The sequence below is a fragment of the Muscardinus avellanarius genome, assembly GCF_963383645.1.
Source record: "Muscardinus avellanarius genome assembly, chromosome: 4".
NCBI lineage: Eukaryota > Metazoa > Chordata > Mammalia > Rodentia > Gliridae > Muscardinus > Muscardinus avellanarius.
In genome coordinates this window covers 130,523,408-130,594,069 of record NC_137789.1, presented here as the reverse complement: position 1 = coordinate 130,594,069, position 70,662 = coordinate 130,523,408, and the positions used below count along the sequence as shown (strand labels likewise).

At 51.8% G+C, this 70,662-nt stretch overlaps 2 protein-coding genes across 24 annotated transcripts in view; one reads left to right on the top strand and one right to left on the bottom strand.

Moving 5' to 3' along the window:
• Nucleotides 1-47,696: 47,696 nt before the first annotated feature.
• Nucleotides 47,697-53,033, top strand: SFRP5 (secreted frizzled related protein 5; the record flags this gene model as incomplete). Its single annotated transcript, XM_080695193.1, has 3 exons — nucleotides 47,697-48,216; nucleotides 50,194-50,271; nucleotides 52,687-53,033. The coding sequence occupies 3 exons, from the start codon at nucleotides 47,697-47,699 to the stop codon at nucleotides 53,031-53,033; spliced, it is 945 nt and encodes a 314-aa protein (XP_080551319.1).
• A 6,710-nt stretch (nucleotides 53,034-59,743) lies between these two features.
• ZFYVE27 (zinc finger FYVE-type containing 27) overlaps nucleotides 59,744-70,662 on the bottom strand; it is a gene marked incomplete at both ends in the record, with an annotated part of 19,568 nt that continues 8,649 nt past the window's right edge. For 5 of the 23 annotated variants that reach the window (XM_080695170.1, XM_080695188.1, XM_080695179.1 and 2 more), the window contains 8 exons: nucleotides 59,744-59,808; nucleotides 60,722-60,803; nucleotides 61,133-61,179; nucleotides 64,493-64,637; nucleotides 66,145-66,231; nucleotides 66,795-66,934; nucleotides 67,550-67,662; nucleotides 68,730-68,825. In XM_080695170.1, the coding sequence (XP_080551296.1) occupies nucleotides 59,744-59,808; nucleotides 60,722-60,803; nucleotides 61,133-61,179; nucleotides 64,493-64,637; nucleotides 66,145-66,231; nucleotides 66,795-66,934; nucleotides 67,550-67,662; nucleotides 68,730-68,825 (775 nt within the window). Of the gene's footprint in view, nucleotides 59,809-60,721; nucleotides 60,804-61,132; nucleotides 61,180-64,492; nucleotides 64,638-64,792; nucleotides 64,814-66,144; nucleotides 66,232-66,794; nucleotides 66,935-67,549; nucleotides 67,663-68,729; nucleotides 68,826-70,662 lie in introns of all 23 variants that reach the window. The other 18 variants (XM_080695181.1, XM_080695190.1, XM_080695175.1 and 15 more) reach the window with 8 other exon arrangements.

Here is a 70,662-nt window from a genome sequence, read left to right as displayed (position 1 = left end):
CCAGACTGAGCCCAAGATCAGGAACAAGCAGGGCCGCCTTCTCCGACCAGCAGCCTCCTGCTCTTGGCACCATCTACTCAACTTTAGACCTTTCCAAATAGAAAAGAATAATGAACACTCCTTCTAGGAACCCCAGCTTGAAATCCCAGCACCCGGACGTGACCTCCACCGCTCCTGGCTTGAGCAAGTCCCTGGGCCTATCTGGTGAGCAGAGCTTTGGAGCACACAGCACCTTCCCACCGGAGTGGACAACTGGTATCTATACAGCTGAGGCCTGGCGCGGGACTTGCATGGGCTCACCAGCAGAGGCCCCAATCCACAGACCAACCAGCAGCAGGCGAGCCTTATTAAAATAAGTTCTGATCCAGGCATGGTGGCACACACTTGTAATCTCAGCATTCAGGAGGCTGAGACAGGAGGATTGCAGTTTGCAGACAGCCTTAGCTACTTAGGCCCTTTGCAGCTCAATGAGACCCTGTTTCAAAATAAAGAATAAAAATAGGGCTGGGGGTATATCTTAGAGGTAGAATGCCCCTGGGTTTCATCACCAGTACTGAAAAAAAAAAAAGTTCTTCCAGGGGTGCCTACCACAGTACAGGTACACATGGGCCCAACAAATGTCGGTAGTGTCTAATTTAGGAATGCCAACCTGTGCCCACCAAGGAGTATCAAAAGTGTAACAGCTAGATGAGACCTTAGTACTCACCTAGGTCAACCCTCTCATTTACCACTGAGAGTCGGGAGACCAGAGAGAGAAGGTGGCTCGCTCTGGGTCGCCCAGAGAGTTTAGCCCATCCTGGCCTAGTTTGCCCAGCCAGAAATGCCAACGCTGTACACAGAAGGACGGGATGACATCATATCTAGAAGAGGACTCCCGGGGGGCCCAGACCTGCTGCCGGGTCACTCCCCAGAGGGTCACAGTGCTCCCCCAGCACCTCTGGCCCCAGCTTCCCCCAGAGTGGAGGGCTCTGCACCAGAAGTCTAGGGAGCCCTCAGGACCTCGGTGCCGCCACCTGCTCCGTGTGGGGGGGACACCCACGTCCTGTGGACAGCCCACGTCCCTTGGCCAGGCTATTTATAAAATGCTTTCAGATGAGTCAGGCACGGAGCTGCCCAGCACCATCAGGGACTGTTCCCACAAAAATGCTATAAATGATCCTGGTTTCAGGGATCCCACCTGACCCTGAACAGCCTGCTCCTCGCAAAGGGCAGGGGCAGGAGCCTAGACAGGCGGGGGCTGTGGGGCTGTGTGCGCCCCCAGCAGGAGCAGGAGCCTAGAGGCCCATCCTGAGTAGGCAGAGTCCCAGAGAGGGAGACTGAGCCCCGGCAGGAGAAGGGCCTCCTAGCCAGGCATCCTCGGGCCACAGACCTCACACCCCTCCCCCTAGGTGCCCCTCCCCCTGCACCTTCCCAGCCCAGACAGACAGACAAGCCCAAGAAGACACCGCAGGGTGCCCCAGGCACTGGCTATTCCCACCTCCATTCCTGTGAGTACGGCTCTCCTCCTCCGCCCAGAGACCGGCTATTTATATCTCTCTGGAAACAGAGCCCAAGTCTCCTAGCCTCTCCTGCTTCCTGCTCCTGGCAGCACTAATTAGTTCCTCAGCTGGGTGCCGCCTGTCACCCCAGCCGGGGCCACCAGGAACAAATGCACCTGCGCCTCGCCCTTCCCAGGGAGGGGCCCATTGTCCCTGCAGAGAGGCGACCACCCAGAGCCTGCCCTGGGCCCCAACTCCCCGCCTCTGCCTGCCCCTCAGGCGCCAGAACTGAGGGCCCCGAGGGTCTTTGGGGCCGCCCCTCCTCGGCAGCCTCCACAGGCCCGGAGGGGCCTCTGGCTCCTTCAGCTAAGCTGCTGTGCCTGGCACCCAGCTTAGCTCGGCTCAGGAAAGGGGTGGGGAGGGCAGGGGGCTGGGTGAGCCTGTCCACCCTCCAGGGAGGCAAACGCATAAACACAACGAGGGAGGGTGAAGTAAATGCTAAATTAAGGCACTAGCTTGCTGGGCGCTGAGCCTGCAGCCACAATTCCTCCCAGCTTCTCTTCTTTGCTGATTTTTATTCATTTTATAAAGAATTCATATATGCAGGTAACAAGAGGAAAGTTATCATGCGTTCATTATCCAACCGCCCAAAGACGGCTTTGTCCAGTCCGAGGCCCAGACTTCTAGACTTTTTTAAACTGGATAAGGACAGGTCTCAGATGTGAGAGCCCCCTTCAGGAGCCCCCAGCCCAGCTCTGGGACAGCCTCTGGAAACAACTGAAATTCATAATTAATGGATAGAAAATTTTCAAAGCAAGATAATATAGATAGTGTAATATGTTTGTGTTTTTTAAAATCCCACCATTTATCAACACCTAGGAAACGCCTGGAAGTATCAACAAATTTAGCACCGATCAGCTGCAGGGAGTGGGAAGCATATAAAGGGACCCTTTCTTCTAGAAATTTTTTATTTGAATTAGTATAATAACCATATATTTATATATAACTATAATTTTAAATTACCCTAAACATTTTTTATATTGCTCAGTAAATAAATTCCAAGTTTTCTATGGTTTTGTATATCTTTACACTTAATATAATCTTAAAACAAAAGGGACATACAGCCCTTGCAGAAAACAGTTTAGTGACTCCTAAAAAAGTTAAACATAGGCCGGGCGTGGCGGCGCACACTTGTAATCCCCGCACCTGGGAGGCAGAGACAGGAGGATCGCGCAGGTTCGAAGCCAGCCGCGCGCGTTGGCTTAGGAGACCCTGTTTCCAAATAAAAATGTAAAAATAGGTCTGGGAGTGTAGCCCGGAGGTAGAAATGCTTCCAGGAACCCCAGTACCACCAAAAAAAAAAAAAAGTTAAACATAGAATTATTCTCTAACCCAGTAATTGAACTCCTTGGTTTATGATCAAAAGAATTTGAAACAAGTACTCAAATAGACTTATTCACAAATGTAGCAGCACTATCCACAATAGCCAAAAGGTAGAAACAACCCAAATGTCCATCAATGGCTAAAGAAATTGTGAAATATCCATAAATGGAATATTATTCAGCCATGAAAAGGAATAAAGCACTGACATATGCTACAACACAGATAAGCCTTGAAAACATTATGCTAAGAGCCAAACACAAAAGGCCAAATATTGAATGATTCATTTATATAAAATGATCAGAACAGGCAAATCCATCAAGAAGGAAGGCAAACCGGGCTGTCAGGAGCTGAGGAGAGAGAAGGAAGAGATAGGTGGAGATGACTGAATGGGAGGAGAGAGTTCTGGGATGATGAAAAACTTGTGAACTGTTGGCTTTGAGACTGGTGGCCGCACAACATTTGAATGTAATCAATTCTACAGAATAGTATAGTTTTAAATGGTTAGGTGTTAAGCAAATTTTACAAGTAAGAAGTTCAGACCAATAAAACGCTAAAACACCTCTGTGTCCACCTTCATGCCCATCCTGGTCCGGTCCCCAACCCTAACCTCCAGCCTGGCCTTCTTCATAAAGAAGAAGGTGTCTACCTGCCCTCAGCAGGGCAGAGCCACCCCGCCCCATGCAGACCACAGCGGGCATGGGGGGGTCTGAAGGGGCCAGATATAGTGAGAGAGGAGAGCGCAGGCCTGGGAGTGGGGTATGGCAGAGAAAAGATAGTGGTAGCATCCTAGCCGCAAGTCAGCACTCTCCCAGACACTCAGAGACATCAGGACTGTTAGCACAACCTTCAGATGAGAAAAACAAGACCAGCGTGACTCAGAGGCAGGGCTGGGCCTCCTGACTCCCAGGACCAGCATCCTAGAGCCGCTGCCCCTCTACCGCTCACCAGGGCCACCCAGGGCCGGCTACTTCCAGCTGCTGCTCCCTGAAGAAGGCGGTTAAGGAGATGGGGGTGGAGACCAGGGAGGCCTGAGGCCTCAGAGTCTAGAAGGGTCTTCTGGCTGCAGCCTTCGCACTCCCCCCACCCACCGGTGGTCAGGGGAGTGCGGGGTCTTGGGCTCTGCTCTGGTCTACCCTGCATGGATCCAAACCGTGACTCCGCGGTTGAATCACTCCGCGATGGAGGGCTTCTGCCACTTCGTCTGCTAAGAGGGGAACAATGTCAGCCCAGCAGAATGAGCCTGATGCTCATTTTGTGCTCAGAAAAACTCAGCGCAGTAACCTCTCGGCATCTTGTTTCGTCTTTTAGCCAAGCATCTGCTGGGGTTACCGAAGTTCCCGGGGTTCACAGGATTTGGTCTCAGTCCATCCCTCTCTCTCCCTGCAGAGGAGGAGGCCCCCCTGTTACCGGGATTACAGTGACCTCATCAAGCCCAGAAGGCGCTGGCCCAGGCACCCCTGCTCTGGGCCCCTATTCCAGCCAGACCCACCCTGCCCTCCCCCAGTCTGTCTGACACTTCCTTTTTTCTTAAGAGCCCAAACAGTTCAGATCCGCCTTCCTAACTCTTCCTATGGATTCAGATGGGCCTACTTCTAATAGTCAGAGTCCGATGACAACTTGCTTTAATCAGCTTTTTCATTGCTGTGACCAAAATACCCCACAAGAACAACTTAGAGGAGTAAAGGTTTATCAGGCTCATGGTTGCAGAGGTTCAGTCCACAGTTGGCTGGCTCCAAGGCAGAAACATCATGGTGCAGGGCATGGTAGGGGACAGCTGTTAAACCACAGCAGCCAGGAGACGCACACAGAGAGAGGAAAGGACCAGCAACAGATACGCTTGCGTTTATTTATTTATTTATTATGGTGGCACTGGGGATGGCAGCTGGGGCACTCCACCACTGAGCTTCATCCCCATCACTTTTTATTTTGAGGCAAGATTTTGTTAAATTGCCCAGGGTGGCCTCAAACTTGTGATCCTCCTGTCTCAGCCTCCCACATAGCTGGGATTACAGGTAAGTGTCACCAAGCCTGGCTCCAGCTCTCTTCTGACGAGTGTTAGTGATTATTATTTTTCATCCTTTTATTTTGAAAGTGTGTATGTCTTTATAAAGCGTGTTTCTGCGAGGCAGCATAAACTTGAGTCTTGAATGTTTATCCAAAATGACCGTCTCTAACTGGTGTTCAGACCATGTACATTCAGTATGGTTGTTGATATGATTAGGTTGGAGTGGTCCATCCCTTTGGTATTTATTTTCTGTTTGTTCCATCTGCCTCTTATTCCCTTTTTCTGCCTTCTTTTCCATTATTTTTAATGATTCCACCTCACCACCTTGGTGGCCTATATTACCTGTACCTAAGCCTCTTTGTCATTCTAGTGTTGCCATAGCATTTGTGGTTACCCCGTGGCCTTTGCACAGCCCCTTGAGCGATGCTGTACCACTTCACACGACTACAAGAACCTTACAGCAGTATACTGCCACCTCTCCCTCCTGGCCTCGGTCCCCCTCTCTGTGCCACCTCTCCCTCCTGGCCTCAGCCCCCCTCTCTGTGCCACCTCTCCCTCCTGGCCTCAGCCCCCCTCTCTGTGCCACCTCTCCCTCCTGGCCTCGGTCCCCCTCTCTGTGCCACCTCTCCCTCCTGGCCTCGGTCCCCCTCTCTGTGTCTAGGCAGTAAGCAGGGTCCTGACCTTGTGGCCTGATGTTCAGTTTTGAGAAGCATAGGTTCCATTTTGCTTTTTCATTGTCTCAGGCAGGAGAATAAATCTGGTCCCATCACTCAGCCCTGCAGGGAGGGGGAGCCCCAGCCGGGCCGTTGCTGAGCCCCTGGCTGAGGCCAGGCACCGGGCAGCGGCCCTCAGGGCTGGGCAGCTGTCCCACTGGGCCTCACACTCTCTTCCTGCGCCTGCGCTCCTGCACCAACGTCCCTAAGAACGTGCTGTCAGCAGTAGAGCACGACTTTTGCTACTGCAGCAAAAAGCCGCTCCTGGCCTGTCAACCGCTTTGGAAGCCAGCGTGACAATGATTCTACATAAGCTACCCATTAAATAGCAACTTTCAGCACCGCTAAGGCTCACCTGAAATGCACTCGCTTTGCATCTTCAGCGGCCTCTACGGCGTGTTCTCGGGATGTTTGCTGTCTGCCAGGATGCCTCAACCTGCCAGGGCTGCTGGGCTGAGCTCCACACAGTCCCTCAGTAACGCCCCATCTGCTGCGACTGACCCCAGAGTCTCCCCACTCAGGCTTCCATGAGGATTTTCTGGTCGAATGTCATGACCTAATTAGTGGAATGTGGCAGGTGTGTGTGTGTGTGTGTGTGTGTGTGTGTGTGTGTGTTGCTGTTTCACTCAGCACTCTCACCGCCGTGACCCACACACCTGACATGCACAACTTAGAGAAAGGAAGATTTATTTGCTCACGGTCTCAGAGACTCCAGTCCATTTTAAACTGGCCTCCACGCAGGAGCCAGGGCTACAGGTCCTCAGGCCATCATGGTGGGGAGCAGAGAGGAGGAGAGGACTTGTCATCAGCTCAGGGAAGAGAGAAGAGCGAGAAGCTGCGTCAGCCTGACCCAGAAACACTGTCCCTGGCCATGTTGCTAGGGACCCTCCCCAGCAACCAAGTCCTGCCTCCAACATGGCTGCCTGGTCTACCAGGAGGTCTGGGGGCACTCTCAATCCAAACCACATTTGCTTCGGAGAGAAAGGGGGGTGGTCCCTTCTATCACACTAGGGAAACTGACCTCAGAAATACTTTGGGAAGTCAGCCTTCAAGCAACGGGACCGACTTGCATTTCTACCGGTGTTTTATTACACATGGATTTCACTGAAGACTCTACTATTTCACACAGTGTCCTCAATTTGTCCAAGACTCGGGCTCCTGCCTATAAACTGAGTCCGAGAACAAGGACCTTCGGGGCTGATTGTTAAGCAACAGACAAGATGGACCTGGCAGGGGCCGGGAACTTGAGCACTCAGCTTCTTTTCAAGTTCACTTCCATCGGCTTTACTCTCTGGCGTTACCGCAGAAATCTGCCAGGTTGTTAGCCTGTGGTTCACAGATAAACCTCAGGAAAGGAAAGTCAACGGACACCTTGCCCCGTCTGGACAGAAGGCTCTCAAACGTGCTCACATGCTAGAGGCCCTGAAGAGCTCTTAAAAGCCCCAACAGCCAGGTTGCACCCCAGAATAATTAAATCCAAATCTCTCAGGAGTGGGGCCCCAGAAATCAGGAAATTCTAAAACTCCATAGGGGCATCCCATGTGCAGCCACGTTAAAAACCAGTAAGCTGGGTGTGGTGGTGCATGCCTGTAATCCCAGCATTCGGGAGGCTGAGACAGGGGGATCGTGGCTCCTTAGTGAGCCCCTTTGCAACTCAGTGAGACCCTGTTTCAAAATAAAGAATAAAAAATAGGGCAGGGGGTGTAGCTTGGAGGTCGAATGCCTCTGGGTTTCATCCCCAGACCCACAAAAAAAAGAAAGAAAGAAAGAAAACCAGTGATCCTGCTCAAGAGATCCCTGCATGCCCTCTCTGCCCCACCCTCTCCTGTGCCTGCAACCCCAGCGCACCTCTCATCTCTTGGGCTCCATGAGGTGCAGGCAGCAGGGTGCACGGGCGGCGCACGCTCACAGCCTCACTCCCAGGCCCTGTGAGCACAGGTGGGCGCTGGATAGCCTCCTATGCTGTGCTTCCTCAGCACCCGACTGTCAAGGAGACTCTTCTCTCAGGGCCACTCCAAAGCCTGAGTTCACTTGTAAGACCCTAAGAATGCACGCCTCCTTATGCTCGCCCTGGCCCCCATCGTGTCCCTCCTCACCACTGCAGTTGAAGGTTCCAAAGGGAAAACGTAGACTGAACATGCTGGCAATGCCTGTAATCTCAGTACTTGAGAGGCTGAGGCAGGAGGATTACAAGTTGAGGCCAGCCTCAGCAACTTAGCAAGATGCTGTTTCAAAAGTAAATAAATAGGACTGGAGGTGTAGCTTGAAAGTAGACCACCCTGGGATCAATTCCCCAGCGCCAGAACAAAACCAAAAAAGAAAGAGAAAGAAGAGAGAAAGAAAGAAAAAAAAAAGAAAGAGGGAGGGAGGAAGAAAAAAGAAAGAAAGAGGGAGGAAGGAAGGAAGGAAGGAAGGAAGAGGGAGGGAGGGAGGAAGAAAGAAAGAAAGAAAGAAAGAAAGAAAGAAAGAAAGAAAGAAAGAAAGAAAGAAAGAAAGAAAGAAAAGGCAGCAGCCCAAGTCCTGCTCCAGCACAAGGGTCCAGGGCCCACTCTGTCCCAGCAGAGGGCATGATTCCCGTCCCCTGGCCAGAGCCCAGCAACGGCCAGGCACCTGGCTGAGAAGACAAGAGGGCTCTTACCTGCCAGCCAGCTTCTGTTCCGCCCCCTGGAGTTGGCCCCCTGCCGGTGACTGTTCAAAGATTCTAGGAAATAACAACCCTTGGCAAGGCCATCGTGACCTTTTCTCCAGGTGCAGGGGCAGGAAGGCTGGAGAAAACGCTTCACGTCCTCCACCTGATGAAGCCTCAGCTGTGTCCGGAACGAGGCCCTGTCAGGGGACGAGAACATCGAGCCAGGGCCCCGGCCTTGCCCTAGAAAGCACGATTCATGCCTGGCCACACTGCCGCCTAAGCCCCAGCCTCCTCCCAGGTGACTCTGACATCATCTGGGAAACTTTGCCCCAGATCCTGCTGCAGTGGGTCTGCATTTGAACCAGCACCGGGGAGATTCTGGTCCAGGAGGCGCATGCGCCCTGAGCTCAGCCTCTCCCTCTCCCACCTACCCCCAGCCCCAGACACACGGTCACCCTCCCTGGGGGGAGGATCTGTGAGCCACTCACCCTGGGACTGAGAGGACTGGGAGGGATACTCCACAGGGGCCCCAGGCTCACCGCCCTCCCAGGGAGGCCTTCACCCATCTCCTCACCCACCCAAATTGGCAGACATGTCAACCATGGCCAGGCAGGGAAGTACTGGATGAAAAGGACCAGGTATGAGGCCCTGGGGGTGAGGGACAGTGGCAAAGAGGAGAAAGTGTGCCCACTGGAAGAGCTGTGGCCACTTCTCCCCTCCACCTGTGCAGCCAGGTAGGCACAGACTGCGGTTGACTTTTTTTTTTTTTTTTTTTTTTTTTTTTTTTAGCAAAACTGGGGGTTGAACCCAGGGGCATTCTACCTCCAAGCTATACCCCCAACCCTATGTTTTATTCTTTTTTTTTGAAACAGGGTTTCACTAAGTTGTGGAGAACCTCACTAAATTGCTGAGAGCTTCACTAAATAGCTGAGGTTGGCTGCAAACCTGTGATCCTCCTGTCTCAGCCTCCAAGTACTGGGATTACAAGTGTGCACCACCACACCTGGCTTCAACAGCCAGATTTTCTTTCTTTTTCTTTCATTCTCTTTCTTTCTACCTTTCTTTCTTTATTTCTTTCTTTTGTGGCACTGGAGATGGAAAACAGGGGCCTTCTACCTATTTTATTTGGAAACAGGTCTCACTAAGTTGCTGAGAACCTCGTAAGCTGCTGAGGCTGGCTTTGAACCTGCAATCCTCCTGTCTCAGCCAGCTTTTTAAATGATGAACATCAATGCAAACACATGTGAGCGCCAAGTCCGGCCTGCAGGCCATCTGTTTGCAGCTTGGTGTGGATCAGAGCCCTGGGCAGGGGGCTCTGTCATCCTCATGCTATCGCCATTGGTGTTAGCACACTGACTGGTACACCAGGGGCTCCCCAGCAGCTGTTCCCAGTAAATGAGAACGCGTGTCTGCAGGCAGGCAAGAGGAGCCGCGCCCACAGCCAGCCTTGTCGTCAGCAGGACAAGGCCCTGTCTGGGGTCCCATAACCCTCACCCACCCACACCTGCTGAGGGCCACTTCCACACTCCCAAATGTCCTGTGTGCCCCTCTGGGGTGCCTCCAGTTTGGTCCACGCCCTCCCCAGAGCCCCCAGCTTGTCCCAACTCTGGCCACTGCTCAGAAACCTCTCAACAGGGTGCCCCAGCCTGGGCCCAGCTCTTCTGCAGTGGCAAATGCCAACAAGGCCACACAGCTGCGCCCGGAGGAAAGGCCCAGCCTGAAGTTCTGCCCATCCATCTCTGGAGACAGCTCCAGACTGTCGCCAGTGCTGTGCAGCAGGGAGGAGACTGGCCCATCCACAGCATGGCTGAGAGTCTGTGTAAAACTCCAAAAGAGAAGCAAAAAGCTGGGCGTGGTGGCTCACGCTTGTAATCCCAGTACTTGGGAGGCTGAGACAGGAGGATCTGGGTTCGCGGACAGCCTCAGCTACTTAGTAAGACCTCCCGCAACTTAGTGAGACTCTATTTCAAAATAAAAAATAAAAACTTGAGCTAGGGGTATAGCTTGGCAGTAGAATGCCCCTAGGTTCAATCCCCAGCACCATGGGGGCGGGAGAGGTAAAGAGAAGCACGCAGTGTGGTGCCACATTACAAGAGGCTCACGGAGAGCGACTGCGTGATGTGGGGACACGCTGGGTGAAGGGCAGGGCGGGGAGGGGGACAGAGGAGCCTTCCAGAGTGATGGAAATGTCCTGTGTCCTGATCAGGATGGTGCTCACACAGGTGTACCCACAGGGGAAACGCACAAAGTCCATTTAAAGATATGTGACTTCATGTCAATTCTACCTGGGTGATTAAAGAAAGAACAGCAATGGAAGGAGGGAAGGAGAAAACCTCCCAGGAACCAAGAAGCTGGAGAGCGGCCTGCCCGCCGCTGGGAAAGCCTGTAACAAGGCGCAGAGGCCGTGGGGGACTGAGACCCTTGCTGCCACACTCAACTGAAGTCGACAGGTCAGTCTATGGGCGGTGTGGCCGTTTTTTTGTATTCTTTCCTAATGGGTGAACTATTTTAAACTCTTTATAATGACCTATTCAAGCCAGGAAGTACAAAACCTGCATGAATTAAAAATAAGGCAGGAGGATTCGGCTACCATTCCCACTGCACACTTGAGCACATTCTCACTCTCTCTGGGGCGCTCCAGGGCAGAAGGGGGAGAAGCAGCGGAGGGTACGGAGAAGCAGGTGTATCAGAAGGAGGCTCTAGCCTCAGCGCACCCAACTAGGCAGGTCAGAAGAACCGCAAGACCAGGGGCTCCAAGTTCATGGCCATTAAAAATAAGTCACAGGTCTGCCGGGCGTGGTGGCGCATGCTTGTAATCCCCACGCTTGGGAGGCGGAGACAGGAGGATCGTGCAGGTTCGAAGCCAGCCTCACTGGCTTAAGAGACCCTGTTTCCAAATAAAAATATAAAAATAGGCCTGGGAGTGTAGCCCGGAGGTAGAAGGGCGTCCAGGAACCCCAGTACCACCAAAAAAAAAAAAAAAAAAGTCACAGGTCTGAGGACCGTTCAGCATTAGTAGGAAGGTGAAAGTCTGGGTTCTGGGGTAGAGCTGAGCCCTAAAATCTAGAACCATGAAGAATAAGACCGTAGCACGAGCAAAAAGAAAGAGAAGGGAGCTGAAGATAAATGCCTGCCAAAGGGCTTCTCCATAGCTTCATGGGCCGGGATTCCAATGATCATTCAAGCCTTCACCAAGCCCCAATATTTACATCTATTGCTATCCACAGATGGGGAAACTGAGGCCCAGAGAGGTCAGGTCCATTTCCTACAGTCTCACCTCTGGCAAATGACAGAAGCAGGCTCCAAAGGGCAGGCTCTGAATCTCCGCTGTCATCCAAGCCCGCCCATCTTCCCCTCCCCTCCCTCCGTGAATGCTCCCAGATCGGAATCCCCTCCTTCCCACAGACTCACTCCTCAAGCCCCTATGTCCTGCCTGAGCCAGCGTGGTTGGGTGACCTAATGATACACGAGTGTTCTCCTTGTCTCCGCAGGAGCCATGTAAGCTCTTCAGGAACCCTAAGCACTTAGATTATGCTTCGGGCTGTACGTAGCAGGATGCCCACCTACAGGCTGCTCATGTAACCAGGGCACTGCTATTCTCACACAAGAAGCCTGGAGACAGGGGACTTCAGCTGAACAAAATCAGGGCTCTGGGTCTCCTCCTCCCTCGTTCTCTTGGTTTGACCCAGTGTGGTCCTACATCTCGTGCTCACACAATGACATCAAGGATGAAAAGGGACTCGTAAGAGCCACCAGTGTTCCCAGGCGCTGCCCTCCCCCCCACACGCTTCGCAATGTCTCATTGTCTGATAGGCACTGAGCACCTGCCACGCCAGGCCTAAGGCATACATTAAGAAGAGGCCTGGATTACGTGTAGACAGGTAAGAACAACTGGTTTGGACCAATTCATCTTTCCCATTGGGGCTGGAGAAGAGGTTGTGAAACACACTGAGCCCAGTACAGGAATAAAATCTGATTCGGTCCAAAGAAGGGGCTTGGCTGTGACGGGCCGGCATAGGATGTGATGCAGGGGCCCCTGGAGCTGGGCACGCGCCAGTGCTCACTAACACCACAGAGGGTACTGAGCGGCCACAGGTGCCCCTGAGGATGGTTTGAAACACCCTCCCTGCCCCCAGGCAACAGGAATTTCCGTAATCTTAGTATATCAAGGTAAAAATGTATTCCCTTTGATGTGATGGGTATATTTGCCCATAAATATGCACAGAAGTCATATTAGATAGGAGTAGTGTCAAGCTCTAAAAATAAAATCAATAATCCTATTAGCTAATAATTCTTTAGGCTGCTTACTAGGTGCCTGCAGCCGGGTGGGCATGATGGCCTCGCGGGAAGGCAGTGTTTGGCGTCGTGACCAAGGATGCAGGCTCTGGCTCGTCTGGTTTTGGTAGGTCCTAAGCTTCTCCCAGCCTCAGTTCCCCTCTCTGTAAAGGGGGTCATATGGCACTCTGGCTTTGGTGTTCTAGCAGACTTTGGGTTCAACTAAGCCTCTTTGCCTTTTGGAGTCTATGTTTCCTCATCTGTAAAATGGGCATAACTAAGCCAATCCTATCAGGATGTTGGAGGGCTTAAACAAGAACACACAGAAAGCTCACAGCTCAGAGACACTACTCAAGAGAGCTCCCGAGAAAGTGATGTGTCTAGAGGTCACAAGAGATAAAGACTGGCCCAAAACTCCAAGGTTCAAAGTGTGACAGCAGCCTCAAGATGTCTGAGTAGGGTTGTGGTCTGGAAGAAGCTTTGTGCTCACTTGGCCTGACCGAGAGGGCAGAATCATTCCCATGGTAGGAATCCCAGGGAAAGAGACTTAGAGTAAGTAAGAAAGATTCGCCCTGCCCTTGGGAAGCAACAGCCTGGTGAGTAAGGTCTCTGGAGTACTGGACATGTTCAGGCGAGACCAGCAGTGCCATCATCCACTACCTCTGAGAGCAGAATGCATGACATTCAGTCAAGGGTACATAGGCCCAGCACTCCAAAATGTACTTCCCTCAAACTTGTACATGCATAAGAACCACTTAGGAAGCCTGTCTAAAAACCTGACTCCATCTCCATTCCTGAAGAACCAAGCTGGGAGCGGGCAGCTAGAAAGGGCTGCCCCCCCCCCACCTCCCTGCCTCCCTGCCTTTCTTTTTTTTTTTTTTTTTTGTACTGGGGATCAAACCCATGGGCATTCTACCTCCGTTCTACACCCTCAGCCCTTTTTTATTTAGTTGCTGAAGATGTCCTCAAACCTGAGATTCTCCTGTCTCCTCCTCCCAAGTCCTGGGATTACACATATCTAAAGGATGCAGTTCTGCCTGGCCCAGGGACCAAGCCCAAGGGCCCCTGCTTCTGTTTCAGAGACCCAGGCTGTGGGCCGAGCCACATTAAAATGCTCTACACCAAGAAGGACTTTGAAGGCAGGTGATGGCTGGGGCTGGGGGAGGAGCATCCTCACCCTTGGAGGGGCCCGGAGAGCACAGAGCAGGTGCTAATGAATTCTGCTCCTAACCCAGGAGGTGTAGCACGCAGTGCTAGGAAGGAGAGAAATTATTCCATGTGACCCCTAGAGGTACCAAGATGAGTTGGTATGTCAGGGTGCTCCGCTCCAAGGGACTGCTCCCTCCAGAGCTCAGAAGGAGACTTGGGGGCAACCTTGAACCAGGGGGCAGGACCCAATTTCAGGGAGCGCTGCTGGCCTTTAGGTCTTTGTAAATGGCACCCCTAGAGTTGCTCACTGCCAGCTCCCTGAGAATGAGGCCGCAGATACACTGCCCAAACCCCCTGGCAAAGCCCCAAAGCCCCTCAGAACCAGGCCCCAGCCTGCCCCACAGCCTCCTTTCCCCAGTGGCCCCTGCATGCCCACAGCCCCGGGGCTCTGCCCATGTGAACTCGCCCTGCTTCTCTCATTTCCAGACCTTGGCACACACGTGCCCTCCCCCAGTCCTGCCCCGTGTGCCTCCGCGAACCCCACCCGGCATTCAAGACCCCATCAGAGGCCTTCCTTCATGGGAGGCCTTTCCCAGAGGCCAGACACGCGCACACAGCAGGCGGGGAGCCTGTGTAAGAGCAGAGCCCATCTCTTTACACAAAGCCTCACAAGGGCAGGAACCGTGCCTGCTTTGTTGCTGGTGATCCCGAGTGCCTCGGACAGCATACAGCTCATCGGCTGCATAAACACTGATGAATTATGAACTTTATGGGGCAGAGGCTTGCCACTGCTTCAAGCAGGCCGACCAGCAAGTCACCTGGGACGACATTCTCCGCTGGGTAAAAGACTCCTGATAGCCCCTCCTGGTTACACAAAGGTGAGGCAAGTAGACGCACATTGCTCCGGACGTCCTCTGGCCTGGCAAAGACCTCTGATTCCCTCTCCTTTGTTATACAGAAGGCATTGCCCAAGAGCAGGTGTGTAAATCTGTGAAGGGTCTAGAAGTTCACCCAGAAGGATGTCCTGCCCAACCCCTGCATGGCCCACGAGGGCTGTGGTGAGAAGCCCTCCAGTAAAGGAGTTTGCTGCTAACCAAGATCAACTTGCTAGAAATTACACCAGCAGAAGCTGGTACAGTGGTGCATGCCTGTAATCACAGTACTTGGGAGGCTGAGACAAGAGGGTCACAGATTCGAGTCCAGCTTCAGCAGTTTAGCCATGATCCTCAACAATTTAGTGAGACCCTATTTTAAAATATAAGGTCTGATGGGTGTAGTTCAGAGGTAGAATGCTCCTGGGTTCAATCCTCAGTACCACAAAGAAAATAAAAGAAATCACACCAGCAGGGGCTAGGCCTAATCTCTAGGCCGGGGTCCTCCGGGAAGGGGTATGGCTTGCAAACACAACTGACTACTTAGGACCCAGCTCCTGGTGAACCTCCTGAGAAAGGGGCAGCCCTGCAATTGCCAGGAGCTCGGGCCAGAGCAGCCCTGCGCTAGCAGCTGGGGAAGCCCTAGGCTTGGGTTACAAAGCCCAGCACGCTGCCCACCTATCCAAGCATCTTCTCCTCCCACCACACACACACACACACACACACACACACACACACACACACACCACTGCAGAGCATCTGAGCCCACTGAGTGAGCACCATAAATTGATTCTTGGGTCATTTAGGAGTCGAGAGGGAGCCTTTCTAGGGAGAAACCAGCAAATGGGTTTTTTGTATGATTAATTGGAAAAATAAGAGCCGTGATTGCATTTTGGCAAGCTGATAATTTAGCACCCATTCAAACCATTGTTTTTAATTATTTACACATGTATTTAGCGAGGATGAGGAGAAACTGATCTTCTCATATAAAACTCGAATACCTTTCTTTAGATTCAAAAGAATGGATTTATTACATGCATTTATTATAGGTAATTTTCTAAACCAGACAGCTTCCTGGGAAGCACAGGCACCATTTAAAATTTAGATGCTAAATAAATCACTTGTTCTAGTAAACAGCACTGCGATGGCATTAATCAGCTCCGCCGGCGCGGCCAACCGGGCTGCTCCCCGCTCACCACGGTGACCTGCAGAGGGTGGGCGGGCGTGCTGGGGGCGAGATGCTCACTGGTCCTGTGACCAGCAGGTACTTAAGGGGGGAAAAAAAAAACTCTACAGAAGTAGGTCAGCATGGTGAGGACGTTAGGTTTGGTTTGGCTTTTTCGTTTCCACCTGAGCACACTGTCTTCTTCCGTCCGAGCCAAAGCAATTAATGTAAGCCATGGGTCGGCACACTTTTTCCACAAAGGGCCAAACAGCAAATATTTTAGGCTTCCTGGACCAAGATGCAAAATGGAGCAACTGTTGTAGCTGAAGGGCTAGTTGTCTTTTTATTACATTTTACATTTCAAAATGTGAAAACTATTCATAGCTCTCGAGTCATCCAAGACCAGGTGTGGGCTGGACCTGGGCTGCGGGCCACGCTTTGCCAACTGCACAGTCGATCGAGCCGCTACCGAGAGAGTGTGGAGACCTGAGCGCCCTGGCCCCAGGTGCATCGCTTACTACAGAGCTGTTCTGATGCCTTTGTTAGGGCAAATTCCTGGCTAATTGCAATTCTGAATAAAATGACACTGTCTGATGTGTGAAGAGCATTTCACAACTTCTTCCCCATCTTAATAAATGCCACCATTGCCACCAAGACAAAACCTAGACTCCTTTTCATTTTAACCCTGTTCTTGCTTTCTACCACCAGCAAGTTCTGATGGTCCTGCTCCAAAATCTCCCAGAACCGACCACTGGACTCAGAGACTTGCACATCAACGTTCAGAGCAGATTATTCTTGATGGCCAAAAGAAGGGAACAACCCAAGTTTCTATCAGCTGATGAGTGGATGAACAAAATATGTTCTATTCATTTAATGGAATATTATTCAGTCTTTAAAAAGAGGGAGCTAGCTGGGCGTGCTAGCGCACACTTGTAATCCCAGCATTTAGGAGGTTGAGACCAGAGGATCGTGGTTCACGGCCAGCCTCAGCTACTTAGTGAGGCCCCGCAACTTACTGAGACCCTGTTTCAAAATACAGAATAAAAATTAAAAATAGGACTGGGGGTGTATGTAGCCCAGAGGTCAAATGCTCCTGGGTTTTATCCCAGATCCTCAAAAAAAAAAAAAAAGAGGAAACTATTGGGCACGGTGGCACATACCTATAATCCCAGTACTTGAGAGGCTGAGACAGAAGGATCACAGGTTTGAGGACCATGTGTGGTAATTTAGCAAGATCCTATTTCAAAATGAAAAATAAAAGAGCATGGGGCATAGTTCAGAGGTAGAGCACCTTTGGGTTCAATCCCCAGTACCACAACCAAAAAAAAGAGAGAGAGGAAGAGATAAAATCCTGATGCATGCTACAACATGGATGGACCTGGAGGACATTAAGCCATATGAAATAAACTAGTCACCAAAGGACAAGTATTGTATGATTCCATTTATATGAAATGTCCAGGGGTAAAATTCAGATACTAAAAGCAGAGGTGCTTTCCTTCCAAGGGCTCTGTGGGGAAGAGGGGCTGGGCATGGGCTTTATGAGTACAGGGTTTCTGTACCATGATTTTTAGTCTCCAAACTGGTCTCCTGGTGTCCCCCTTGTCCCCTGCACTATACTCTCTAGGACCACAGAAAATGGATTCCACTTTCTTAAAACTCTTGAGGGTGTTCTTGCATAGTCTTCAAAGTCTGGGTGAGGGACCAGCCCCATCAACAGCTCCTGAGATCATGTCTGAGATGTGCACACCAGGCCCAGCCCAGATGGATGCATCCTGCGTCCTGCAGGTTTGAGGGGCTGGCACCATGGTGTGGAGCCACCACTGCTAACCCACACATCCTTCAGGACTGCTCTCCTGCCTGCCTCCTTCTCAGAACCAGGTACGCTGTCTCTCAAACTCAGTCCCCTTTCCCAGTCTCTTATGCAGAGCAAGGAGTTGTTCTGATCATGGAGAAGAGGGCAGGATCGGCTTGCACCAGGTGTAAAGCTAGCTAGAGCTGCAGCAGCCACTCACAGCCCCGGGCAGACAGCCCAGAGAGTGGCAGGAACATGGTCAAGCCACAGAACCAGTATCAATGGCCATCAGCTCTGGTCTCTCTTCATATGAGAAAAATAAACTTCTATTTGTTTATGCCATCGTTGGTCTAATCCTCTGCAATATGCACATTTCTAACTTATACATCCAGGATCCATTGCCCTGAGAATAAAACCCAGCTTCCTGCCAGTACCGGGGCTCACCCAGCCTGGGTCCTGCCCGTCTCTCTCCTCCTACTCTCCCCTCCACCTCCTGCCCTGGGCCTCTGGTCACACCCTCCTCCCCACCCAGTTTCTAGTCAGCAAGCTTCACCCCCCAGCATCTCCTATGCAGGCGTCTCCTCCCCACCCATCTGTCTGGAGTTCATGGAGTCCTCTCCGCCTGTGGTTTCATTCAGAGCGCTGAGCACCCTGGGAACCGCGGACACGTTTATTCACCCCTGATCTGGGGATTGGTGTCACTCCCCGCTCACACTACCATTTCCGTCCCACGGGGCAGGGACTGCCCCAGTGCTCTCCACTGCTATATCTCAGGTCCCTAGATGAGTGGCCAGAACAAGCTATGGGCCCCAGAAAACATTAGAGTCCATGGATTAAATAACAAGAGAACTTACAAACATTTGTCACATCCCTCATTCCATGGATTGTTACTCTGTGATATAATCCTCATCGGAGTATCTGGAACTATTGTAATACCAAAGAGCAAAGCTAAGTCCAGAGATGGTGGAGCCCACAGGTACTAATGGCGCGTGCCACCGCAATGCAGCATGGGAAAATCCCAGTCTCCACTGTCTACCTGCTGAGAGATTTGGATGAGTTTCAGCCCTTTGTGGGACAGCTTCCTCTGAAAACGGGACTCTAATACCTTCCTTATCAGATTACTGGGAGGAGTAAAAGAAATCGTTCATAGATGGCACTTGGCACAATGCCCGGCACACAGAAAACACTTAAAAAATAGTTGCCATCATCTTTATTAATTCATCCTATTATGTTTTGGAATCCATAATATTAGCATGATAATTGTTATGTTAAATATTATACTCAGTGCTTCTACCATCTTGTATTCCATTAAGATGGATGAATATAATGCACCAATTAAAAAATTAAATAAATAAATAATATTATACTCAGCGAAAATGAATGTCAGAGCCAACCCTGGCCCTCTGGTCTCCTGACTTCAGATCCATCAAAAGTCCCCGCTGTCCTCAGCACCAACCCCATCTCCCTCTCCAGGTCCACCCTGCAGGGCAGGCAGGAGGAGATCCCGTGGTCAGCACCAGAGCGGGCAGGTGGCAGGAGGGGGCTCTCTCAGCTCCTGGCTCCTGAGGGGCACAGCTGGGGCTTGAGCATCCCTCCAGCGGAGCCCTGCTTGGCCCTGTGTGCTCTGAGGCCTCCCTGGTTCCCCTCCACACTCCACCTTTCTCCAAGGATACTCAGGCCCCTCGTGTCTCTGCTCCCAGCCTTGCTAAACATTCTGAAGCTTTGAGCAACGGAAGCCAAGCAGCCTGTCCCTTTTCCCCCTCACACATCCCAGTTCCTCTGCACAAAACAACCACCCCTGGCTGCCACTTCCCTCCGGGAAGCCCCTCTCTTGATGGGGTGGTGGGGGCTGGAGACTGTGGCAGGCAGGGCCCTGCCCACGGGGCTGTGGAAGCTCAGGCAAGCCCCTCAAACCCGCTGAGCCACATCTGAGGCACCAGACTCTCTGGGGTCAGGAACAAAGAGGGAGGAGGGGCTCCACCCGGAAGAGCGATGACTCGCACTTACTGAACGCCTACTGTATGCCCGGCACTGCTCTCCATTCTCTCCTGCATTGTCTCACTTGTGCCTCACAGCACCCCTGTGAGACGCAGATGGTTATTATCTCTGCTTTGCAGATGAGGGAACAAACAGAAATATCATGCAACATGTCCAAAATGAGTGTCAGAACCAGCTTTGGATCCAGGCAGCAGGACACTCAGAACTCACACGTCCTCCCCCGACTCCATCAGAACCCTCTGGGGTGAACACGGCACGACCCACATAGTCACCTCCACCCGGAGGGACAGGGGCTGAGGCCTGCAGGAGGAAAGGCAGAGGCATGGGCACTGGCCCAGGTCCCCGGGCCTCCAGGTCCCGGTTCTTTGGTCACCGGTGACAGACAGAGCATCTGCCTTCCCAAAGGTCAGCGGGGACCCAGTTATGAGGTGCCGCAAATGGATGTGGACTCACTAATGAGGGCATCATGACAGATGAAGGCCAGTGTGCCAGCTTCTCCCTCTGTCCCTTGCACCGGGGCACAGCGAAGGTCCTCAGGGAGGGACAGGGTGGGGAGCTGCAGGGAACAGGTGTTCTGGGCTCCTGCCTCCGCTCCCTCCCATTCCTGGGAAAGTTCTGTCCTGGCCTCTTCCTTCCTTCTGCCGTATCCTCTGAGCATCCTCTGAGCGCCTGGAGATCAATGGTCTTGACCCTAGCTGCCTAGTGAGTCCCTACACCCCGCAGAGCCAGGGAGGACTGAAGTAAACATTTGTGCTTCCATCTTCTCCCCTCCCTTGCCCATCTGACAGATGAAATGACTGAGACCCCAGCATCACAGAATCAAGACTAGCACAGACTCCACGGTGACAAAGACCTGAGAATCATCTTGCTCGTGGATTCTCAATAAGGAGGAGGAGTATTTCTCATCGACTGTGAAAAAGAGCAAGGTTGAGGGGTTGGAGATGTAGCTCAGTGGCAGAGCACCTGTCTATCTAGCATGCTTGAGGTTCTGGTTCAATGCTTAGCACCAACACACACACACACACACACACACACACACACACACTGGGGTTGTTTGTCTGTGGAGGTTACCATTCTACTAGCATTTCACAGGCAGGGCCCAGGAATGCTCAACAGCTTACATTGTATAGAATACTTCTGCACCATGGAGAACTGTGCTACTCAAAATAGCAACAGAAGGCAGGGCGTGGTGGCGCACGCTTGTAATCCCTGCACTTGGAAGGCAGAGACAGGAGGATCGCTCAGGTTCGAAGCCAGCCGCGCACGCTGGCTTAGGAGACCCTGTTTCCAAATAAAAATGTAAAAATAGGTCTGGGAGTGTAGCCCGGAGATAGAAGGGCTTCCAGGAACCCCAGTACCACCAAAAAAAAAAAAAAAAAAAAAATCAACAGAAGTGTCCCTACCACCACCGTCTCCAAAGTCTACAGACAAGGAATTGAAATTCAATGAGAAAAAGGCATTCTGTCCAAGTCATCTTGTTAGAAACCTCCAGTTGCCTATCAATTTCTGTTTTCCTTAGAAAAAGAACTCTACAAATACCCCAGTGCCGTCCAACTCAGAGATTCCATTTTTCCCCTTCCCTGGCAGCTTTACACAAGCTGTGCACAGGGTCTGGTCTATGAGATTAGGCAGGTGTGTCGTGCAAAACTGCAACCACATCTCCTTGAATGGTGGGCTGTGGGCTTTTCCAGCCTTCCTCTTCCTGCTACCTCAAGTGTAGGTAGGTACCACTTGGGAAGTATCCTGGACCATGAGGAAAGGCACCAGATGGCAGAGTGACAAGAAGTCAGGCTCTGAGTGCCTGAGAAAGTGAGTCACCTCCCAGCCCTGTGCCTCCAGCCTTCAGATGCCCATTAAATGAGAGAGAGAAAAAAGCTATTGTTATTTGGGCAACTTTTTTTTTTTTAGTATTTGCAACTAAATTGATAGTTCATATTAATATCCATCAAAAATATGTGGACATTTAAGTGTGTCATACTGTATGCTAGGGATTTTCACAGTCATAAACCTAGGAGATCATTTTAGGAGAGCTGATTCTTCATCCTATGTTGCAGGTAAACTATTTGAAAACCCAAAGGTCTAAAAAAGGCAAATAACTTCCTCAACCAGCAAGGGATGAGTAGGTAGCCAAGCCAGCACTGAGCACAAACCTCCCACTCCTTGGCCATCAACACTTCTACAGGGCAGGCAGGAGGAGAACTTTGTGGCAAGAGAACAGCTGGGCCAAGAGACTAGCTGTCTGAGGATGCAGTTCTCCACCCTACTGTCTATGTCAGATGCGTCCTCAGCCACCATGGGGCCCTTGTGATGAAAATAAGCCCAGGAGGGAGCTAAATCTCCTTTCGCAGATGAGGCCAGGGTTGCTATTTCAGGAGGCATAAGGTAACAATCTCTCCTTCTTCCTATAAACTCTTGGTCACGGGTTGACAAGGTGATTCAGGCCAATGAAAGGAAGGCGAGCCAGAAAATTAAGAAAACACCAAAGGTTGCAAACTACTGAGGAATGGCTGGGCCGAGATCTGGGAGAAGACAAGAATCCAGAGAGATGAGCTCAGCTGCTTTTGTCTGAAGAATATTTGCTGACTTGGGAGAAACAGAGAGTGGAACAAGGCTGTGCTTTGGGATCTCTCTAAGGGCTGTAGAGAAAGAAGTTGGAAACCCAGAGTTTGTCAGTGGTGGGAATGCTGCAATTCCACATCTCACACAGATCTGAGACAATATCCCTGGACAGGATGCTGGACAGGCCTGGAATGAACCTGATGTAAATTAGCCTGTGCACAGATCTGCACCCTGGTTTCTTACCAGGAGATATCAAATTTTGAGATTGAATTGTGGCAGTCACAGGCTGGCAATATCCCCAAGTATTTGGCTGAAACAAATGAAAATACTCTCTGGACTTTGAATCCGAGGCCTCAAGATGTTACTCCAGAACCTAATACAAGAACAAAAGAAATAATAGACAATAGAAGCAAATTCAAAGGTATATGAAATGTTAGTATTATCAAATACAAACTCAAAGCAACTATGCTTACTCTGTTCAAAGAAATATAAATCCAAGCTTTTAAAAACTTGGTAGGCACTGCACCTGGGAGGTGGAGACAGGAGGGTCATGCAGGTTCAGCTTAAGAGACCCTGTTTCCAAATGAAAATATAAAAAATAAGTGTCTGGGAGTTTATCCTGGAGGTAGAAGGGTTTCCAGGAACCCTAGTACCACCAAAAAAAAAAAAAAAAAAAAAAAAAAAAACTTGATAGGAAACTGGAAACTATAAAAAGTAACATAGAAGGAGAAGAGAAGAAGAAGAAGAAGAAGAAGAAGAAGAAGAAGAAGAAGAAGAAGAAGAAGAAGAAGAAGAAGAAGAAGAAGCTCCGAATGGAAACTCTAGCTTGAAAAAAATAAAGGAAGGGAAAAAAATGAGGTCTAAAATGTGGGATAAGCAACAGATTAGATACAGCTGAGAAGAGAATTAGTGAACTGGAAGTTAGGTCTGAAAAAAAAACAGAATGCAACACAAAGAGATTGAAGATGGAAAATACAGAGTAAGAGACATGGAAAATGGAGTTTAAAGGCTCAGTAATCTTTGTAACAGAAGTCCCAAAAAGAGAAGAAAAGGCATTTGGCAGGACATTCCTTATCTGAGTCTATCCTGTGGGTTCTTTGATAGTAATTAGGTGCTTTTGCCCTTAAATAAGTAGAACAGTGGCCACACCCTAATACAAAACATCTAGCTTTTTCTTCTTTGTCAAAGCCCTCTTCTAATTTTTAGCTGTCCAAATCCTGGGCAGGGGAAGACCTACTGACATCTGAGCCTGAGATAGCAGAGCTTTACAAAGACATACAAAGGGTTGGAGTGTTGATACTGTTATCTTGAAAGGTGGAGAGGCGCATCCACAGGGTCAGAGTGAAACACCCGAGGGGAAGGGCATGAAGAGGGACCTAGGGAAGACGCCTGGAGAAGCCCTGGAAAACAGACCTGTGAGAGGTCCCCAGGAGCCTTACGTGGGCTTAAACTGCACTAAACTACTCCAGGGCCTGCTCATACTGATCCTCAGTTGATATTCCATCAGCCTTCCTGGTGGTCCTGTCAGCCCAAATCTAAAGCAGTTCCAGACCACCCCCTTCCTCACACCTGGCCCTCGTCTGGTCCACAGGACCTATGCACACATCCCTCACCCTCAAGGTGTGTCTTCTATGCTTACTCTCCTTGCTATACATTCCTAAGCTGAAAGCCAGAGCCTCTCACCTTGGCAACCTCAGTTCATGTCAGACATGGATCTGTGGGCCTCCCAAACTCCAGAGATACATATCAGGCTCCCCCAGGGGGTAACTTTGAGGCTCATTTTTTCAGGTTTGAGGTGAGGAGAAATCTTCTCTCCCTTTGGTGTTGGCATCCCAACTACCTAAGGGGCTGGGACTCCTAGTGCAGCTTTCTACAAAGAAATTCTCTCAAAATGCTCCAAATCTGCCGGGCATGGTGGCGCACGCTCGTAATCCCAGTATCTGGGAGGCTGAGACCAGAGGATCATGGTTCACGGACAGCCTCAGCTATTTAGTGAGGCTCTTTGCAACTCAGTGAGACCCTGTTTCAAAATAAAGAATAAAAAATTGGGCAGGGGGTGTAGCTCGGCGATCAAATGCCTCTGGGTCCCATCCCCAGACCCACAAATAAAAAAAAAAAAAAAAAAAGAATCTACTTTTGCCAGGCGTGATGGTGCACGCTTGTAATCCCAGCGCTTGGGAGGCTGAGACAGGAGGATCACACAGGTTCAAAGCCAGCCTCAGCTACTTAATGAGGCTCTCATCAACTTAGTGAGACCCTGTTTCCAAATAAAATATAAAATAGGTCTGGGAGTATAGCCCAGAGGTAGAAAACCCCTGGTTTCTACTCCCAGTACCACCACCAAAAAAAAAAAAAAAAAAAAAGAGATGCTGTTTCCAAATAAAAATATAAAATAGGTCTGGAAGTGTAGCCCGGAAGTAGGAGGGTTTCCAGGAACCCCAGTACCACCAGAAAAAAAAAAAAAAAGCTCCAAAGCTCCACTTCCTGATCCTGCTTTACTCTCAATACAGGTGAGACATTTCATGGGTCAATGGGTCCTCCGTTCTAGTGTTTTTTCTCACAACTCCCTCCACATGGGAAGTCTTAGTCTTCAAGTCTCAGCCAATACTGAATGGGCCTGATTTACAACTACAGAAAAAAAAAAAAAAAAAAAAAAAAAAAACTGGAGACACTTCACAATGCTAACAGGAGCAACCATCAGAAGTTCATTTAAGTGGTTTTGTTGTTTTGTTTTCAATGCTGGGGATCACACTCAGGGCCACACATGCACAAATGCTGGGCAAGTGCTTCACTGAGCTATATCCCCAGTCTCAGAAGTCGAGATGATAGGTCAGTTTTGTTTATTTTCTGTAGTTTTGTAGTTTTCTAAAATGCATTATTTCATATGCAAAAAACAACAATTTAAAAACAAGCAAGGAGCCGGGCGTGGTGGGACATGCTTGTAATCCCCGCGCTTGGGAGGCTGAGACAGGAGGATCACACAGGTTCGAAGCCAGCCTCAGCTACTTAGTGAGGCTCTCAGCAACTTAGTGAGACCCTGTTTCCAAATAAAATATAAAATGGGTCTGGGAGTATAGCCCGGAGGTAGAAAGCCTCTGGGTTCCACCCCCAGTGCCACCAAAAAATAAAAATAAAAAAATAAAAAAAATAAAAACAAAAACAAGCAAGGAGCCAGGCGTGGTGGTGCATGCTTGTAATCCCAGCATTCGGGAGGCTGAGACCGGAGCATCGCGGTTCACAGACAGCCTCAGCTATTTAGTGAGACCCTCTAAACTCAGAGAGACCTGGTTTCAAAATAAAGAATAAAAAATAGGCCAAGGGTGCAGCTCAGAGGTCGAATGCCCCTGGGTTTCATCCCCAGACCCGCAAAAAAATAACTAAATAAATAAATAAACAAGCAAGGACCAGGTGTGGTGGCGCACACTTGTAATCCCAGCGCCTGTGAGGCTGAGACAGGAGGATCGCACAGGTTCAAAGCCAGCCTCAGCTACTTAGTGAGGCTCTCAGCAACTTAGTGAGCCTCTGTTTCCAAATAAAGTATGAAATAGGTCTGGAAGTATAGCCCGGAGATAGAAAAGCCCCTGGGTTCCACCCCCAGTACCACTAAAAAAAGGAAAGAAAATGGGGTTGATGGAGTGAAGCTTATTGGTAATCCACCTAGCAGCCATTTCCTCCATCCTCACTAAATAACCCTGGAAGAATTTGATCATGTATGAAGCCCCTAGAGCTTCAGAGGAGACTGGACTCTCCCCTCCCCAGGACTAACCCTTGGTCACTTGTGGTCAGGAACTGGCTCGGAGGGACACCTAGGAGACGTTTCTTTGGTCTTAAAACAAAAGGATGAAATGATAAATAAACCGTGTCACATCCGAAGAATGGCGTATTATTCAGTGTGAAGAAGAAACGAGCTCTCATGGAGAAAAGTTCAACTCATACTACTAAGTAACAGAAACCAAAAGGCCACACGCTGTGCGATTCCAACTGTACGGCATCCTGGAAAAGACAAAACTACAGAGAGTACAAAGATCAGTGGTTGCCAGGGTTATGGGGAGGAAAATATGGTTAAGTGGAACACAAGGACTGTGTAGGACGGTGAGACTCCAGTATTTAGAGGACAGTGGAACTCAGGGACGATGCTACAGTGGTGGGAACGTGTCGTTATACGTCTGTCCAGACCCATAGAAGGTTCAACACTAAGAGCGAATCCTAATGCAGACTCTGGATCTGGGGCAAGGATGATGTGTTCAGCCAAGTTCATCAATTGTAGCAAACATGCCGCTCTGGTGCGGGAGCCTCAGAGGAGGGGAAGCTGTGCATGCTAGGACGGGGTGCATGAAAACCTCTGTACTTTCTTTTTTTTTTTTTTTTTTTTTTTTTGCGGGTCTGGGGATGGAACCCAGGGACATTCGACCTCTGAGCTACACCCCCTGCCCTATTTTTTATTCTTTATTTTGAAACCAGGTCTCACTGAGTTGCAGAGGGCCTCACTAAGTAGCTGAGGCTGTCCGCGAACCGCGATCCTCCGGTCTCAGCCTCCCGAATGCTGGGATTACAAGCGTCCACCACCACGCCCGGCTCATTTTCTGATCAATTTTTCTGCAAACCTAAAACTATTCCAAAAAATACATTAAAAATAAACGTTTTTAAAAGACATGAGAAAAGGCATAGTTCCCGTCCTGCATGATAACAAGGCCTTGGGAGATGGCCTGTGAAGACAGGGGCTATGGGCAGGAATGGACCACCCAGTACAGGCAACTGGGAGTGTGCTGTCAGGGAACTTAAAACAGTGTTAAACAAACCAAGTCAGTATGTTTTCTTAGTACCAAGCAGCAATTTTAAACTGTATCAGTGATAAAATACTCCTTCCCTGAAAAAGTCCATTCTTGATCTAAACACATACACTGTGGTTACTGCTGGGCTTTCACACATGCTAACTTCCAATTAGCACAATTTCATTACTCATCCTTTAATGAGCACCATATTTTACATGACAGTTAATTGAGAAGGCTTCTAGATTTTTTGAGGAGGGTCAGGCTTTGACACATACAGACAGCTACATGTGGCATTTTTTAAATTAACAGACCATTTTTAGAGCAGCTTTATAGAAAAAATAATTCACATATAATTACCATCTTGCCTTGGTGTGGTATACTTGTTAACAACTGATGAACCATATTTATATATTGTTAACTAAAAGCCATAGTGTACATTAGCATCCTCTCACAACTGTATTTCTGAGTTTCGACAAATGTATAATGACATGTAGCCACCATAAAAGTATCATCCACTGAATGGTTTCACTGTCCCAGAAATAGTCTGTGGTCCACCTCCCCATCCCTCCTTCCACCCTAACCCTGGAGACTCCTCATCTTCCTATTGTCTCTATAGTTCTGCTTTTTTTTTTTTTTTTTTTTTTTCAGAAAGTCATATATTTGGCCGGGCGTGGTGGCGCATGCTTGTAATCCCAGCATTCGGGAGGCTGAGACCTGGAGGATCGCGGTTCGCGGACAGCCTCAGCTACTTAGTGAGGCCTTCTGCAACTCAGTGAGACCCGGTTTCAAAATAAAGAATAAAAAATAGGGCAGGGGCGTAGCTCGGAGGTTGAACACCCCTGGGTTCCATCCCCAGACCCTCAAAAAAAAAAAAAAGAAGAGAAAGAAAGTCATATATTTGGAAACACAGCATGTAGCCTTTTTCTTTTGGCTATCATCACTTAGTAATATGCATTTAAATTTCCTCCATGTCTTTTCATGGCTTGATAGCTCATTTCATTTCTTTTTCTTCCTGAATAATATTCTACTCTATGGGCGTACCACAGTTTATCCATTCACCAATTGAAGGACATCTTGCCTACCTCCCCCCATGTGGCTCTAGAGTTAGTTCAGAACCATTCAAGGTGACTTCAGGTGCAGTGTGTGTCCTCAAACCAGACGTACTACACATTTCTGTATTTAAAGAGTACATTGGGGGTAAAACATAATATTCCACAAAGTGTGAAAACAAACAGAAGTTAATTCCCCAATTGTGTCATAATCAGGGACCATTTGGAAGTTTGTTTTGTGTCTAAAATGGATAATTTCCAGGCTCTGTGAGGCACACCTATAATCCAGCTCTCAGGAGGCTGACACAGGAGGTTTGCGGGTTCTCAGCCAGCCTCAGCAACTCAGTGAGGTCCGCTGGAACTTAATGAGATTCTGCTTCAAAATAAAAGATAAAATAGGGCTGGGAGTGTCCCTGGGTTCAATCCTTGTTACCACACAAAAATAATAATAAGTAGATATAATAATAATTATTATTATTAATAAGAATTATTATTATTATTAAATATATTAAAAGTAGATATAAAAATAATTGTGATGACCATGTGAACTAAAAAATGTAGACTTTTGTCTGGGAAGTGCGACTTTTGTTTATATGCAAAACATTTTATTGAATTTGAACAATATATTTTTGGTTGTTTGTCTGTTTTTACACAGGAGATTGAGCCCAGGGGCATCCTACCTTCCAGCTCTACCCCTGGCCCTTTTTATTTTTGAGACAGGGTCTTACTGAGCAGCTGGTGGTCTCGATCAATTGCTGAGGCTGGCCTTGAACCTGCAGTCCTCCTGTGTCAGCCTTCCAAGTACTGGGACAACAGGCATGGGCCACCACCACGCCCAGCTTGAACAATGTCTTTAAAATTAACATTTTATTTGTGTTTATTTGTTTTGAAGCTAAAGATTAAATGATGACAATAATCATGACTGGCCCTTGCATGATTATGAGTGAAAATAATTTTGTCACACTGGTCATCATAAGATGGTCTCCAAGACTCCCACCCCCTAGCTACCCCACTTGAATAACCTCTGTCTTTGAGTGTGAGCAGAACTCATGAATGTAATGGAATAACATGATCGATGGACCCTGAGTTGCCACGGGGGCTATCCTGTGTGTGCCAGGGTGCTGGCCTAATCAGGCAAGCTTCTTTGAGGGAAGCAACTCGACAGCAAGGTCTCTGCTGCTGGCCTGGAAGACACTGCTCCATGAGGCCTGCGGCTGCAAGATGAAACACCACATGAGTTTCAGCTGAGCGCGGTGATACACGCCTACAATTCCAGGACTTGGGAGGCTGAGACAAGAGGATCGCAGGTTCAAGGTCAGCCTTAGCAATTTCCCTTGGCAACTTAGCAAGACACTGTTTCAAAATAAAAAATAAAAAGGTCTGGGGTGTAGTTCAAAGGTAGAATGCCCCTGGGTTCAATCCCAATACCACACATACAAAACAAACAGAGAGCATGTGAGTTTAGAAGAGGACCCCAAGCCCTCGGGATAGGTGGCTGACCCCACCCCCAAATGACTTGTTGACTGTAGCTTTGTGATCCAGCTAGCCCTCACCTGGACTCATCTTAAACTGGTAAGCAACTTGTTACAGCAACGATAGGAAGCCAGCTCACGAAGTCAACACACGCATGTTCAAGGACTGCCAGCGGGCAGGAGACAGCGCCGGGATTCACCTCACAGTCCTCACCCTGTGTGGGAGTCCTTACCGCTGCTCTGCAGATGCTGAAACAGAGAAGTCAAGTGTCTCAGCCAAGGCCACACAGTGGGCAGGATACAGAGCTGGGCCAGAAGCCAGGCCTGGCCGACTGGGGCCTCCCGTGGGCTTGCTGCAGGGATGATCGTGCAGGCGGCTCGTAGATGGAATGTCCTCTCTGCTGTCAGTCCCCGTCCTTGTGGAGACTTGTGAAGACTTCTGCTGAAAACAGCCTGCTGCGGAGCCGGGCTCTGCGGGCGGGGCAGCTCCGCTCACAGATGCCCCAACGTGCCCACTAAACTCACCTGGCCTCCCGGGCGAGCACGTGGGCCCCTGCCGTTGCCTCGGTTGTACCATTTCCTTTACGTCCCATTTGCAAACACATCTTGCCTCTCTGCCCAGCCTCCCACCAGAACGTCGGCCCTATGAGAGACCACTCTACCGCATAGCCCTCGTACCACGGTGCCTGCACACAGTAGGTGCACGAAGGCACTCGCTGAATGGGTTAGGGCATGGAGACTGAGGCCTTCGGTTCCTCCTCTGGTTCCCACGGGAGGCTGAGAGCTGAGATCACAGGCCCAGGAAACGCCATCCTTTCTTCCTTTCCCATGGCCCCCTCCCCAGGGAGTAGAGACTGATGTTTTCCGGGGATGCCTAGGATGCAGCTCCCACCCTTGCCAACTGTGCCTCAAATCACCCAACTCCAGCCAGCCTCTGGGCTGAGGGGCTTCTGGGCCAGAGCACACCCCGCCAGGGCGCCTCCCAGGCTCCCAGACACAGCACCTGCTCCCTCTGCTGGCCGAAGCTGGCAAGTGCTCGAGCGTCCCTCCTTACTGAAGCACTGGGATGTCAGAAGGAAGGTGCATTGGGGGCTTCCTGCCAGGACCCCTGGAGCCCAGGAGGAGTCATGGTGAGGATGATAGGGTCGTCACTAGCTTGGCCTGAGTCCTTCCCACGTGAGGGGCCTCCTGCTCTAGGCTCACAGGCCTGGCCGCAGCCCTACCCACAATGCTGGCACAGCAGCAGCAGGCCTATGCTCTGCTGCCAGGCAAGGCCTGGACTGGCGTTCCAGAACTGGGGAGAGAGGACAGTCCACTGTCACTGAAAGAACACAGTCCTATTCCCTGGTAATAGAAAGTACACACCTACTCCGTATACCCCCACCCTATCTTCCAACAGTCCTTATCAGGTAGATGGGGAAACTGAGGCACCCAGTAACTGGTGGCATCAGAACCCGAAGCCAGGCCAGTGCAGCTCTGGTAGTCCCTGCTCTTCCTGTACCTGGTGCCTCATACATCACCTCTAACCCTACAGCCAAAGGCCTCCTTCATCCAGCTGCTCCGGTGCCACTTGAGGCAAGGCTGGCTAGCGTGTGGCTTGGCAGGGGGTGTGGGGTGGGAAAGGCCAGGCCTGAGACCAGACAGCACTCAGGGCACCTGGCTGGTGGCCTGGGGCCCATCCTTCAGTCTCTGAATCACTATAGTCTCATCCTTAAAAGGAATGTTATCCCTGATGTAGCCGGAGGTTCTGGGGATTGGCAGCAATATGTGTCAGTCTCCCAGCACAGAGCACCTGTGCACAGAATAGCTGCTATGTTTGTAAAATATAGCCACAAATTCTCATGTGTTCACCCTGTCTGGAGTGCAGACTAGATTTAGTGACTTGTCTCTACTGATTGAACAAAGCAGAATCAGTGGTGGGCAACTGCAGAGACCAGATGAGGAAGGGCACCCACCTCCTCCACACTGGCTACCTTTGATCACCTGCTCACGGAGACCAGCCGCCATATTGAGAGGACACTCAAGCTGCCCAGGAGGCCTCTGGCCCGCAGCCACACCAGCCAGCTTGGACTCAGATCCTCCAGCCCAGCCAAGTCTTCAGATAACTGCAACAGCATGTTCCAAGATCGCTTGATCAAGATAACTTGCTTTCTCCATCTCCTGAGCAACCCCGAGTCAGCAGTGCCCAGTTAAGCGGCTACAGAAATTGTATGAAATGGTAAATGCTGGTCATTTTTAGATTTATTGTTGCTTAGTTATAAAAATATAAAAAAGCCAGGCGTGGTACGCTTGCTTGTAATCCCAGCGCTTGGGAGGCTGAGACAGGAAGATCGCACAGGTTTAAAGCCAGCCTCAGCTACTTAGTGAGGCCCTCAGCAACTTAGTGAGACCCTGTTTCCAAATAAAGTAAAAATTAGGTCTGGGAGTATAGCCCAGAGGTAGAAAAGCCCCTGGGTTCCACCCCCAGTACCACACACACACACACACACACACACACATGTATATCTATATGTGTGTGTATACTTTATTTTATATTTATTTATTTATTTATTTATTTTGTAGTACAGGGGACTGAACCCAGGGCATTCGACCTCTGAGTTACACATCCAGCTATGTTTTATTCTTTTTTTGAAACAAGGTCATACTAAATTACAGAGGGCCTAAGTAACTGAGGCTGGCCTTGAACCTGCAATCCTCCTGTCTCAGTCTCTCAAGTACTGGGATTACAAACATGTGCCACCACACCCAGCTGAACTGGTATACTTTAGAATCAGCGTCCCTGGGCCTGTGATTGCTTTTGTGGTTGCTTATCCCCATGCTTTGGGGCTGAGTTGCCCCATCTCCACCCAGAAGCTGCATGAAGAGGGTTCAGGCCCTGTGGTTCTGGCCAGGAAAAAAAAAAAAAGAGCTAATGTTTATTGAGTGTCTTGCCACCTGCCGGGCATCGTGAGCTAAGTGCTTTACAGTGATCTTCCTAGCAAAACCTCCCCAGATCACAGGAGGTAGATATTAGTATCATCCTCACTGTACAGAGGAGAAAACCAAGGTGCCAAAGGCTGAGTAAGCCCCAAGATCATGCAGAGGAGTAACAGAGACGGGACTTGAATCAAGCTCCCCCATGCCAGCACATAGGCCCCTATCCAGGGTGCTGCGTGGGTCCCCTGAAGCACGCAGGGCTCAAGGGCTCATTCCCACCCTGTCACGCCAGCCACTCCCACCACCACCACCCACTGGCTGTACTGTGTGGGTAACCAAGACGGGTACTAGACAAATGCCATCCAGCCTGCCGTCCCTCAACCCAGGCGCCCTCTGTCCTCCCTGCAGACAAGTAAGTGCCCCCTCACTTACCCCCATGCTAGCCACTGAGCTAGCCACTGTGAGGCCTTTCATGACATCTAGTCCAATCTCCCCCATTTTTTTCAGAGGCCCAGAGAGTTGTTGTGATTTATCTAAGGACATAGAGGGACACCACTGAGGTGGGAGCCCTCTCTCTCTTCTCTCTCTCTTCTCTCCCTCTTCTCTCTTCTCTCTCTCTCTCTCTCTCTCTCTCTCTCTCTCTGTCTCTCTCTCTTTCTCTCTGCAGTGCTGGGCATGTACTCAAGGTCTTGCTCATTCTAGACAAGCATTCTACCACTGAGCTACACCCCTAGCTGGCTCCTCTCAATCCAGTTTACTGCCCCAGTGCCCCCAGCAGCATCAGCCCACCTCTCCAGGTACCTGAAGCCAAACTTCCCAGCACCTTCCCTGGGGCCCAGCACTGAAGGACCCAGGAGGAGGGGGCTTATCTGCCCCTGTGATGCTGGCATGTCTGGCCCTGCCCCGCCCTCCCTGCCAGGCCCTTGATGAATGGGCTGCAGCTATCTTATCTCCAGCCACAGGGTTGGGGTAGTGGCTTTGGCTGGGAGAACACATCCAAGCAGGAGGGCGGGGAGCAGGAGGGAGGGTCTGTTCTCAGCTGCCAGAGTCCAGGTCAGTGCTGATGCTAACCAAGGGCTCACTGAGCAGTAGCTGCTGTTCTTGTTGCTACTGTTAGTTCTTAGAGCCCTTGGGCCAGGGCCAACCTGGAGTCAAGCAGCCCCACCTGGCCAAAGGGATAGCTAGGAGGTCACTCACCCCGACTCAGCTGCCCCATCTGTAAAGCAGACACAGGTTTGGGGCTTAGACAAGGGGTTGTTGAACTGCTTTGGTTTTATGTTATTTATTGAGTAACCTGAGAACAGACTTAAGGGTCTATCCAGCTGTACGACTTTACAAACCCCTTCCTCGGCTTCCTCATCTGGTAAAGGAAAACAGTGATCTCGATGCTGTCCCCACACAGATTGTTGGGATGAGCTAATTTCGGGACAGCCCCTTAGGGACTCTTCCATATCACACTGGAGTGTGGGCTCTGGGTCCCAGAGGGAGTCAGACACCACACTGACCGAGGGTTGATGTTGCTGTCCCAGGACCCACCTAACATCCAGACTCTGCTCTAGGAGAGAAGGTTGTTTGAGCCCCAAGCCTGCTCTAGGAGAGAAGGTTGTTTGAGCCCCAAGCCTGCTGCGGCTGGGGCTGAGGGATGATGGCAGAACATTCCCCTTTGCCCGGGCCAGTCCCAGGCCACCCATGGTCCAGGTGTAGGTTGACAGTACCCCTTCACCCTCTAAAGTGTCCCCGCTTGGACAATGAGTTGTTTGGTCCCCAGTTGAGGATCAAGGTTTTATTCTCCCCCCAAGGACAGTGAGACTGCATCAGACCTTGAACCAGGGGCCAGCATGTCTGAAGTCAGGCAGGCACTGCGCTCGGGCCTGGGGAGGGGCCCAGACTCAGGACCCCGTGGCTGGGCTTGTTCCCACCAGAAGGGCCTAGAGGACTCCTCCCATCAGCCTCTTCCCTAGAAGCGCGTGGTCACAGTACAGGGGAAGAAACGGTGAAGGCGAATGAGGGCTGGGTGGGAGGGCGGCACTGACTTCCACATGAGCAAATTGAGTAAGAGAATAATAGATGGATTACATGAAAAAGAGGAGAAAAATGAATGGATGGATAAAAGAGAATGGGCGAAAGGAGTGCTGGAAGAAGGTTGAAAGAGAAGAATGAAGAAGCAATGGAGGGATGGGGGATGCGTGGAGAATGGTGAGGGGCAGGTGACCCAAGAGAGGCATGATGGATGTCCGCATCCTGCTGGCCCCCGTTCCAGGGGCACAACCAACAGGGAGCCAGAGGAAGCTTATTTCTAGGACATAGAGATAGGCTCTTGGGGCCCAGCCAAGTTTCCCTCCCCAGCCTAGGACCACTTCCAGCGCTTCATCCTTCCCTTTTCTCTCCTTTGCCTCCTCCCACCGAGCGCTTCAGAGGGCAAAGGGCGGCAGCACCTTGGAAAGGATCTACTATCAGCCCCTGGCCCTGTTTACTCTGGGTCTGCAATTAACAGAGCCACCATCCCAGATCAATTCATAGTGGGGGGCTGGCTCAGGGCACTGGGGCCCAGCAGGCCAGGTTATTCATTGTAAACAGTGGGGAACAGATAGTCTACTCCCTGACCCATTAGCCACCCCTCTGTCTCAACAAAGCACCTGGTCCCCTGCAGTTACCTGTGGCCTCCAGGTGTGTGGTGGTGTGAGTGGCCAGGTCACTGATCTGCCTTCCCTGGGCGGCTCTGCAATCAGGTTGAAAGACTGTGTGGTCTAAGGGTGAAGACAGCGGGCCTCTGGAAGGGCCAGACCCAGGTTCACCGGCCTATCAACTAGGTGGTCTTGAGTGAGTTATCTCAGCACTCTGAGCCTCAGCCTCCCACTCTGCAAGGTGGGGATTAAGGCAGAAAGACCTACAGCACAGGCTTCCAGGATCAACCGAGTCAAAACACACGTCACACAGAACCCAGCACCAGGCTTTAGTACGACCTCAAACATGGTAGTGTACAGGACATTGGGCAAAGCTTCGGGCTCTGCTGCAACCTGGACTCTTTCCTCCGTCTTTTCATTCTCCAGCTCCTTCTATTCCCCGGAGTTCTCTCGGGGACCAGCAAGTACGTGGAGGCCATGCTCTATCACTTGCCCAGAAGGACCCCCAAAATTCCGATTGCCTGGTACAGAGGTCACCAGCCACATGTGGCTATTCAAATTTAAATTAATTAAAATTAAATAAAACGAATATTATTCAATCATTAAAAATGGCTGTGGTACTGACATATGCTATAATACAAATGAACTTCAAAAATAATGTTAAGAGAAAAAAAGAAGCCAGCCCACAAAAGGCCACATACTACATATGAAGATGTTCCTTCCTGTGAAGTATCCAGAATGGGCAAATCCATAGAGACAGAAAGTCTTGTAGTGTTTTCCTGGGGCTGGGGCAGAAGGGAGACAGAGCTATTGTTTAATAAGTATAGAAAGCAGGGCATGGTGGCACATGCCTGTAATCTCAGTATTTGGGAGGCTGGGACAGGAGAATCACAGGTTCAAGGGCAGCCTCAGCAAGTAGTAAGACTCATTAACCTAGGGAGACCCTGTTTCAAAATAAATATAAAAATAGGCCTGGTGGTACAGCTCAGAGGTAGAATGCCTTTGATTCGGTCCCCAGTAGCACATACACACAAAAAATTATTGTGTACGGGGTTTCTTTTGGGAATGACAAATGTTTTGAAACTAGAGAGAAGGGACGGCTGTACAACATTGTGAGTGTAGAATTGCTACTGAATTTCCCACTTTCAGATGGCTAATTTGCATTATGTGAATTTCACGGCAGTAAAATGCAATTAAAGTTCCTCAGCAGCACTAGCCACAGGGCCAGTGGCCACTGAACTGGAGCGTGACAGAGAACATGGCCATCATTGCAGAGACTCTGCTAAAGGATGCTACCAAGACAGACCTGACCTCCAGGAAGTCAAGCAATTATAGTGATAAAACCCCAGAGTCGTTATCTCACCTGAGCCTCTCCCAGGGGCATTACAGAGTCCTTTAGGAGAAGGGTAAAGTGGGAGCCAGAGAGAAGTACAATCCCAAAGTTGCACAGGACACAGGACTCACAGGCCAGGGGCTGGCACTGGGTCTCTAGGCCTCGGGGCCAAGGTCCTTTCTGCCGCCCTCACAGGGGGCTTGGGCCGGGAGGCTGTTTCAGAACTCTTCGCTGGCCACTGGCCCTCCTGCCCACACCAGGCCTCTTGGTCTGCTATCAGATCCGCTTTCTCCTAACAGGCCCTGGCACCCGTTTAAAGCAGGAAAAGTTGTGAAAGTGTGTGGTCTGGAAGTGGAAGGGTGCTCCATTCCTGTTTGCAAAAAACTGTGGGGAAGAGAACTTATTGCCAAGCAATTTGGAATTCTAACAAAAATTCCAGGAAGCCAGAGGCTGGGGATATGAGTTGAGGGGAAAGAATGCTCCTCTCCCTGACCCCACCGCCTCCCTGAAAGACCGGGTCAACAGGGCGCCGACCCCTGTCTGCAGGGGACCCCAGCTGACTTCAGAGGCCTCCGGGGGAGGCCCAGGAGGGGCAGATCTAAGGCCTTCTCAGCTTTCCTGACTCAGGCACAATCTAAACTCTCGTGGCCAATCTCTCTGAGCCTTGCTTTCCTCATCTGTAAGGTGAGGGCCATTTCTGCATGCCTCCCTCAGCTGTAAGGGTGGGTGGAACAAGACCACAGGTGTGACTCCCAAGCACTCACGCGGGTTGCTCTTACCAGGACTGTGGAGATCACTCCCGAAGCAGGAACTCCTGGGAGGTCCTTGTCAATAATACTCCAATAACAGCACCAGGCCAGGCTCCCTGGCGGGCGGGATGACAGCCCAGGATGACAGCGGCAAGGGCGGGGGCCCCTGCACTCAGGGTGTGAGCGATGGGGTCACATCCATCTGGGAGCCCCCCACTGAGCAACCATGTCACCTCTGCCTTCCCTGTGCACACAGAGGAGAGTGGTGACACCTGCCTCACAGCCTTGTCTAGAGACCCAAATGGGTAGAGAGCACTTACCTCAGGGTCTGACACCATCACCTACCAGAGCCTGAGCCAGTGCTGGGCAGAGGAGAAGGGGTGAGCCGAGTACCCTGAAGGAGGGGCAGGCACAGGGAGGGATTCCGAATTGCATGGAGCCTCCAGAAGGGGAAAGCTCTCACTTCAGCCCCAAGGAGGCCCAGGAGCAGGGCAGTACAGAGAAAGAAGCTGTGGCCACAAGGAAAGGCAGGGCGGAAGGGGAGACCAGGCACAGCACCTCTGAAGCCACCAGCGTTTCTCATCCCGGTCCAAAGCTCCCTGCACCCAAGTCACCTGAAGTGACATGCTACGGACTAGAATCTCAGCAATCTAAACATGTTGTTTATTTTCTCCCTTTTTTGGTGGGGGGGAGGATACTGGGTTGAACCCAGGGGCATTCTATCTCTGAGCTGCACCACCAGTCCTTTTTACTTTTGTTTTGAAGTGGGGTCTCACTAAGTTGCTGCGATTCTCACTAAATTACTGAGGCTGGCCTCGAACCTGCAATTCCCCTGTCTTGGCCTCCCAAGTATTGGGATTACAGGCATGTGCCACCACACTTGGCTCACAGTGACTCCTTTGCAACATAAACTTTGAGAAGCTCTCTTCCCTGCTGGCCATTGATGTGCTCAAATCAGCTTGGCCAAGGGAAACCCAGGAGGCTAGGGATAATGCCCAGCTGCAGGAAGTTAGTCCCCAAACCTCATCTGCCAATCATCTCTCTTAGAATTAAACAAAACCCAACACACAAGGTGCATGATGGGGTAAGAAGTAACAACGGGTGCAGTGCAAATGGCAGACCAATCTTAGCAGATGGTCCATCAATCAGAATAGACACTGACCAATCAGAACAGAGATCTGACCAATCAGATCAGCTGACTAGGGCAGAGATGCCCAGATGTCAGCAGGTTGAAGCACTGGAGAGAGTTCACACTGGGAAGGGTCCAGGCATAGGCTGGACCCTGGGCTCATGCCAGCCCTAACCACACTAGCCCCTTTCATGTTTTATCTGTTGAGTTCCCACACAACACATCTATCACTCTACTTAAAAAATAACAATGAGCCGGGCGTGGTGGGGCACACCTGTAACCCCAGTACTTGGGAGGCTGAGATGAGATTGCAGGTTCGAGTCCAGCCTTAGCAATTTAACAAGACCTCACTAGACCATGTTTAAAAATAAAAAAAGCAACTCAGCAACCTAACTAGATTCTATTTCAAAACAAAAAATTAAAAGGGTTGGAGTTACAGCTTAGAGGTAGGATGCCCCGGGCCTCGACTTCCAATACCAAAAAATAAAAATAAAAAGTAAGTAAAAGCCAGGCGTGGTGGTGCACGCTTGCAATCCCAGCATTCAAAAGGCTGAGACAGAAGGATCTGAGTTCAGGCCCAGCCTCAGCTACTTAGTGAGGCCCTTTGCAACTCAGTGAGACCCTGTTTCAAACTAAAAGAATAAAAAATAGGGCTGGAAGTGTCACTCAGAGGTAGAATGCCCTTGGGTTCCATCCCCAGACCCGCAAAAAAAAAAGTAAGTAAAAGCAGTGGTGAAGAGCTGAGCATCCAGGCGTGGTCTCTTGAGGGGGGCACTTCTTGGGGAGACAGGGCTGGGCAGGACATTATAGGCTAAGTGCTCAGAGCAGCCCGGCTGCCCTGCTGAGCAAGCGCAGCCACAGCCCAGGTGGAGGCAGGTTCTCCATCCAGCTGAGAAGCATTTCTAGCTCAGTGCTCTCACATACAGGTGAAGCCCTTGAGACCCTCCAAGCCAGGCAGCCCGCCACGGAGTGCAGGGATGGGGTTGAAAAGAAGAAGACCTAGCTGAAGTAGGCTGAGCCCCATCTCCTGCTCAAACCTAAACAGGTCCTGGTTTCCTACAGGTGGATAGAGGGAAGTGGGAGCCCCTTCTCAAAGAGCCTTGGGCAGGCACCATATACCCTGACCTACTAGCAGACCTACTGGGACCAAGTAGCCCCTTCTGAGGCCTGAACTCAGAGCAACCAGCATAGTAGAGCCATTCTGGGGCCACCTCGCTGGCCCTCAGGGCAGGCGTCCAGCCTTCCCAGGCCCTCTGGGAGGACAATTGCTCCATTGGTGGAGTCTGGGAGAGGAGGGGTCCACCATGTCTTCACCCCACTCCCTGTGACCATGCGGGGCTCCTCCCCACCGCACCCTGTCCTTAATGAGGCCATTGTTTGGCCAGGACCCCCAACCACTGGCCCCCACCACTAACACTCCTGCCCTGAGTTTCCCCTCCACAGTCCTGCCCCCAGGGTCACCCTGGGGCTTCCTGACTTCCTTTCCTGCCTCCCCCCCCCCAGTACAGAGTCCCCCGAGGCCCCTCTGACCTGCTGTCCCCTTGCTGAGCCTGTCACCTCCCCCTCCCAGACTCTGTTTTTTATATTAATCAGAGCTGCCTGGGCTGCCAATTGACTTCTGTTCAGCATGAGAGGAGTTCAGTCCTGAGAGTATGTAATTCCAGCCCAAAGCAAAGAAATCTGCTGTTTTATTTACAGGCAAACGAACCATTCCGTGTTGATTTGGGGAAACATGGAGAATAGTTTATGAACTGTTAGTATTGCCTTCACGGCCCCTGGGTGGCCAGGCCCCACAGAATAAAGGACAGCTTTCAGCTGCCACATTTAATAAATCTGGGGTCCCTGGGGCCCCACATCGCCATAACCAGAGCTAAAACAAAAGTGGGGGCCTGCACAGTCTGCCCCCTGCGATTGCACAAAACCCCTTCCACACTTACACTATGGCAGTTTTATGCATCTTCATTTAATCTTCCCAACAAATCTGCAAAGAAATTCTTCCTGCCTGTTTCACAGATGGGGGGAAAATGAGGCCCCAGGAGGTCTTATCAGAGCTGAGGTCAGGGCACCTCTTATCAGAATCTCTATAGCCTGCAAGCAACAGAGGTGAAAGCCCAAGGAAGAGAGAGAGCCTTTCACTCCGCTGTCCACTCTGCGGAGGCGGTGGCTCTGGAGCACCTTGCCACGGCCTCCCGGGAAGTCGCCCTTCTGATTATAAGTGCTTTGTGTATTTGCTCATAGGCTGGCCCCCAGTCTAGACTGTGTGTGAGCTCCCTGAGGTGAGAGGCCCAGCCGGCTTCCGTCCAACCCAAGCCGGTTTGGGTTAGTGTTCCTCAGGATAGCGGCCCCGGGCACTTCTCATGTGCAGCCAGGAATCTACAGACTACAGAGGGAAGTGCTGGTTTGAGTCCTGGTTCTGCTTCTTAGCTGTGTGACCCTGGGCGAGTTACTGACCTTTCTGAGCCTCCGTTTTCTCCTATCAAAGAAGGATAATAATGCCTCTCTCACAGTGCTATTGGGATAACGAAGTAAAATGAGAAAACAAAGTGTAACCCAGGCACCTGGGAGGCCCTAGGCAAGTATTCAGGAGAGGAAGGGGAAGGGAAGGCCATCCGAGCTGGGGGCTGCCCAGCACTCCCCAATCCTCAGAAGCAGGCGACCACTGCACCACGCACCACACTTACGCCACTCGGACCCCAGCAGCTCCCCTGTGACCCTCCTGATCTTCCCTGGGCCTCCCAAGAATTCCAACAGAGCCCAAAAAGATTGACAAAAGGGGTCTTTGGGGGAGCCGGGCGTGGTGGCGCATGCTTGTAATCCCAGTACTTGGGAGGCTGAAACAGGAGGGAGGATCACAGGTTTGTGGACAGCCTCAGCTACTTAGCGAGGAGATCTACAATTTAGTGAGATCTTGTTTCAAATAAAGAATAAAAAATAGGGCTGGGAGTGTAGATTGGAGGTAGAATGCCCCTGGGTTCAATCCCAGTACTGGAAAAAAAAAAAAAAAGGGTCTTTGGGGCCAGGTGGTCTGGGCCCTAGCCTGAGAACACTTGGCCCCAACCCTCCCACCCCCCGGTGCCCAGAGAGAAGGCCTGGCCCACCCGGAGCTTGGGTAAGAGCTTTATCCCAAGAGCAGCGGGAGCCACTGAGGGTTTTGAGCTAGACAATGAGGCTGTCAGGTTTGCACTATAAAATGACCCCTTCAGCTCCTGCAGAGTGGAAAACCAAGAGACTGAAGGGCAGCTGGAGAGGACAAGAGGGGGCAGCGAGGAGAGAGAGAAGTGAGAAGGAAGAGAAAGGGTGGATGTAAGAGAAATTTAGAGGGAGGAACTGCAAAATTTGATGATTGTCTCCAAAGGCCACTGTCACACCAATGTTCAATATTAACTCACAATTATGTAGATAGCTCTTACTGTGTGTATTCTAAACTTTTTTTTTTTTTTTTTTGCGGTACTGGGGATGGAACCCAGGGGCATTCCATCTCTGAGCTATACCCCCACCCCTATTTGTTTTACTTTATTTTGAAACAGGGTCTCACTGAATTGCAAAGGGCCTTTCTAGGTAGCTCAGACTGTCCCTCCAACCGTGATCTGCCTGTCTCAGCCTTTCAAATGCTAGGATTACAAGCATGCACCACCATGCCTGGCTCTAAACAATGTTTAAAATGAGCTCTAACCTTCTCAACAATCTGGTAAGGAATTATCACTAATGGCCCCATTTTACAGATGAGGAAGCAGACGTATGGAGGTAAAACCATGAGCCCGAAGTGGAGAGCACCAGAGACCAGCTCTCCGCAGGGCCTCTAAGCTCAGCTCTTAGTAAATGTGATGCTCTGGTGTGCTGCCAGGCAAGCTGCCTACCGGCCATGGCCTCGTGTCTCCTGGCTGTGCCAGGAACCCCAGGGGGAGGAGGACAGCATCATTCAGCCCCTGTCGGCACAGGCCAGCTTGCTCCACCCAGCCCTGGTTGCTTTGTACTTAAGACCAGCATGTTTACAGCTGGACTAACCCTGACCACAGATGCTCCAGGAACCTGGAGAGCCTGTAGTGGCCAGGCTCAGAAAAGGGGCGACCCAGGCTCCCCTCCTGGCCATTTGAGTCAGTGAGCAGTGGGCGCAGCTGAAGCCCCTCCATGGCTGGCCCCCACTGCTACCAAGGTGCCTGTGGTGCTGAGCAGGCCTGCTGAACCACCCAGGAGAGCACAGGCTGCTGGCAGGGAGCCCCGCACAGCTGGGGGCCTGGGGCAGATGCTGACTGCAACTGACAGAGCTAAAAGGCTGGAAAGTAAAACAGTGCTGGAGATGTGGTGGGAAGAGCACTAGACTGGGAGTCAGGAAGGCCAGGTCTGGGTTTCCTCTCATAGAAAATGGCGTGCAGAGGGGATGGGACCTGGGGGTAACAGGTCCCCGGCAGCACTGATAGTCTAGGACTCATATAGACCACTCAGGGCAGCTATGGAGACAGTGTCCCAGCAGGCGAGCACTGAGGTTGTAAGAGGAAGATGACTCCCGCAGACAGAAGAATCAATGGGTTCTCCTGAGGGACAGGACTTGCCCACAGCCAGGGGACCCGAGAGGTGCCCCTGGAAAGAGGGTCTGTCCCATTCCTCAGCCCACCACAGGCCAAGAACAAGGTCAGCCTCTCCTTCATCAGCATCCCAAGCCCCTTTCTTCTCTGTGTCTCATTTGACACTCAAGAGAATGCCGGGCAAAATGGTGGGCCCCAGAGCCGGGCCTGGTGGCGCACGCTTGTAACCCCAGCATTCAGGAGGCTGAGACAGGGGGATCACAGTTCGTGGACAGCCTCAGCTACTTAGTGAGGCCCTCTGCAACTTAGTGAGACCCTGTGTCAAAATAAAGAATAAGAAACAGGGCAGGGGGTGTAGCTCGGAGGTCGAATGACCCTGGGTTCCATCCCCAGACCAGCAAAAAAAAAATTAAAAATAACTAAATAAATAATAAATAAATAAATAAATGGTGGTCCCCATGTCACAGAGGAGGCAACTGAATCCCAGGGTGTGGGAGGGACTTGCTAGTAAATTGAAAATATCAGCTCAAATCTTCTTTGTGTTTTGCTTTGGTCCTGGGGATCGAATCCAGGGATATTCTACCTCCGAATTACACTTCTAGCTCTTCTCTTTTTTTTATTTTACTTATTTATTATTATTATTTATTATTATTATTATATTATTATTATTATTATTATTATTATTATTATTATTTTGGTGGTACTAGGGATGGAACCCAGGGGCTTTCTACCTCTGGGCTATACTCCCAGACCTATTTTATATTTTATTAGAAACAAGGTCTCACTAAGTTGATAAAAGCCTCACTAAGTACCTGATGCTGGCTTCAAACCTGTGAGATCCTCCTGTCTCAGCCTCCCAAGCACTGGGATTACAAGTGTACGCCACCACGCCCGGCAGCTTTTTTTATTTTTTATTTTGAAACAGGGTCTCACTAAAAGTTGCCGAAGGTCACCGGGCGTGGTGGCGCACGCTTGTAATCCCCGTGCTTGGGAGGCAGAGACAGGAGGATCGCGCAGGTTTGAAGCCAGCCGCGCACACTGGCTTAGGAGACCCTGTTTCCAAATATAAAATGTAAAAATAGGTCTGGGAGTGTAGCCCGGAGGTAGAAGGGCTTCCAGAAACCCCAGTACCACCAAAAAAAAAAAAAAAAAAGTTGCTAAATTGCTGAGGCTGGTCTTGAACCTGTGATCCTCCAGTCTCTGCCCCCTCCCACAGTACTGGGATTACAGGCATGCATCACTGCACCAGGCTTAGCTCATATCTTTTGCATCTAAGCCTGGTACACTCCCACTGCTGCCTCTCTGTGGGGGAAGGGGGAGGGAGGCACAAATAAGAAGGGCCTCTTGGCACATGACTTGGTTATAGCTCTAATCACAGAGCACTCTATGCAAGGTTCTAAATAGGTGTTGGATCATGGAATTGGTATCCCCAAGGCTTATGCATTAAAAATAAATAAAGACAGATATGTCATGGAGCTAGAAGTAAAATCCAACCAGGGGATACAATAATCATGAAACTTTATACTAATAACTTCAAAATACTAAGAGGAAAACAAACTAAAAAAAGTAAAGGAAAAAAATCAACAAACCTACAAAATATACACCTCTTTCAGAAACAGATTAAGTAGACCAGCAGTCCTCAAACATTGTGGTCTCAGAACCCCTTTGAGGTCCCTAATTAAGAACCCCAAAAAACTTTTGGTTATATAGCTTTGTACCTCTTGCTGTTAGTTACATTTGAAATTTAAAAGGAGAAAATTAATTCAGTCAGTAATAAATATTATTTGTTAACACAAATTAATTGTTATGAAAAATAATTAGATTTTCCAAAGCAAAGAAAATAGTGAAGAAGAGTGGAATTTTTTTTACATTTTTGCAACTCTCTGTAATGTCCATCTTAAGAGAAAATATCTACTTCTGCATTCGATTTGTTGCCATACTGTGTTTTGGTGGAAGTACATTAAGAAAATTTAACTCACAGAAATGTAGTTAGAAGAGGGGGAGCATTTTAATGGGTTTTTTTTCCAGATAATTGTGAATATTTTTTATACTACCCAAAATATTAACATGGTAGTTTCCTAAATGTTCATTGTGATGTAGAATCTTAAACCAACTCTCTTACTCTATTACCTTAAAATCCATTGGCTTATCTTGCACTCTGAATAGACCTCTGAATTATGTACAATTTTTACCTGACCTCAGGGTCTCCCTGGGGAACCCTGGCCACATTTTGAGAACCACTAAAATAGACAATAGAAATAGAAAAAAAACCCATAAAGTTTGATAACAAAATAAACAAGTTCAATCAAAGAAGTATCTTGAATCTAAGGGGTATCTTAATAGATAGCTATATAGAACTTTGTTCATAACAAACCACAAATTTGCATTCTTTTGAACAAAAAGTCCCCTCCATCAGCTGGGGAAACATGTGCCTGGACAGACTGCAAACGCTCCTGCATGGCCAGATGCCCAGCATGCCAGGTGTCCCACCAGCTGCCTACGCCCTGGTTCGGCCTCATCAAGAGGTGCGCCGCATCAGAGAGCAGCCTTCTTCTCAGCCACAGAGCAGGGCGACCTGCCGGCCAGTAATCTCCGGTCAGTGGAGAGCCCCACTGACCACCGCCAGCCACAGCCCTCCTTGGCTCAGTCCTGTGAAGGGCTCCCCTTCACGGTCCGTGTCAGGGAGCATGGGGGTCCCCAGGTCAGAGCTGCCAGGCAAACACTGCCTGTCTCCTCTTCTAGGAGGTTTCCAGCCTGGCCCCAGTGCCTTTGGGAATCCCCCAAGCTGTCAGGCAGACTCCTGGGACTCTCAGGCCACGTGCTTTTCTTACATAACCAGCAGCCGGAGCACTGCCCAGCTCTGTCCAGGTCCAGCACTGCAACGCCAAGAACAGCACAGACAACAGCTGCCCAGGGGCGCAGCACCTACCTTGCACAGCAACCTGGGGGGCCCAGTAGCCCCACCATGCCCAGGGCCACACCTCCCTGGAGGACAGAAGCACAGACGAGGGTGAGGGAGCCAGGATATAGGAGCAGAATCCCCGCTCAGAGCCCCCAACCAGGGCCACGGTGAGGGCTTTCAGAACACACACCATCTTTTGCCTCAAAGTCACACAGCCCTGGGGGACCCAACATTCTTAAGTGCTCTTTATATGATGCACAACTATGCAGGGTGCTTCCTTTTTATTCATTTGTTCATTTTATTTACACATCACAGTAACTGCTACGGAAATTCCACTTTACAAACAAAGAGATTGAGAGTCAGAATTATTACGTATTTGCCCCAAATCACCTACCTAGTAAAGGACCAGGGATTTGAAGCAGGCTCTCCATCTGGCTCTTGTTACCATTACTAGACTATGCTGCCTGACCCTTCAGAGAAGTCCTTCCCCTTCTGGGAGCTCGTCTGCAGAGTGTGTGTGTGTGTGTGTGTGTGTGTGTGTGTGTGTGTGTGTGTTACTAGGGATTGAGCCCAGGCCATTCTAACCCCCAGCTATACTCCCAGTCCTTTTAATTTTGAAACAGAATCTTGCTAAGTTGCTGAGGCTGGTCTTGAACCTGTGACCTTCCTGTCAGCCTCCCAAGTCCCGGGATTACAGGTGTGCCCCACCATGCCTGGCTGCAGAGCCTCTTGATGGTGGGGATAGAGAGATGGAGAAGGGGAAGGAAAGCCCCCTGCTGTACCTGGACCCAACTAGGGCATCCTAGACATCAAAAGACTCCCCGTCCCCCCTCGCACCCCCCATGTGCTGAGTCTTCTTCCTCCACCTCCTGCACGCTGCCTTGTGTCTTCTCACAACTAGAGCAGAAGAAGCATGGCCATGTCTCCCCCCTGTGCCCCCATGCTGTGCACACAGCAAGCGCCACACATACTGGTCACCTCTCCACCACTGCAAGGACAGACGCTCAGCATCCCCAGCCGTCCTGTGAGATCCCTCCCCAGGGTGTCCTCCCACCAAAGGCTGGGAGGTGCTCCCACCAAGCCTCTCCTCCAACTCCTCTCACAGGAAGGCAGGGCCCAGATACAACGCATGGGTCTCCTGAATTCGCCTCCTCTCTGATGCCGCCCTGGAGCCTCTTCAGAGACCATGGCTTCCTCCTCCTCCCACAACCTTCCCCACCCCTGTTGAAATTCACCTTCTGACAGAGTGGATAAGCCCTACCTTTGGAGCCCGACTCATGGATTAAAACCTTCCCTCCCGGGCAGATGAACTGTGTGCCCAGGGGCTGGTTATTTCACCTCTCTGAGCCCCTCCATAGCCGCTAGGTCTACAGACTCAGAATGTAGATTCTGACTTTGGAACTGGCTGGAATCCTTACTTAACCTCTCTTGGCCTCAGTATCTTTATCTGTTAAGTGGGGGTCATGGTGGTACCTACCACCTTGTAGCATTACTGTGAGAATTAAGCGAAGCGATTCATGCAATGTGCTTAGCGCGGTCGTGGCAGACACAGCCCGCTAAGAGCTAGCTATCACTCGAAATAGACGCTGATAAGGTTGTGGAGTGCAGCGCGAAGAGCCTGGCGCTTGGTAAGAGCCCACTAAATAGGAGCTGTAATTAGCTTCAGCCCACGAGGCTGCGATGGCTGGCTCCCATCCACCTCCCCGGACCCCAGCAGCAGTGCCCGGCTCCGGGAACGCCTGAAGACCGCAGGGTGCAGCACTGCCCGCCTGGACCAGGGGAGGGTGGGCAGCCTAGAGAAGAGGAGCCGAGGTGTTGGCGAAGAGAAAACAGAGCGGAGGGTAAAGCCGAGGCGAGGCGGGAGATAAGCGAGGAAGTGAGTGAGAAAAGGAACAGGAGAGGCTGTGGTGGAGAGAGATAAGGAGGAAGGATGGAGAAGGGCAGGGAGCCTCGGGGAGTGGCGTAGGGGAGCCCGTGACCCGACAGTGTGCACCCGGGCGCAGGAACCGTGCGGGGGGGGGGGGGGGGGCGGGCTCCACCTGCCTCCCCGCCCTGGGGCGGGGGCGGGCGGCCTGAGATTGGCTGGGGTGTCCGGGCCCCGAGGTGGGCGGTGCCAGGATCACTCGGGGCGCGGGAGCCGAGCGCAGGCTGCCCACTTGCACGGGCTCCGCGCGGCTGCAGGCGCACCGAGCTCGGGGGCTGCGCCGCCATGCGGGCGGCGGGGGGCGCGCGGGCGGCCGCGCTGGCGCTGCTGCTGGGGGCGCTGCACGGGGCGCCGGCCCGCGGCGAGGAGTACGACTACTACGGCTGGCAAACCGAGCCGCTGCACGGCCGCTTCTACTCCAAGCCGCCGCAGTGCCTTGACATCCCCGCCGACCTGCCGCTCTGCCACACCGTGGGCTACAAGCGCATGCGGCTGCCCAACCTGCTGGAGCACGAGAGCCTGGCCGAGGTGAAGCAGCAGGCGAGCAGCTGGCTGCCGCTGCTGGCCAAGCGCTGCCACTCCGACACGCAGGTCTTCCTCTGCTCGCTCTTTGCGCCCGTCTGCCTCGACCGGCCCATCTACCCGTGCCGCTCGCTGTGCGAGGCGGTGCGCGCCGGCTGCGCGCCGCTCATGGAGGCCTACGGCTTCCCCTGGCCCGAGATGCTGCACTGCCACAAGTTCCCCCTGGACAACGACCTCTGCATCACTGTGCAGTTCGGGCACCTGCCCGCCACCGCGCCTCCAGGTAGCGCCACCGGCCTGTCCCCATCCTCGCGCGCTCCGGGGGCCCTGGGCACCTGCGAGCTGGGCCCGGACCGACGCCGCTCCCCACCCCTGACAGCCCCTCCCTTAGCACAGCACGGGTGCCACCTCTACACACACACACACGCACACGTGCACACATACACATCTCCATCTCTCTCTCCTATCCCCTCTCTCGTCTTCGCTCAGCCCTCCTGTGTCCTTAGAATTGTCTCCTGCCTCCTTCCGTGGACTGTCCAAGTAGATACCGCCCCCCCAGGCTCTGGACTGTCCCGCTGGTTCTCCTCCATTCCTCCTCTTGTGCCCCGTGCCCTTGTGCCCTCGCAGCACCCACCTTCCAAAGATGCTGCACTCCTGGGTGCCCTGGGGCGTCCCAAAGCATGCCTGATTGCCACCCTCAGTCCAAGAATACCCCGGGTCTCCAAACAGTGCCTTTCATCTGGACCTCAGAGCCCAAGACAAACATCACCTCTATCCTGCACTGGGACCTTGGGGAGGGAGAGAGTGTAAGAGGGTGCCTGGGATGTGCCCACTCTCTTTGCTATGCCTGGGACTCTTAGCCGCCCTCTGTCCCCATCTCCCCAGCTGAGGGTCTTCCTGGTTAAGGCTCCCTGAACCAGGCTCTACCTCTAGGGAGGAAACCTTAGGCTATTTGCTTAAATTCTTTATTGAGTTCCATCCTTAAAGATTCCAGGTTCATGAAGCCATGAAATCCAAAGTCCTGCCTTCCACTCACATCCCCAGGGCCATTGCCCCTCACTTCTGCCTGGCCCCAGCCTCCCCCTCCCTGTGCTGGACCAGTGTTCCCAGGTGGGGTCTGTGTCCCCTCACCTCCTCAGCCTGCCTCCTCCTTCCCAGGCCCTGGGCATGCAGCACCCCAGCCAGTAGGATAAGGAGTGGTACCCAGCACCTTCCCACAGGTGACCAAGGGTCCCCCAGTGCAGAGACTCCCCAAAGGGGCAGCACTGCTCCCTCTTCTGCCTTCTCACTCCTGGAAAAGCCTCGCCCTGTCCACCTGCAGGCCAGCCTTGCCTAGCTCTTGCCAGCCCTAAAAAGCCCATGCCTCTGCTGTGGGTTCCCGTGCTGTGGAGAAGGGAAGAGTCTGCAGGCTGGAGGTGGAAACGCAGTGGGGAAGCAGGGCAGTCGCAGTCCTTGCCCAGCTCCCTGCAGCATCCTTCTCTGATGCCTTTGGAGCCCAAACATTAACAGCCTGAGAAGCTCAGAATCCCACCTGGCCTGGCCCTCTGTACATAAGACCCCTTGCCTTTGGTGGGGACCCACCTGGAGGTGGAGACTCAGGAGAAGCTGGGGAGAGGCCAGGTGCTAGATAATGGCCTGAGGACCAGAGGCAGCTTGGAGAAGAATGTGTGTGGCCAACAGACAAAACTCTGAATATTTCATATAAAAATAAAGAGTTCCAGCTTCCCTTGAAAAATTAGCAGATCTGGCAGTGCAAAGCGGCCCTCCTTAGCAGGAATGCTCCTCAGACTGCCCTGGCCCTGCTGGTCTCACTGTTTACCTACCTGCCTGGCCCCTCCAAACACCCCACCCAGGCACTAGACTACAGTCACAAACCCTGAGTCCTAAGCCAGCTACTCACCAGCTTTGCAGACCTGAGTGACCACTCTGGCCCCTAACTTCCTTTTCTCTAAAATAGAAGTACTACTTGCTTCATAAGCCAAGGATTCTATGAGATAAAACAGTGTGCCGTGTGGTTGCAGCTGCCAAGGCCATGGGGCGATGACAGTGGCCGTCTGGGCAGCACTGGCCTGTGCAGTCTTGTATCTTGTGATTGTGAGCAGGTAGTGATATTGACATCATCTCATTTCCTGACGAGTAAGTGGAGGTTTGCTGGGGGTTGGGGGCTGCTCAGTGGAGGAGCCTGCATCCTAAGTGGCTCTTTGGACCCCTCGGAGCCCCTCGGCAACCACTGCCCACACACCGCACCTTCTCTCTTCAGTGACCAAGACCTGTGCCCAGTGTGAGATGGAAGACAGCGCCGACGGCCTCATGGAACAGATGTGCTCCAGCGACTTCGGTGAGTGTGCGGCCCCTCGGCGCTGCCCGCAACCTCCTTGACACACGTGCACACGTGTGAGCCCCAGCACAGTGAACCCCAGCAGCTCTTGCATCATCAACCCTTTTAGGATCTGATGACCACCATGTACCCTCTCCTGAAAGAAACACACCTCTTTTTGCACCTCATCTCAGGTCCGTGGACCTCAGAAACTACCCCTGGCCAGGGCTGCTGTAGCATCTTCCACAGAGGACCCTCTGTGGCTGGAAGGTCTCTTTGAGAGAGGCAGAATTATCTCAGAAATGGATGGAGACATAGTGGGAGAAAGGGGCTCTGGGATGGAAATCGCTCATCCCCAGGCCCCAGTCCTGTCCTGGCCAGGGGTGCTGAGGTGTGGGGGTCACCTGCACCCAAAGCTTCATCCCAGAGCTTCCCATCTTGGTTGGCCTGGGACAACCAAGCCAAGTCTAGTTAGGACCTAGTCAACTCATGGACCACATGATTCTGAGTGTGGTCTTTGCCAAGTTAACTCCCTGCTGTGTGTCTTGGCCTCTGTGTCTATAAAAAGGGAGGAAAAAGATACTAATTAAACCTTTACTTCATAGTCTTTTATGTTGGTAGGCTATTTAGAAAGAGAATACTGCAATATTAGAAGGGTGTGTGTGTGTGTGTGTGTGTGTGTGTGTGTGTGTAAGTCGGGGGGCGGGGGAGAGAAGGAAAGAGATTTGAGGACAGTTCCCTTCCCTGAGTGGGCAAAATTAATCTCTGGCTTCTTGGAAAGGTGGGGCCAGAGACCTGAAGAAGGGAGAGACTAGCCTAAGGGACTCCCCGCTCCACCCCTCACTCAGGACTCCTATCCTCAACTGCATTAGGCTCTCTCTGCCACCTTGGGTGACCTGGACCACGACATTCTGGCCCAGGACCCCACACAGCCAACACTCCTATACATTCCACAAATATTCTCTCAGCCACAGAAATATACATGTACATACTCCCACCCACACTGCATACTCTCACACACCGTTGCAGTGCTGTGTCCGCACCAGAGCTAGTCTGGGGGATCTCTTCTGTCTGACTCCATGCCCAGTGATATGGTTGGCCATGGTGGACATCAGCAAATGCTACAGAGCAGGGTTCCTCCTCCCCAGAGCTGGCTGTTAAGAGAGGACTGTTAAGAGCAGTCCGCCACAGCTCTGCCCACTCACATCGTGCACACATACACACACGCAGAGCTTGGTTGATGCCACACAGCTAGAAATCCCATCAGAATCATCTCTGGAGTTCACGAAGTCCCATTTCTCTCCATCATAAGGATCTCCCTACCTGGGGAACCCAGCACCAGCCCCGCTGCCCATCCAGGGCTCTGGTATCATAAATAAAATAGTTAAGGTAGTTGGGTACAAAATTAATATTATGAAATTAAAAGCCACATATAACCAGGTATGGTGGTGCACATGTGTGTAACCCCAGTACTTGGGAGGCTGAGACAGGAGGATCGCAGTTTAAAGGGAAATCTCGAAGCCGAGCGTGGTGGGCATGCTTGCAATCCCCGTGCTTGGGAGGCTGAGACAGGAGGATCGCACAGGTTCGAAGCCAGCCCCAGTCATTTAGTGAGGTTCTCAGAAACTTAGTGAGACCCTGTTTCCAAATAAATTATAAAATAGGTCTGGGAGTATAGCCCAGTGGTAGAAAAGCCCCTGGGTTCCACCCCCAGTACCACAAAAAAATAAAAAAATAAAGGAAAACCTCGGCAACTTAGTGAGACCCTTGACAATTTAGTGAGACCTTGTTTCAAAATTTAAAAAGGAGCCAGGCATGGTGGCACATGCTTGTAATTCCAGCATTTGGGAGACTGAGACAGGAGGATCGCGGTTCACAGACAGCCTCCGCTACTTAGTGAGGCCCTTTGCAACTCAGTGAGACGCTGTTTCAAAAATAAAGAATAAAAAATAGGGCTGGGAGTGTAGCTTGGAGGTAGAATGCCCCTGGGTTCAATCCCCAGTACTGCTAAAAAAAAAAAAAAAAAAATTAAAAGGGCTCCTGGGTTAAATCTCCAGTACCCCCAAATAAATAAATAATCCAGGCATGGTGGCACATGCTTGTAACCCTAGTACTTGGGAGGCTGAGATAGAAGAATTGCAGGTTCTAAGCCAGCTCCTGTAACTTAGGGAGGCTCTCAGCAACCTAGTGATACCCTGTTTTAAATAAGAAATAAAATCAGTCTGGGGATGTGGCTTAGAGGTAGAATGCCTCTGTGTTCAATCCCTAGTACCAATAACTAAATAATAAATAATATTCCAATGTACCTGTAAGCCCCACCCCTCCAAGCCCACAGAGTATTAGGTCCCAAAATACACTGGCACCAACCTGGAACCACTGCTTTCCTGAGCCCACCTGACCTTTCTCAGGCTGCCTCCTCTGTCCTCCTCCCCACAGTGGTCAAAATGCGTATCAAGGAAATCAAGATCGAGAATGGGGACCGGAAGCTGATTGGAGCCCAGAAAAAGAAGAAGCTGCTCAAACCAGGCCCCCTGAAGCGCAAGGACACCAAGAGGCTGGTGCTGCACATGAAGAACGGCGGGGGCTGCCCCTGTCCACAGCTGGACAGCCTGGCCGGCAGCTTCCTGGTCATGGGCCGCAAAGTGGATGGACAGCTGCTGCTCATGGCCATCTACCCCTGGGACAAGAAGAACAAGGAGATGAAGTTCGCCGTCAAATTCATGTTCTCCTATCCCTGCTCCCTCTACTACCCCTTCTTCTATGGGGCCGCGGAACCCCACTAAAGGGTGCTCCTCCCCATCCCACCCAGCCAGCTGTGCCTTGCCCTGTCCCTGCACACCTGGCCTCGCCCTGCTGGAGGGTGGCTGCACGCAGAGCTGTTAGTGGCGCAGGCTCCAAGGGAGGGGTAGGGGCCCCGAGCCTGTCCTCCTTGGCCAAGGGGTCCGGGGTCCCTGGGGCCTTGGACTCCCTCTCTTAGGAGAAGGGTTTTCTCTTCTGGGGGAAGCCCTGGGGTTCCAGACAGCAGGCAGATGGACAGAGCAAGGTGGGGGGGCTGTGGCTCCTGACAAGGACATCTCAGAGTGGCAGGGCCTCACCTTCCAGAGGGGTCTCAGTGTCCAGCTGAGCTGCTTAGGGGTGGTTCTCCCTTCCCCCTGCCCCCTGAAGGATCCTCATACAGTCCCCCAAAGAAAAGGAGCTGGTCTCGAAGCCCTCAAGGCCCAGTCCCATGCCCTTGCCCAGGCCTGGGACCCTGCTGCCCTGGAGAGCCGCCCAGCCTCTGCGCAGGCCCTGCCCAGCATCACCTCCTGCTCACTCCTCAGCCTCCTGCCTCACTTTCAGCCTGATCATGATAAGTTATTGCCAGTGCTTCCAGGCCATGGGTTCTAGACAACAGACACAGGGTTTGGTGGTTAATTTTCTTACATTTTTAATTAAATCAATGAAAACAATAGATGGTTTGGGCCAGGTGATTTCTTTGCCAGCTGGTTCCAGAAAGCTGGGGGTGGGGTGGGATGAGTTTTAGCAAGAACCTACCTGGCCACATGGGCCTCGTTGGGAGCTGCTGCCTAGATAAGGTAATGCCCGAGAAAGGAGAAGGTGCAGGGCTGAGGGGGCTCTTGGGGGCTCGGAGCAGGTGGAGGTGGCCGGCTCAAGGTGATAGCCAGGGGAGGGAGAAAGTTTGGACCAGAGGACCTCTCAAATGGCCAGCGTTTGGAAGGGATGGTGCCAGGGAAGAGTTCCTGTGGGGTCCTCAGCAAATCACCAGGGCAGCTGTCCCCACAGCACCACAGGGCACCCCAAGGGGCTTCCCTCCCCAGTGGGAACAGAATCCAGTCACTGAGGCTCCAAGATAAAGGAGGAAGCAGGGAAGGAGAGCTCGGTGCATAAGGCTGCGGGGAAAGGTGGCATCAGAGTCCTGTGGTGGGGCCGCTGTGGGCTGCACGCCCCACTCCTGGGTCTCTCTCACTGACAGGTGGTCAGACCTGCTCACCAGCCACCCCTGGGCAATCAGGTAGCCTCAGCACAGGGCAGCAACAGCAGAGGCCTGGCCAGGCCACCCAGCCTGCAGGAACCCTGCCCTGCCCACTGGGCTCCCTGAATCTGCCCCTTGTCTCCCAGCCTCCCATCCCGACCAAATATTTACAGACACTTGCACAGTGCACCAGGACCAGGGGTTGTTTTTCCGCTGAGCTCAGGACCAGGCCCACTGCTGGCTGGGGCACAAGGCAGAGCTCTGTGAGGCGCTGGCAGCCAAGAGCACGGGCAGGAGGCTCATCCCACGCCCTCATGAAGGGGCCAGGGCCCTGCTCTATAAGTGTGCTTTGGCCCCCGCATCTGCGGGCAGCCCCCTGCCTCCAGCCCAGGAATTTATGTTCTGAAACCAAGGCAGATCCTTCCAAAGACCAGGGAAGCCCTGCCAGGCCCGAGCCCACCCGCATCCCCTGGGGCCCTGCCTGCGACACCATCTGTCCCCTGGCCGCATGGACACCTGCAGCTGGGCCACCTGGAGAGCCCGTGAAGGACTGCCCTGACCACACAGAACCCACACAGAAACCCCATGAACAGCTGGGGATTCTCCAGAAGGACAGAGGCAAGCCGGTGGGAGGTCTGGGAGACATTGTTCTTGTGGTTTCAAGATGGTCCCTCTTCCTCCCAAGATTTCAACCACATTCCAATAGGTGGGTCAGGGCTAAGAGCAAAAACCACAGATCGGCTGCCTCCAGCCCTTTTGATCAGCAAAAACAGTAATTTCCCAACCAGTCTCACCTGGTAGATTTCCACTTCTTAGCTCACTGGCCAGAACTCAGTCACATGGCCATTTTGTTGCAAGAGAGGAGAGGAAGTCCTGTCTTTCAGCTGGGTACACAGTAAGAGTTCTAGTGTAAAGCAGGAAGGATTCGGGGTAGGCCAGGACACCGGGGGTGGGGGTGAGAAGAGGCAGGATAGCCGCGTTCTGGCTTCTGATCCTGCGACTTGGTGACTGTGACATCGAAACTCTGCCAGCTACCAAGTACAGTGACATGTCTACTTCCCGGGGTTACGGAGCTCCACGCGTCCAGTGTGTGGGAAGTACCTGGACGCAGTGCACAGCATCTACTTATTTACTAAATGGTTATTCGCATTTTTATTAACCAAAAGCCATGAACTAGCCTTGCTGCACATAATAGGTGCTCAGTAAAACTCCTGATTCCTTAACTAAGATACACCACTGGGAGGAAGGCAGGGGAATCTTATCTAAAAGCTAGAATTATAGAAACTTACATTTGGGGTTTTGCTCCACAACTATATTCCCAGATGTCATATAAGACAATACTGGGGAGAAGACATCTATCTAATACTGATAACTAGTAAGTATCAAGACCATGCTGAGTAACAGGCACTACCCAAAAACTCTTTCATATTTTAATTTAGGCCTCCCAACAATCCTGAGAGGTAGCGCATTTTTATGAGTGGCTAAAGCTCAGAGAGGTTAAGAACTTGTTGGTGGTCACAACAGCGTACGCTGCGGTGCTAGGATCTGACCTTACACTCTTAGTCACTATGCTACTGTTTGCAGAAGTGAAGCCAGGGATAGGCCAGGGGCTGCAGGCAGCCAGGCTTCGGCCTCACAGGCAGACTTCTGGGAGACCTGCTCCATCCCGCTCCAGAGCCAATGGCTTCTCTCCAGATTCCCAGAGACAGGCCCCCCCACCAGCATCAGGACTCAAGTCCCACAAAGGAAGCTCACATCCCACAACTGTTTAGTCGGCTGTAATCCTGGCTAAAGTTCATTCCTTGGGAAATCTAACGTGGAGGGTGGCTGCTGTTGGAATGTGTGTGGCTGGGACCCAGTGTCCCAGCCCAGACAGCCGCTCTGCTGGGGCCCCAAAGAAAGCTGGCAGCCAGGGGAACCCGGAGTCCCCAGCCCCAGCTGTGCCAGAGAATGGAATGTGCTTCTCTGGGTGTTGAAGTCAGGAGGTGGGTTGCTGTGAGCTGGGGAAGGTGGGGCTCCTGCCACAAGAACCCCTCTGTTCTGCCCGATAGGGAGGAGGGGAGGAAGGCTGTGCTGGGGGCAGGCCCCTCCTGTTAGCTCAGGGGCTAGTTCCTGAAGTTAGTGAGGACCAGGCAGAAGGAAGGGGAGGGTGGCCACCTGGAATGTAATGTTGATCCTGTTTCTCTTAGGAGACCTCTACTGGCACCTGCAGCTCAATTCACACCCAGCCCTGTGACCCTGGGCAGGTCACCTGACCTCCCCAGGCTTCTTTTTTTTTCCAGTACTGGGGATGGAACACAGGGGCATTCTACCTCTGAGCTACACTCCCCAGCCCTATTTTTTATTCTTTATTTTGCAACAGGGTCTCATTGAGTTGCAAAAGGCCTCACTAAATAGCTGAGGCTGTCCAAGAACGGGGATCCCCCTGTCTCAGACTCCCAAATGCTAGGATTACAAAGGTGCTCCGCCACACCTGGCCCCAGGCCTCCATTCATTCACCAGTTAAATGGAGTTAACCACAGAGAGCCCTAGCTGCATGGATCTCATGAGGATAAACTGAGGTAATGCGCTCACAGTGCTGCCTGCAAAAACCCTAGACAGATGCGGTGTCACCGTTATGCTGAAGGCCACCACTGTAGGTCAGACACGGAGGCCAGGCCGCTCTGAGAGAGTGCCTCGAGGGTTCCACAGACACAAGGGGGTGAAGGCAGAGTGTCATAAGCACCAAGGGCCATAGATCCTGAAGACCTGAGCAGCCAGTGCCAGGTGCAGGTCCACTCAACACCACAGACCAACCCCGCCACACCACCCTGCGGCTTCACTGTCCCTGCGGGCCTGCGCACTCAGAGGTGAGCCCTGGCTGCTCTCACAGGCCCCTTGGGGAGACGGGAGGTGGCCCCGCTTCCTACTCTGAGGGGAGCCCGTGTGGCTCACGGCTCTATAACCCACGCCCCACAGACACAGCCTTCCCCGGGTTCCTCCTCGTACAGCTGGCATCTCACCAACTAAATTAGACACTGTTTTCATTCTCCTAAAATAAAATGATATTGATGCTTCTTCAAAATACTCATATTCTCCCAGGCATTCTCTGAAAAATAATCTAAAATTATTCTCTAGCTTTAAAAAAAAAAAAAAAAAAAAAAAAAACCATGGTTCTAAGCCAGGCAGGGCAGTCTTCTGTTGTCTATGTGGAGGCTGTCAGGATGGCAGCGCCTGGTTAGCATTTCTGGGGTGCTTCTGTTTCGGGCGCAGGGCTGATGAGCAGAAGCATTCCCAGGGTCGTGGAGCTGGGTGTGAATCGTGCTGCAGGTGCGAGTGGAGGTCTAAGAGACACAGGATCAACGTGACATTCCGGGCAGCCACCCTCCCCTTCCTTCTGCGGGGTCCTCACTAACTCCAGGACCAGCCCCTGAGCTCTCAGGAGGGCCCTGCCCCCACGCTTCTGTTTAGGACTTGTTTAGCCTGCACAACAGGCCAACGAGGCCAACAGGGCGCCCACAGCACAGACGGGGAAGCAGCACGGGATGGGCGCCTCGCGAGGGCCGGCTGCTGCTGCTGCTGCTGCTCTGTTCCCGCGGGTGAGCAGCGCCCACCTCACAGGCTTGTTCCAAGCAGTAAGATCCTGCGTATAAAGTGCTCGCCACAGTGCCTGGCACCCAGTACTCACCCAGCCCACCCACCTCTAAAGGCAGGCTGGCACTCCCCACCTCAGCCGACCCTCTCTCCTGCTGCCGCTCAGCCTCCCAAGCCCAGTGCTGACCCTGCTGGGCCTTCTGAGGGATTAGCGAAAATCTTTCCATTCTAAAGCCTGCATTGTTTAGCATTTACCATGTTTTGGTCCCAAACCCGGACTCTCTCAGCCTGGTCACAAGACGGAGCCTAGAGCCCATCCGACCCACACGCTGAGCCCCTCCTGCGTGCAAGGCTCAGCTCCTCCTCTTGGCCTCAGCTCACGCTCAGACCAGGCACATGGAGGGGCTCAGAGGCCTGCCCCGCAGCCGGTCCAACCCGCAGTGTGGGGAAATGTAGCCCCAGTCCCAGGACAGCATGAGCACGAGGACAGGACACAGACGTGAGAAGCTTGAGGCCTTTTATTGACAATTCTCCATACACCCAGGTCTTTTCACTCCTCTCCAGGGTAAAGCAGCACAGAGAATTTAACCCTCATCTCCTAACAGTACAAAAGGGTTGCCAAGGCCTGCCTGGTTCCCCAGAGCTTGGCACCTACCTCACGGGCCTGGTTCCCCGGAGCCTGGCTGCCCAGCGCTCGCTAAACTGCCTGGCATGGCGAGAAGCAGGCCCAGGATGGGCCGCTGTCTCCCCATCTGCCTCCCCAAGCCCTGCTTAGGGACAGAAGTGGCTCCTCCACTACGGCCATCAGCCCCAGGCAGATGGCTCCAGGGAAGAGTCCCGAGCAGAAGCCCCTCGTCACCCCACTCCTTGTGCTGCATGTTCCCAGGAACCATGAAATAAATAAATAAATACTTGGAGAAGGCGAGACAGCTGAGGAGAAGGGAGGCCCTGAGCCAGCTCACGGCTTGGGCCAGCTGCATCCTCGGGGTCCAGAAGGGAACATGAAATTGTTGCAAAGAGGATGGGGACCCCAGTGGCCTTATCCCAAAACTGAGACTTGTCCTTCAAAACACAGCCCTGGAATCTCGTGCCCAGTTGGTGAGACCCCACACTTCCCAGGACCCTGAAGGTCAAGGGTTCAGGACCTCGCTCTCAGCTGGCCTCACCCTCCATGGGACGAGGGGCAGGGGAGGGAGACATGGCACTTGGATGGGGGCTGCCCTAGACTTGGGGCAAGGAAGTGACCTGAGCACCTGCAACTGTCCCTGCAGCGCTAAGGACCCAGGCACCATGTGGGCTGAGATTCTGCAAGTCCAGGTCCCTGCAAGGTGGGTTCTATGCTGTGTTTTGACTCATACGGAAGGGCTTGACCATCCCCCATATACATTCTCCTGTGGGGGACCCTGGAACTTCAAGTTGTTTCTAGAATGTTCCTAGTTTCCTTGGTCCTGGCTATACCCTCTGACAGGGAACTGACCAGATCTTGGTACCTAATGAGGGACGTTCCTATAGCAGAATTGGGGTACAGTACTCCCTCATCCTTCTACAGGCTCTGAGGCAAGGGACTGGCCCAGTATCCCGCAGGGAAGAACCTCTTCTCCTGACTTCAGGTCTGGAATCCTTAGGCCTGGCCACACTGACTGACTGACCATCAGAGCCCAGTTGAGACTAGGCCTAGCTCACTGCTGCCCCCTGGTGGACACGTCCCAGCCCACTCTGAGTCTACTCCACCCAGGATGAGAAGGCAGCCAGGCTTTCCAGGGGCTCCTCTCCCCTCAGGATCTGAGAGCAGCATCACCAGCCCAGCTGGAGACAGTGGAAAGGAAGGGGAAGCCTACCTAACATTCGGGCCACATCTGCCTAGCACACACCACAGGGGCCAGGGGTGGGGAGAGTGGGGTCTACTGCTGGCCCCAGCACTGCTGCCGGTTGGAGCCTGGCCTCTGCTCACTTGCTCAAGGTCTGGTTACAGGAGGCACACACAAACACGGTCTCTCTCTGGGCCTCGGGGGCTGGAAAGGAAGAAGAAGCTGGTGAGACACTTGCTCTGATCCCTTTGGCTCCTGACTCCAAGTACTAGGCGAACCCTCCCACACCCTACAGACCACCCACCGCCCTCCACGCCCTTCCTCAGCCGGCTCATGAGCCTGCCCTCACACAGGCCTCCTTCCAGGGAACCAGGACTCAGGACTGTGAGGCCAACAGCAGGACTCTTTCAGGTGTTCTGCATTAGAAGTGGTTTTTTGGTGCCAACAGAACCCTTAAAATGTTTTTAAAATAAAATACCAGAAGAAAATTTCCCAAAACGTTTTAACAGTGGTTATCTCTGGGTGGTAAGATTATACAGGATTATTTTTCTCTTCCTTCTTCTGTAATTTCCAAATTTCCCAGTTAATGAGCATGTGTTATTTGCAAGATCAGGAAGAAAAAGAACTTGGTTTGACATTAAAACATACCACAAGGCAGTAAGTGAAATGTGATCACGTTTTTCAGGAGCGTGTGCATGTGTTTGTCCTATATGCATGCTAACGACAGGCAGGGCCCGCGTCCAGCTGCTCTCTCTGGGACACGAGTATTTTCTTCTTTTTGCTTATCATTATGCTTCATTTTATCTACAAGTATGTACAGCTTTTTAATTTTTCATTTGAAATGTTACCAAGGTAAAGAGAAAACGAATCAAATTCAGGGTGGTCGATCCTCTCAGAAGGCAGAGGGATGCATACTTGTTAACTTGAGGCAGCAGCCGCAGGTGCTCAGCAGAATGTGCCTCGTAACCCTCAGGCGGCTGTACCTCCGTATGTATCACACGTGGCCAGCTTCTGCATGTCAGGCTGGAGGGTGTGCTGCTGCAGACCCTGGCCTGGGCGCCCTCCCTCCTTCCCCGCAGCACAGCCTCCCACCCTGCCCCACAGAAGCGCCGCTCACCTGTGGCACCCATGGAGGACTTGGGCACCTTGAAGGAGCAACACCGGGAGCAGAAGCTGTTGCCACAGTTACTGCAGCTCCGCTGCGGACGAGAGCTGGAGTCAGTGCCATGTGGAGCCCATCACACCGTGGGCACCAGGAGCCCCCACACCTCCCGCCACCAGCCACTGGACAAAAGAAAACTGGAACTGGGGAGGATCCAGGGGGCAGGAGTGGGACTAGCCAGACACCCGTGAGGAAGGCTGGTGAAAGCACAGCCACGGGAGCAGGAAAGACATGCTCGCTTTAAAGCCCAGGCACCAGGCCCCATGAGACCTAAGCCGTCAGCTTCTCTGCTGACTTCCCTCAAGTCCCCCAGAACCCATGGTCACAAGCACACTGCCCAGCAAACACACCCTCCAAGACACTCACCCTCTTCTTCAGTACCGAGAAGGTGGCAGAGCAGCCGGTACAGTTTCCTAGGAACAGAGAGAGCAGCTCAGGATGGGCCCTCCGGACTCTCAACACCTGCCCACACCTGGCTCTCTGAGACAGCACCCTCAAGGACCCTCAAGGATCCTCAAGGACCCTCGGTCCCAGTCCAGCCCAGCCCCATGGCTGGGCGCCGTGGGAATGAAGGGACTGAAGACAGATGCACAGCCCGAGAGAAAGACCTGGAGGCCCCTGGGAGTCACTGTCTCCAGACCACATGTGGCTCCAGTGCTGGCACAGAGCACAGCGGCCCCAACAGCAGGCTGGGCAGACATCAGAGAGCGTCCAGAGAGCCTAGCAGGGAAGGCTCTAAGCACCGGTGTCCTCAAATGAACCTGCCGCATGCGGCCCCTTCTGAGTGTCTCCTTACCAACACCTCCCCTCAGGGCAGAGACAAACACCTCCCAAAAATGCAGACTCCTGCTTTTTGTCACCAGAAGACTCCAAGAAAGAAGCTTGGAGCCAACCACCTTCTAAGAAGACGTCAGTGAAGCTTTGGGCCAATGCATGAAGATGAGGGAAGGAGGGAGGCTGCCAGGAGGCAGGGAGAGTAAGGAGAGACGAAGGGTGGAGAAGGGGTAGCTCCTGCGGTGCGGGAGCCAAGGCCCGCTCTGATCTGGCCAGAGCGACTATTGGCTTCAGGTAGCACCGCTGTAATCAAGGAGAGGAAGGCCAGCCCCAGCCAGGAGGAACTGGGGCCCAGGTGCTTGAGGTAAGTGCCCCAAGGTTCAAGGAAAGGAAGACTGAGGCCAAGGTGCCTGCTGGACACGCCCATGCTCCATCCAGCTGGCAGCCCTGGGCAGTGGGGAAGAGAGAGAAGGGCAGAACCCAGATGCTGGAGGCACAGGAAACTGGCTGCTCTGAAACAGGCGGGCACCACAACTAGGGGAAGGCAGCCTGCCCCTGCCTCCACCTTGCAAGGGGGAAGGGCGCTGGACAGGGAAGGGAGCCACCCAAAGACTGATGCTCTAGTCCTTGTCCACAAATTCCTCTCAACTGGATGGAGAGCCAGGCCCAAATACCCAACAGTGGCATCATGGTCCAGCCAAGCAGCCGTGTGCCCACACACAGGCATGGGGCTTGGAAGGGTATGGGGGCTGACCCCAACTCAGACAGGCTGTGGAGGGGAGCAACCCTGGTCCTTCAACACCTACCCCCTCTTCTGCCCACCTGACTCACCAAGTGACGAAGGGTGGAGACAGCAAGGCGGGGATCCCAAGGCCACACAGGCCTGCCGGGCCGTAGTCATGTGCAGGACAGAGGCGCCCTCCCCACAGCCACTCCCACCCGGAGGCCACAAAGAGCCGGTCCTCACTCCTCCAATGCACCCATCTCACCCACTGACAGGCAGAATGGAACAGCCCCAGCCCCCTCCCCAAGTTCTTACCTCGAATCCTAATCCCCAAGCAGTGGTATTACAAAGTGGGACCACTGGAAGTGACTGGCAGGTCTCTCATGAATGGGATCTGTACCCTTAGAACAGAGGCCTGGAGAGCCGCCTGCTCCCTCCTAGCACATGAGGATGCAGAAAAGGGCGCCTTCCATGAACCAGGCAGTGGTCATCACCAGAACTCCACCATCAGCCCTCAATCTCAGACTCCAGCCTCCACAACAGTGGGAAATCAACCTTTGTTGTTAGTGTACTGTGATACAGCAGCTCAAAAAGACAAAGACGGCCCTGGGGCAGCCCAAGGGTCCTGGACCAGGAACAGAAGCCTCAGAGGCAGGGCTGCTGCACCCGCCAAGAGCTGGAAGGCACCTCGGGGAGGAAACTGAGCTGTCCAGAAGGACGAGGAGCAAGGTGGCACTGAGGGAAGAAGCATGTTCTGCCTTGCCATCCTCAAGGGGACAGGAAAGGCTCTCACCCAGCCTGGCAAGGAATATCCAAACCAAAACCCAAACTGAAAAATGGGACAGACACAAAAAAAAGCACCCCTGATACCAGAGCACAGGAAAACCAGGGGTGGGGATGATAAGGGAGACAGAACACAGGAGCTAAACAGATGGCCTGGAACTGAAGCCTGGCTGAAGTCTTTGAGCAAATCACTCTATACCACAGGTTACTCGAGCTGCAAAATGGCAATATCTCAGTGCCTGTACTTGAAATGCTCAGAAATAAGCAAATTGTTTGCTGGACCAGGAATGATAACTCCTGTGGAGTATCTGTCACCTCTGGAGCCCGGCTGCTTCTGGCCCATGAGAACGGCCTGCCCCACACACCTACCGCGAGTGCTCCCTGAGCTCACGCACCTGCAAGTGCACCAAGCTCGAGGCTGCCCTGCCCAAGTCAGCAGCTGGCACAAATATGAGAAGGGGTCTTGAATGCTGAGGGACCTTCACACAGCAGAAAGGCAACAGCAGACCCAAGACCTCTAATCCGAGAAAACAGCTGCTCCGCCTGCCACGGGGCCAGGAAAGCAGGCCCTTGGAGCACCCAGGTCCACTCCTCAAGATAAACCCCAGGGACTTCTCCAGAGAACAGGCCCAGAACTCACTGCACAGAAGCACACACAGCACAGGGGCCACTCTCTGGGCTACTCACCAGCTACTCGGGGCTATCACCCTGGCTCGGCTCCCAGTGCTCCTGCCCAAGCCGGGTTTCCACACTGTGCTAACAAGCTCCCTCCCTGACCCAACGGCAACCTGGTGAAATAAGGACTGGCCAACCTACAAACTTGACAGGGTCCTGCCCACAGGATGATGCTGTTTACTCCAACTTGCTTCTAGGTCAGGAAGACCAGAGAGACTCCCAGGAGCCTGTGGGAGAGGAGAGGACTTCCCATGTTAATGGTACCCGCTTACTAAGTGCTCACTAGGAACAGCCAGGCACCGTGTTCACCCTTAGTACGGTCACAGGCGAGACCTTGAACAGCCCTGCCAGGTAAGAACTGGTATCTCCTCCTACAGAGGGGAAGCAGAGACCAGGGCCACGAAAGGATTTGTTCAGATCTGTATGGCAGTCAGACTCGACTTTCCTGGGCAGGATGCTGGGTTGCCTTATGAGGGTCTGCCACTCAGGATTAGTCTCTGCAGTCCTGGCATGGCAGGTCCCAAAACAAGCTTCTTGTCTTGCTATAAGCTAGTGTTCCATAAGGAAAGGGGACAAGAAGAACTCACACACACTCCCCCAACAGTCCCCCTGGGATCTGCTGACCGTCGGGGCTCCTCGGACATCTTTACTCCTTACTCCTTGTTCTTATCACAGTACCCACAATTCCAAGACTCTGCCGGTGCTCCAGGTGCTTCCTGGCCCCTGGCCCCCCACCCCAGCCTCCCCAGTGCCCGCTTCCTTGGCCATACCGAAGTTGTTGGTAGGGTAGCGCTTGCGGAGCCGCTCAGTGAGCCGCGACACCTTGCTGCGCAGCACCTCGTTCTTGCTCAAGAACCCGTTGTCCTGCAAGACCAGCTCATCCTCTGCTGGGCACGGGGTGCCCTCATCATCCTCCTGTGGAAACAGCTCATTCCAGGCCTGGCCCCGCTGGCAAGGCCCCGGCGCCGGCATGCAGACGCACCTGGGCGCAGCCACCTCAAGAGGGCGGCACGGCTGGCTTAGCCACCCCCAGCCCAGCGCCTGCCCACCTCACCAAGGTTCCTACTTACCAGCACCACCAAGTGCGTCTCCTGCCTCCCAAGGTGCAGGGGAGAAGGAGAGAAAAGAGAGAGAGTAGAAAGAAGATGCTAGGAGAAGACTCCAAGCAAAAGGACACAGAGTTCCCAAGCACTTCCCAAGCGGGGAGGTTAACAGATGCCCTCCCGAAAGAAGCCCGGAGAATGCTTTGTTCAACTCTTCGCACTGGGTCACGTTGGAATAGAGCAGGAAGGAAACTCCTCTTACAATGTCTTAAGTTTTACATATCTTAAGTTTTAAACATAGGCATGACCTACAAGATGCAAAATGTGTTTCTTACTGTGGGTCATGAACAAAAATACTTGGACGCCCCTGCTGCCCGTGTCTCCACCCACACCAGGCTCACAGCCTACAGTCGTGTTTCAAGTCTTAGAGGAACCCTGTCACTGTCACAACTAATACTTGGACGCCCCTGCTGCCCGTGTCTCCACCCACACCAGGCTCACAGCCTACAGTCGTGTTTCAAGTCTTGGAGGAACCCTGTCACTGTCACAACTTCAGGTGCCTGACCAGAGAGGCTGATGTAAGAACAGAGCGAGGCGGGTCTGCCTCACAGGCAACATTCACAAGACCCCACCGCACCCACTGCAATTTCCCACTCAAAGAGACATAAAGAAAGATGGTTTCTATCTAAGAAAAACAATAGTGCAAGTCTGACCATGAGTAACAGCAACCACTGGGCCTTAGTGACCAGAGACGACAGTTTTGGGGACTATGGGTAACTGCAGCACAACTTGTTTTAAAGGGGACAGTGGTGCCACCGCCATGTTGATTGCTGCAGACTCAAGAGTACTAAAAAACTGACAGTCTAGAATTTTAAGTAAAATCTCCCTATTTTACTTAACTAGCTAAAAAAACAGTGGTTTAAAATTATTTTAAAAATTTGCAAGCCAAATAAAACACTTCTTCAAACTCCCAGCTTAAACCACTGTCCCTACCTAGCACTTGGCCACGTCATCACTTTCTCCAACCTCCCAAGGGTCACCTCCCAGAACTCACTCCGCAAAAGAGGAGGGATGCAGGGCATCCTCCAAATCTGCCTTTCCTACATCACAAGAACCAAGCCCTCTGCTTCCAGGAAAGGTAAGACATCACCAACTCCCAGCAGGGTGCTTCCCAGAGACTTTCAGAGCTATTTCTGCCCTGAGCAGGCAATAGAAGGGAGGTGGGGGTGGCACCTCTTTAACCAGTGAGCTCTACCTAGCTCAGAACGAGTTTGGGCTCTTTGTTTGGATTTAAGAGAACAGAGTTTTAAAAATCCCATAGCGCCAGGGCTGCCCAACTCTTGCCTAGTGAGCAGAGGGGCTGGGGAAGGGCCACCCACCTCAATTGCATCTTTGAACTCCTCATCAGGCTCGGCCTCCTCAGCCTCCTCCACGCTGCCCGGCGTGAGGTCCTGGGAAGAGAGACTCTATGACAGAAGAAGATGGCAGCCCTGTCCCCTGAGCAAGCATCCAGGTTCCCCAGACACCTGTTCCTGCCCCAGAGGAAATGGCACAACTGCAAAAAAGAAGGAAATCACAGGAGAGAGAGCAACTTTTAACCCCGGGGGGTGCAGGGTTACACAAGTAAGACCAGAGCTGGACCCTGAGCAGCTGAAAGCAGGACCCTACGACTAACGGGCTTGCTCTGGGCCCTGGTGCCCCCTTTACTAGCATGAGACTTGGGATGGCCACCTCGGGCCTGAGCCATCTCTCCTGCCACTGAGAATCATCTCATTCTTATATATAACCTAAACTCCATGGGGTTATTATTTATGAGACACTTAAGAATCTGACAGAGTAAGTGCTCAATAAAGCAGACAACAGCTATTTTGATTACACTCATTATTAAGCACTGCAGAGATGAGGCCTGGGAAGAAGCAGGAATAACAACACAGGCCAGGCCAGGAGCTCTGCAGTATGAACCAGCAGCAGGAGGTGGCCCCAGCTGTCCACGGCAGGATCTCGCTGAGGGTCGGAAGGGAGCACTCACCTCTGTGGGCGTCGGGGCAGGTGTGCTGTCCAGCAAAGCACCCTTCCCCCCAGCATCCAGTGGCGGTGGGCTTGCAAAAGCATGCTCTTCCTGCTTGGGGTTCATCCGTCGCTGCAGAGATGCCCGGTACTCAGACACCACTACCCAGGGCCAGAACAGAGTGGGAGGCAAAGGACACAGAATGAGCTGCCACTCTGGGGCTGCCCACTTCTACCTCTGGCTGCATCGTTCTCCAGCACACCACCCTCTGCTACAAGACAGAGTCCCCCCCTAACCTGAGCTAGCCACTTGGCCTATGCCTGTGAACAAAACAGAGATACCACCACCTACCCCAGCGTGGTAAGTGCTCCATAAATTAAGGCTTCAGTAATTAATCACCTCACAACAGGGAGGAAAACAAACACAGCAATGGCCCAAGCATAAGGCCTCTCCTGACTGCTTCAGCATTAGAAGCCAGACAGCAAAGCCTGAGACCACACAGGAGCAGCAACTCCAGGTGACGGCAGCCAGAAGACAGGTGGCCTTTGGGAACACATCCCCCCTCCTCTCCCAGAGGCCACCTCAGTAAGCAGTGATTCATCCACCTTGGGATGGGAGAGGGGCCCCTCTGGGGGCAGCGTGCCTCACCTACCGCCTCAGATCCAGGACCACCCCAGTGTCGTGCTGCCCTCTTGTGGAAGGCACAGCAAACATGATTAGCTGAAGCGACACCAGCCAGGGAGTTTGAACTGGCTGGCAGGATCCATGGGGCTTACCTCGGAAGAATTCCACATTTCCCAGGAAGAGTGTGCTGTTCAAAAGGGCGAGGACCCAGCAGAGCGGCAGCAGATACAGCATGCAAACTGTGCCAAGGAGAGCGCCGTAGAACCTGGATGACAGGGAGCAAGGACAGAACTGCCCAAGATCAGAAGGAAACAGGGTTGGAGGACACCTACAAATAAGGGTCCCAGTAAAAAAGAGCTCTGCACATGGTTAATAACCCAGCAAGATCTGCTAATCCAAAACGTGGATGACAGCAATGAGGAAAGATTCAGAACTGTGAGAAGTTACTGGGTGCTAACAACTGGGGCCGGTGGGGCCGCACATGAGCTGGTTTACCTAGCACTGCTCTCAGGGACTATCAAGCTCTCAGAAGGACAGAGACAGCTATCTGAATCTAGCTTTGCTACTTCGTATTGTGACAAGTCCCTTGGTTCTCTGAGCATTATTTCCTTTATGCATAAAATGGAGATTAAAATAGTGCCTACCTCCTAGGCTTACTATGAAAAGTAGAATAATACATAGAAATTGTCAAGCACGGTGCCCAGTACAAGGTAAAGCCTAGATAAACATTAGTCATAATTATTATTCATACATAAATATCCTCAAAAACATCCATTCCAGTTGATATAATAGCTTCATCCTTAAAATTTATTCTCAAACACTTCAAAAAATTAAAGCTGAATCCATAACTCTAAGGGTTGGTAATGAAAACCAGAAATTGACTAAATATATAATGGAATCGTTCCATGAATTACAATATATTCTGGTATTACAAATAATTCTGAAAGCTTTGCAGCAACAAAGAAAACCACTTATAATATCATTAGTTAAAAAAAGAAGAAACTTCATATACGTTATGAAGCTACATATCCACAAAGCATATGGAGATGACCAATTCTAGCAACCAAGCCAAATACAAGCTCGGCTGCTATTGCAGGTGATAGATTACATGGTGAGTTACTGGCCTATTATTGAAACAGTTTTACTACAAATTTAAAAAGAAAAAGAAAAAGCATCTAAGCAAAAAAAAGTAAAGACCCAGAAGCACTGTGCAGACTGACACACCAAGGGCCTAGGGCTCTCCCATGAGCAGGAGGAGACCGCTGGCTCCCCTTGAGAGGCAGGGCTCAAGCGGTGATTCGCCAGGGCGGTGGAGGCAGAGCGGGCACTCACTGTGAGGACACCACCGGGTTCTCCCAGTGCAGCACGCGGTAGGCGGCTTCGCAGGTGCAGCACAGGCGCGCGAGGAAGGCCTCCAGCTGGATCAAACTGCAGACACAGGGGCTTCTGTGAGTCGGCAAGCCCACCCCTCACACCCACCTACAGCCAGGACAGAAGCTCCCGGGACCCGGACAGGTCCTGAGAGCAGGGGAGAAGAGCCTGGCCAAGCCCCTTCTGGAGCGCCCTGCTGGGTGGACACAGGTAAAGGTCCTGCTCTTGCTCCCTGTGGATGTCAGGTGGCTACTTCGCTTTTCCAGGGCTGCAGTTCTACATCTGCAAAAGGAGGATCAGAGGACCCACCTCACAGGTGCATGGCAGATACGGGATAAATGGCAGCTCTCACTGCCTCTGCCCTGGGAGGCAGCTCACAGGAGAAGCTTGTTTTAAACAGGGATGCACCCCAAAAGCCATGAGCATAACTCATATCCAGATCTGGGTTTCTCATGGACTCCTTGGAGAAATGGCTGCTTCTAGGGCTGAGGCACAGAGGTCACAAGATAGAACATCTAGTTATACCACAAGGTAAAGAAGTACTCGAAAATGATGAGGATATGTCTAAAGAACACAAACACCAGCTCAGAAAAGGTCCGGCTGGCAGCCGGACGTGGTGGCACATACTTGTAATTCCAATATTTGGGAGGCTGAGACAGGAGGATTGCAATTCGGGAACAGCCTCAGCTACTTAGTGAGGCCCTTTGCAACTCAGTGAGACACTGTTTCAAAGTAAAAATTAAAAATTAGGGCCGGGGGTATATCTTGGAGGTAGAATGCCTCTGGGTTCCATCTCCAATACCACCAAAAAAAATGTCTGGCTGGCCAAATCTAGGACAACTTGTGATAAAAATAAATAACAACAATAAAAGATTATCACCCACTGAATAAAATAAAAATATGAGTCCATACTGAATAAATAAAAGCACTTTTTTTTGGGTGATACTGGGGATGGAACCCTTCTACCTCTGGGCTACACTCCCAGACCTATTTTATATTTTTATTTGGAAACAGGGTCTCTTAAGCCAGCTTGGGGCATCGAACCTGCGTGATCCTCCTGTCTCTGCCTCCCAAATGCGGGGATTACAAGTGTGAGCCACCACGCCCAGCTAAGAGTGCTTTCTTAAAGGAGAATATCTACTAATAAATGTAGATGGAATGACAATTAGAAATCGCCACTGTGGTAATAACTAAGGTGAGATCCATCGGTGGTTTTTGGAGCAATGGGTGAATGATGAAAAACAAGGTATTTACATTGTCTCAAAGTACCTCCCTTCCTATTACTAACAATGACTAGTAAAAAGGATTTACAGTGTAGAAACCATAAGCAAATGAGCAAAGTTGGTACTTCCTGGCCATCGGGGCCCTGATATGGAAGCAGTGACAATGACACATCACTTGTCTTGCCAAAAATAGATAACCTGAAATTAATCACGAGGGCCCAAGTGACCAAAACCAAGGGCACATCTACAGAATAGCTTATACTACTGAAATATATCAAGGTCATGAGAAGCAAAGACTGAGAAACTGCTTCAAGTTAAAGAAGACTAAAGAGACATAACAAATTGGTCAGACATGGTGAGGCATTCCTGTAATCCCAGTACCTGAGAGGCTGAGACAGGAGGATCACAGGTTGAAGACCAGCCTCAGCAACCTACTGAGACCTTGTTTCAAAATAAAAACTAAAGCCAGGTGTGGTGGCACATGCTTGTAATCCCCGCACTTGGGAGGCGGAGACAGGAGGATTACGCAGGTTCGAAGCCAGCCTCGCTGGCTTAAGAGACCCTGTTTCCAAATAAAAATATTTTAAAAATAGGTCTGGAAGTGTAGCCCAGAAGTAGAAGGGCTTCCAGGAACCCCTGTACCACCAGAATATAAAATAAAATAAATAAAT